At 40.3% G+C, this 72,089-nt stretch overlaps 1 long non-coding RNA gene across 1 annotated transcript; it reads right to left on the bottom strand.

The window, feature by feature from the left end:
- Positions 1–51,063: 51,063 nt before the first annotated feature.
- On the bottom strand, positions 51,064–71,180 carry LOC123380409. Its single transcript, XR_006586131.1, has 3 exons — positions 69,848–71,180; positions 61,068–61,214; positions 51,064–51,573 (listed from the first exon to the last, which is right to left on the bottom strand). It is a non-coding gene; the product is annotated as an uncharacterized LOC123380409 (long non-coding RNA).
- Positions 71,181–72,089: the final 909 nt, after the last annotated feature.

Below are 72,089 nucleotides of genomic sequence, written 5' to 3'. Positions count from 1 at the left end.
ATCCATGAACATCTCTAAGAGCAAGAGTTCTGGAGAATTCATTTCAGAGAATGCTGTCTTAAGCTTATCTTTGAATTAAGATTGCAAGATAGGAAAATTCAAATGTTCTTTATTTTAGAAAATTATTATGGTACATAAACATGATAACTTGCATGGTTTCAACATCTTTAAAAGTAAGCTTTACTCTTTAAGGTTTCTGTATAAGTTACAAGTATGTTGTTAGAACTCTACCTGATGGGTAAACATTCTTTATGCTGTATGCCATAAAACATTGTTTTAATCTATATCTTAGGAGGACTTTATAAGGAACCTTTATGAGGTTCACTTGAGTGAACAGAGTAGACAAAGGATTTTTTTTTTTTTTGCTTACCTTATTTTATTTATTTATTTATTTATTTATTTATTTATTTATTTATCTATCATCAAGTTAGCTAATATACAGTGTAGTCTTGGCTTCAGGAGTATACTTCTGTGATTTATCATTTACATACAACACCCAGTGCTCATCCCAAAAGGTGCCCTCCTCAGTGCCCATCACCCATTTTCCCCAACCAGCCCCCACAACTCCTCACCCCCATCAACCCTCAATTTGTTCTCTGTATTTAAGAGTCTTTTATGATTTGCCTCCCTCTTTGTTTGTATCTTATTTTTTCTTCCCTTTCCCTATGGTCTGCTGTCAACTGTTTCAAATTCCACATATGAGTGAAATTATATGATATATGTCTTTCTCTGACTGACTTATTTCACTTAGCATAATACCCTCCAGGTCCATCCATGTTGTTGCAAATGACAGGTATCCATTCTTTTTCATCACCAAGTAGTATTCCATTGTGTGTGTGTGTGTGTGTGTGTGTGTGTATACACACACACATATATATACACATACATAAATATATACACACACACACACAATTATATATATATACATATATACAATTATGTATATATACATATATATAGCACATCTTTATCCATTCATCAGTTAATGAACATTTTAGTTCTTTCCATAATTTGGCTATTGTTGATAGTGCTGTTACAAACATTGGGGTACATGTGCCCCTACAAAGCAGCATTCCTATATCCTTTGGATAAATTCCTAGTAGTGCCATTTCTGGGTCATAAGGTAATTCTTTTTTTTTTTTTTTTTAATTTTCTGAGGAACCTCCACACTGTTTTCCAGAGTGGCTGCACTGGTTTGCATTCCCACCAACAGTGCAAGAGGGTCCCCCTTTCTCCACATTCTCACCAACATCTGTTGTTTCTTGAGTTGTTAATTTTGGAGAGTGGTCAAAGTATTTCTTTTTTTTTCCTTTTATTGGTTGAATTTTTTCACAACCATACACTAATACAAAATAAAACCAGTGAGATCATTAGATATTTGTCAAAATGGCCAAAACAAAATATGTGGCAATATCAAATACTTGTGAGAATGAAGAGAGACAGAATTACTCATACATATACTGCTGGTGAAATGTAAAATGGTGCAGCCACTCAGGAGAAGAGTTTGGCAGTTTCTTGTAAAACTAAATATGCAATACCATACAACCCAGCAATTTCACTCTTGGGCATTTATCCCAGAAAAGTGAAAACTTATGTTCATATAAAAACCTTTACATGAATGTTTATAGCAGCTTGATTTGCAATAGTCCACAACTGGACATGGCCCAGATGTTCTTCAGTAGGTAAATGGTTAAACATGCTATGGCACACCCATACTTGAGGAGTACTATTCAGTAGTAAAAAGGAATGAGCTATTTTTATATGCAACAACTTGGATGAATCTCAAGAGAATTATGATGAATGAGAAAAGCTATTCTCCCTAAATTACATGTGGTATTATCCACTTACATAACATTATTGAAATGACAAAATTATAGAGATAGACAAGACATTAGTGATAACCATAGGTTAGGGACAATGTGGGAATGTGGGAAGAATGTGGTATGGATATAAAAGGGGAAAACAAGGGATCCTTGTGGTTAGGAACTATTATGGATTTGGACTGTGATGGTGGGCACAAGAACCTACATGTGTGATAAAATAGCATAGAACTAAATGCACACACACCTACCCCCACACACACACACACACACACAGACATGAGTACATGTACAACTGGGAGAATCTGAATTGGTGGATTTTATCAGTGTCGATTTCCTGATGGTGATATTATACTGTAGCTTTGCAAAATATTACCACTGAAGAAAATGGGTAAAGAATACATGGGATCTTTCTGTGTTGCTTCTTACAACTGCATGTGAATCTACAATTACCTCAACTTGAAAGTAGAGACTATGTGGAAGTTTAAGTGTATGAATGTTTTGTGTTTCCAATGTAGGCAAGGTGATACTTCATAACATATACTATTCTGAATCCTCTGGAAATAAGTAATATTAATAATAATGAAGAGATTCATGTTAGACAGGAAAACCTCTCCCAATTTAGAAAGAGATTTTATTCCAAATTTACTTATTTATTTTGAGAAAAAGAGTGCAAGTAAAGGTGGGGCAAAGAGAGAGGAAGAGAAAAAAATCCCAAGCGGGCTCTGTGCTGTCAGTGCAGAGCCTGACATGGAGCTCTAGCTCATGAACCATGAGATCCTGACCTGAGCCAAAATCAAGAGTTGGATGCTTAACTGACTAAGCCACCCAGATGTCCCTAGAAAGAGATTTTACATAGTGATGTTACTGATTGGAAGCTTTGCACTCTCTAAAATGGGACACAAATTTACACAGGAGGTTTTTTTTTTTCTGTGAACCCTTCCACAGACTACTAGCCCACCTCCTCTCTGCCTCAATGCACCCATTATCTTGTCTGTGCCCCCATGCAAAGTGAGCTGTATTAGAGAAAGATTTTGCATACCAAGTGGCATGACACAAACATGATCAAAACTCAATTTCTAAAATAAAACATCTCAAAAGTAGTACAGAATCCTTGCTTTGGAAAGCTTTAACTTGGTATCTTCAGGGAGACAGAGAGATGAATTAGATGACCTCATTGGGTCCCTTTCACTAAAAGGGTCAGTGATCTTCTTTGTTCCCAGTTGTTTCCAGTATCAGAGACTTCATAATACTCTTCCATAATTATGGAATAGTTTCTCACCAACACTTAGCTACTTTTGTTTTTTTCAAAGCTTTATTTGGGTCTAATTGACATCTAACAGACTGCACTGATTTAAAATGTAAAAATGTCATGATTTCTACATAATCAAGCTGAGGATACATATGTCTGTGTATATATAAATAAATATAATATGTATTATATATTATATAGACATTTGCTTATATATACTATGTGAAGATGATAGATAGATAGATAGATAGATAAAGTGAATATACATATATAATCACTCCAAAAGTTTCCTGAACCCCACCCCAGGATTCCATCAGGCAACCAACCGCTGATGTGCCTTCTGTCACTATAAATTATATTTTTCACAACTTTATATAAATGGCATCCTATAGTATATACTCTTTTATGTCCAATTTCTGCTCATTGTAACTATTTTGAGATTCATCCATGCTGCTCTGTGTATCAGTAGTTCATTACTTCCTTACTAATGACTATTTTTCCATCCTATGAATATACCACAACTTATCTATTCACCTGTCAATAGACATTTGAGTTGTTTCCAACTTTAGGCTATTACAAAGTTGCTATGAACATTCAAGTAAAAACCCTTGTATAGACATATGCCTTCATTTCTCTTTGGTGGATACTAGGATAATAATGGCTAAGTCACATAGTACTTGTATGTTTCACTTTTTAAGAAACTTCCAAACTTTCAAAAGGGAATGCATGTTTTACATTTCTGCCAACAGTGCATGAAAGATACAGATCCTCTTTATCCTTGCCTGCATGTGCTATGTGGTCAGAATTTTTAATTTTATACATTCTAATAGAACTGTAGTTGTACCTCACTGTGGTTTTAATTTGTATTTTCATTTCCTTAATAATAAGTAATGTTGAACATCTTATCACATGTGTTTTTGCTATCTGTGTATCTTCCTTGGTGAAGCATCTATTCAAATCTTTTGCTCATTTTTTAAGTAGGTTTCACACCCAGCGCAGAGCCCAATGTGGGGCTTACATTCACGACCCTAAGACCAAGACCTGAGCTGAGATCAAGAGTCAGACATGTAACCAAGTGAGCCACCCAGGTGCCCTGGCTCATTTTTTAATTAGGTTGTTTGCTGTCTTAATATAGAGGTGATAGATAGATAGATAGATATAAATAGATATACATACATATAAATACACACAAATATATATAATTACACATAAATAATATATACTTATGTGTAAATTTATTTACAAAATAAAACATAAATATAAAATATAAATATAAATAAATGCTATTTATTTACTGTATTAATATAAATAGATATATATCTATATTTTATATTTATGTAAATATATAAATGTAAATATATAATTATACATAACACATAATACATACATATTATATATTCTGAGTATAAATCCTTTATCAGATACTTAATCTGCAAATATATTTTTTCTGTGGATGGCCTGTCTTTTCATTCTTTTTAGAAAATCAAGGATTCTTAACTTTGGCAGAATCTACTTTAACAATAATTCTTTCATGGATCATGCTTTTGGTGTTGTAGATAAGAAATCTTTGCCTAACTGAAGTTTATAAAGATTTTTCTCCTAGGTTTTTTTTTCTAGGTGTTTCATAATTTTAGGTTTTACATTCAGTTCTAGGATACATTTTCAGTTAATTTTTGCAAATAGTGCAAACTATAGATCAAAATTTTTTCTTTTTTCTTTTTTTTTTGAATATGAATATCCCTTCATCCCATCACCATTTGTTAAAAGACAATCCTTTCTTCATTGAATTGCCTTTGCACCTTTGCCAAATCTCAATGGGCAACTTCTGGTTTCCAATCCCACATATAAGGAGTTTTGAAATCATCACTCCCATCTACTCAACAAGAAAAAAATAGCTGAACTGAAAATCAACTCCTTTTTGATCAGAGAATTGAGGTCAAAAGGCAAATTACTGTCCTGAAAACTGGAGTGACAGGTGGATTCAGAGAAACAGAGCTTAAAGTGCAAAAGGCCCAGCTGGAGCCTGGTAGGAACACTTAAAGGATAATTACCTAATTGTCTAAGACTAGCTTGAGAGATAAAAACTCCTGGGGTCTAGTCTAGGAGAGTTCCCACATTTTCATAGGTTTTACCTCTGAGAGCCCCACCAGGTGCTCACAGTGAAGATCAGAGAAAAATCTCCTCATGCTTTCAGCAGGAGAGGAGAAATCATTTTGAAATATGCCCAGAATTATCTCTCTAACAAATCTCTCAAGAGAAAATATTCTACCAGAGCCTAAACAATTGGGGTTTTACCAGAACCTGACTGACCTGGGAAAGTGATGTACCCAACACCAGCCCATGGAGCTATCAATGTCGGTGAAGGGAAATGCTCACCTCCAGCCTCTATCACCTTCTTGTGGCACCTCAGGGAAAAAGGGAACATTGAGAAGCAGTTGTGAAGGTCACAGCCCAGAGATAGAGGCTCACTAAAAGACTGAGACAGAATCATGGGATTATAGAATGCTTCCCTGTCCCCTCCCCTCCCACATTACCACCATATCAGTAGGGCTCCTGTGCAACTGGGGATTACAACTAAAAGAAATGTGGGTTTCGTCAAAATTTTAAACTTCAGCTCTGCAAAAGACTGTTAGGAAAATGAAAAGATAAAACAAACTTGGAGAAAAGGTTGGCAAAACACGCATCTGATAAATGACCTGTATTCAAAATATACAAAGAACTCTCAAAACCCAACTTTCAAATTTAGCAATAAGAAAACCCAAATTAAAAATGGGGGAAAGATCTGAACAGATACCCCACCAAAAAAGATATACAGAGGGCAAAAAGTATATGAAAAAATGTTCAACATAATATGTCAGTGAACTACAAATTCGCTATTCCTATTCTAATTATAGGACATTCTGGAAATGGAAAAATTAAGAAGATAGTAGAGATCAGTGGTTGCTGGAGGTTCAGGAGGAGGTGGGGAGAGATGATTAAGTGGGGCACAAGGGATGCTTAGAGCAGTTAAACTACTCTGTATGACACTGTAATTATGGATATATAACATTTTGCCTTTGTCAAAATCTATAGAATATACAACAAAAAGAGTGAACTCTAATGTAAACTATGGGCTTTAGTTAATCATGGAGCATGCTTGGGATTCTCTGTCCCTCCCTCTCTGCCCCATTCCTCTGCTCTCTCTCTCAAAATAAATAAATAAACTTTAAAAATAAATTAATAGTAATAATAATGTACCAATATTGATTTATAAATTATGACAAATTAACCACACTGATGCAAGATGTTAATACTTGGGGGTGGGAGAGGTAGTGTGAGGATATGTGAGAACTCTGTGCTTTCTGCTGAATTTTTCTGTAAACTCTATCAATAAATAAGTTTTAAAAATCAACTGACTATATATGTCATATTTATGTGGGTCTATTTTTGGACTCAATTACATTCCATGATCTATTTGCCTACCTTGAGTTCAATGCCACATTGTAACCTTACAATAAGCCTTGAAGGGTAGTCAAGGTTTATATCAACTTTACTCTTTTTCAAATTTATTTGTACTATTCTAGGTCCTTTACATCTTCAAATGAATTTTAAAATCAGCTGAAAATTTACTACAAAAAGAAAACGGGCTGCTGGGATTTTGATGCAGATTTCATCAAACTACATACCAATTTGGGGAGAATTAACATTTTAACAATGCTTAGTCTTCCAATCCATAAACAAGATATATCTTTCACTTAAGTCTACTTTAATTTTCTCTTTGTATTGCTTTGTAATTTCAGTATACATGTCTTGAACGTCTTTGGTCAGATTTGTCCCTAAGTATTTCTATTTTGTGACTTTAAGTGTGTTTTCATTTTAATTTTGATTGCACATTGCTAGCATATAGACATAAAACTGATTTTTATTTTTATGTTAATTTTTTAACTTTTATTTATTTTTGAGAGAAAGAGACAGTGTGAGTGGGGGAGGGCCAGAGAGACAGGGAGACACAGAATCCAAAGCAGGCTCCAGGCTCTGAGCTGTCAGCACAGAGCCCGACATGGGGCTCGAACTCACAGACCATGAGATCATGACCTGAGCTGAAGTCAGATGCTCAACCAACTGAGCCACCCAAGCAGCCCTAAAACTGATTTTTAAACATTGATCTTATATCTGGAAACCCTATGAAATTCCTTATCAGTTCTAGTTTCTATAGATGACATGGAATTTTTCTACATTGATTATCATGTCCTCTGTGAATAAAGACAGTTTACTTTTTCCTTTCCAAACCGAATAACTTTTATTTTTTTGTTTGTTTGTTTGCCTAACTGTACTGGCTATAACCTATCATATAATGTTGAACAGATGTGATTAGAAGGACATCTTTGCCTTGTTCCTTATCTCGAAGGAAAACATTCCACCTTTCACCATTAAGTATAAAGTTAACTATAGGGTGTTCTGCAGATTACCTTTATCAGATTGAGGATGTTCTCTTTTAATCCTACTTTGCTGAGTTTTTTTCATGAATATATGTTAAATTTTGTCAAAGGTTTTCTGCATCTATTGAAAAATCATATATTTTAGCTTTTTTGTGTGTGTTAAAAGCATGGATTTTCTAACTTTAAACCAAGCTTTCATTTCTGGGATGAACTCTATGTGGTCATGAGATGTTATTCCTTCTACACATTATTAGATTAAATTTCCTAAAATTTTGTCAAGCATCTTTGTTTTTATGTTCATGATGTATATCCATCCATAATTTTTTTCTTATTATGTCTGTACTTAGTTTTGTTATCAGACTAATAGTGACCCCATAATAGTAGTTGCCAAGTATTCTCTCCTCTTCAGTTTTCTGAAAGAGTTTGTCTGTAATTGAGATTTTCCTTTAAACGTCTGATTAGAAGTTATCCAAGAAGCCATCTGGACCTACATTGTTCTTTCTTTGTGGAAGACTTTTAGCTACAAGTTCAATTTTTAAAATAGATATAGGGCCATTCAAGTTATTTTTCTTGAGTGAGCCTTGGTAATTTATATTTTTCAAGGAATTTATTTGTCTTTTTCATCTGAGTTATCCAATTTGTTGACATAAAGTTGTTCATAATATTGCTCTATTATTCTTTTATTATCTGTAGGATAATAAGAGTGTGTGTGATGTCATCTCTCTCATTCCTGATATTGATAATTTACATATTATTTTTTTTAATTTCCTAATAAGCCTGACAATAATTTTTTTCAATTTTATTGATCATTTCAAAGAAACATTTGGTTTTATTGATTTTTTTTTCTATAGTTTTCTGGGGTTTATTTCATTGATTTCCACTCAGATCTTTATTATTTCCTTTCTTTTGGTTTAATTTGCTCTTCTGTTCTTAGTTTCTCAGGGTGTAAGCTGATGTCATTGATTTGAAATCTTCCTTTTCTGATATAGGGGTTTATTACTATAACTACCCCTCAAAGTATTGCCATTGCTGCATCCCACAAGCTTTAGTATTTTGCATTTTATATTTGTGCCATTTAATCACATTTTAATCTTCATTTTTATTTCCCTTTTGACCCATTTCTTACTTAGAGGTATGTTATTTTGTTTCCAAATATTTTGGTATTTTCCAGACATCTTTCTGTTATTCATTTCCAATTTAATTAAGTTTTAGCCACAGAAAATACTTCATATGAATAGAATCTTTTTTAATTTATTGATGCTGTTTTGTGGCCCAGAATAGGTTATATCTTGGTCAATATTCTATGTTCATTTGAAATAGAATGTATTCTGCTGTTTTATGAAGTATTCTATAATTATAAATTTTAAGGTCAAGTTGGTTGTTACTTTTTTCAAGTCCTCTTAATTATTAATCATTTTCTGTCCACTTGCCCTGTCAATTATTGACAGAAGGATATTGAAATCTCCAACTATAAAGTTTGTAAATTTCTTCTAGCAGTTCTATCAGTTTTTGTTTGTGTATTTTGGAGCTCTATTATTAGGTGCTTAAACATTTAGATTTGTGACGTCCTCTTGAAATGACACTTCTATTGTTATGAAATGACCCAATTTATCCCTAGTAATATTCTTTATTTTGAAACCTTTACTAATCTGATAATAATATAGCACTACAGTTTTCTTTTGATAAGTGTTAGCATGGTATATCTTTTTCCATTCTTCACTTGTAGTGTTTGTGTTTTTACATGTAATTGGGTTTCTTCTAGGAGACATAAAGTTGTGTCTTATTTTTTATGCAATCAGATATTTTCTGCCTTTTAGTTAAGGCGTTTAGACCATTTACATTTAATGTGATTATTTATATTATTGTACTTAAATGTATTTGTTTTCCACTTGTTCCACATTCTAATGTGTCTTTTCCTCTGGTGGCTTAAGCAATGTGATTATGTGTTTTTATGTCATTTTATTCATGTTATCTGTGCTTAGGGTTTGTTAACTTAGATCCATGGATTTATTATTTTCTTCAAATTTGAACAAAATTTTGGAATTATTTATTCAAAATTTTTAAGTTTATTTTGAGAGAGAACACAAGTGGGGGAGGGGCAGAGAGAGGGACAGAGAATCCTAAGGAGGTTCTGCACTGTCAGCACAGAGCCCAATGCAAGACTCAGTCTCAAGAACAGTGAAATCATGACCTGAGCTGAAATCAAGAGTTGGATGCTTGCCTAAATTAGCCAATTTTTTAATGTATGCTCCCTGTATTCTTTTTGAGGGGCTCCATTATGAAGCTATTTGGTCACTTGATTTGTCCCACAGCTCATTGAGGTCTATTTTTTTTCCAGCATTTTTTCTTCTGCATTTCATTTTGTATAGTTCCTATTATTATGTCCTTATATTTCTAATATTTTCTTCTGCAGAATAGAATCTTTAATCCTATCTAGTATATTTTTACTTTTTTTTCATTTTATTCATTATAGCGAGACAGCGGGGCATAAGGGCAGAGAAGGAGAGAGAGAGAGAGAGAGAGAGAGAGAGAATATTAAGCAGATTTCACACTCAGAGTGGATGCTGATACAGGCTCAATCCCACAACCCTAGGATCATAACCTGAGCTGATATCAAAAGTTACTTGCCCAACTGAGTGAGCCACCCAGGTGCCTTTATTTTTAAATTTCAGACACTGCAATATTCACATGCAGAAGTGGTTTGATTTGTTTTTTTTTTTTTTTTGTATTTTTCCTGTGTCTATTTGATGTATTCTATCTTTCCTCTACTTTTTTGAGCATATGGATACAGCCACAATTACTATTTTGATGTCCTTTTCTATTAAGTACATCATCTATGTCATTTCTGTGTCACTTTTGATTGATTTTTTCTCATTATGGGTTCCATTTTCCTTTTTCTTTGCACATTTAGTAATTTTTGAAAGGATGCCACACATTTTTATTTTTATCTTGTTATGGACTGGACATTTTTTTTGTTCTTCTAAACATTTTTAAGTTTGATTCTAAAATGTGGCTATTACTTGAAGATAGTTTGATCCTTTCAGAACTTGCTTCCAACTTTATTAGGTGGAAACCAGAGCTGCATTTAGTATAGGTATAATTTTCCTCACTGTCGAGGCAAGACACTTAGAACTCTAAGTGATGCCTCTTAACTTATGAGATTTTCCACTGTGGTTTTGGGGAGCAAGCAATATACATTGACCCTATGTAACATTTAGTTATAATTTTCTCTAATCCTTTCAAGGTGTTTCTTTCTCCAACCTTAGATAATTTCCTCATATGCATACTTGATCACTACTCAACTGAATGAAGAGTACTCTCTAGAATTCTCTCTGTGTGTAGGTCTCTCATCTACGGTGATCTTCCATGTGATTCTGTCTTGGCTTCCTCAGATTCCCAGCTTCATCGTCCCAATTCAGGGAAACAACTAGGTTCTGCCTGGGTTATTCTTCCCTGCATTGTCATCTGGAAGCTTTTCCTAAATAGTAAGCTGAAACAATTGTAGGACTCCCTTCATTTGTTTCTTATGTCTTACTGATCACTGTCCTCTATTACCTGATGTCCAAAGCTTATGTTTTCCTTAAAATAACTTTAGCTAACATGTCAGTTAAAGAGGGAACCAGCAGGTTAGCAAATTTTACTGGCCAGTATAGATTCCATTCTTACCCTTATTTATAGCCTGGAGCCTGAGACACTTAAATTTTTTTTTAATGTTTACTAATTTTTGAGAAAGACAGAGTGAGTGTGGGGGAAGGGGCAGACAGAGAGAGAGACACAGAATCCCAAAGCAGCCTCCAGGCTCTGCTCTGAGCTGTCAGCACAGAGCCCATTGTGGGGTTTGAACACATGATCCCCAAGATCATGACCTGAGCAGAAGTTGGCGCTTAACTGACTAAGCCACACAGGTGCCCCTGAGACCCTTGGAATCAGTGAACATTTATGCTTAGCTAGTTAATACTACTTGAGATTGAGGATTCAAAGAGGAACCTAGAAGTTCACCTAGAATATGGTAAATCCAAATCTCCTAATTTCCTTGTAGGTTATGGAATATTACCCTTTTATGAAAAAAGGAGAGGTTCTAACAACACCTGGGCCACCTTTATTTAATATATTTCCCTTAAATAAACCATAGATTCTGATAGGGCAAGAACTATCTGTCTTCTTCACAATGATATCCTCAGTTTCTATTTCAATGTGTGACATATTTGGAGAAACTTAGAAAATATTGGATGGATGGACAAATCTAAGTATTAACCAGAAAATTCTCATACTCTCTAAAAAATTCAGACAATGAAAATAGCAGAGACAAAATATGAAACTCAGGCCCAGCCTTATAGTTCTAGTCCATTAACCCCCTTTGTTAGTTGGGCTTTAGGAAGCAGAACTGGAAGATGAAGAGATGGCCCTTCACACCACTTAGGGCCCCTTCCCAGCACATTGCTGCATTTCTCTGCCAAACTCTAAAGCCTCAAGGCTCCTCTTAGCTCAGTAACATCTGTGCATTTTCTTAAATCCATTTCCAGATTTGATAAATATAAAAGGCAGAACAGAGTTGAGCAGCTCAAGGAAGCGAGTGAGGGAATAATGGGTCCCTGTGCCCTAGAAATCTGGCACCACAGGATTGTGCTAAATTAGGTGCAAAGAAGCCATCTGGTCAATTTAGTTTTAATCCCATCAAGTTTGTTGAAAAATATTTGCCAGTGGATCAGAAGTGAAGGGAGAATTTTAAAATAGTATAATTAGATGTGATGCCAGAAAGTCTTGTCACAAGCCATCCAAGAGCATGTAAGGAAAATAAAGAAGAAATCGCAAATACAATTAAATAAATACACCACAATAAATGATAATAAACTGAAGCAGATTTTGGCCTCAGCCCCTGCATTCTTCTAGGCGGTTCACCGCACTTTGTGTGCTGGGTTGCTTGGCAGGCTGAGCCTAGCTGGGCTAGGTTCAGTAGTGCTCAGGAATGTGAGTGGGAAGAGATTGCCAGGCACCACTGCCCTGGCAGGTTGTCACATAAAGGCTAGAAGGGGTGGGACTGATAGATACCAGGCAGTGCTTTGCTCTCTGGGCACCCTGTACAGCCCCAGGTGTACCTGGCCCCCAGGATGCATTTACTCACCACTTCCTCCCCACCAAGAGAAAGAAGACAGGCTGCAGAAAGCATTTCTAGGGCCAAGCTTGTCTGCTGAATTTTTCTGTATTTAATGACCACCATTCAGCAAATTTGTTGCACACACCAATCTCTGAGAACATATGCAACAAAAGCATGTGGATGCCAGATTCTTACATTTAATGGGGCAGTGCCAGGAAGCACTAGAGATCCTTAATTCAAGTGCTGGGATCATTTTAAGGCCTCATACCACACCAGGCCCAGACTTCCAGGATCAAACCTCCAAAAACAGAAACCAAAATGATCACCTGCATTTCACTACCCAGGAATACATTCAGAACGAGCTACCAATCAAATGAGTACTACCTTCTCCCTACTTTATTGGTTCTGCATGTCGCTAAATGTATGGAGATACAACATTATCTGCAGAACTTGTGCCTACAGAGTGATGGTATTTGATGTAGCTAAAAAGAACGCCAGTCTTAGAGTCCAAAGGCATGGGTTTGCCCAGATCTATCACTTAGTGACTCTGCAAAAAATGAGCAACTTAGCAAAGTCAATGAGCATCAACTGTTCATGTATAAGATGGGATACCATTTCCTACCTTTCTCAATTATAAATTGACACACAGATATTAGATGTTATTATTATTAAAGGCTATTGGAAACTTGTTGTTGGGAGTTTTCAAAGAAAGATATCTAACAATTGTACTCTTGGTGAAGAGTCTGGAGAATGGGTTCTGCTTCCTAATTCTGGGCAATTTTGCTTCACTTATATGAGCCCCTGTTGCTTCATCTTGTAAAATAAAAGGGTGATACTGAAAGCTATAAAGGTCATTTTCAACACAAGCATCCTGATGTAAGTAAGTCATCTTAAGAAGACTGACTTATAACCCCAAGGACTATGTGCCCTGCTCAGAATCTCCATGTTCTTGATCAGTGGTTGGTAACTATGACCTTCCAGGCCATATCCAGACTGACACTGTTTTTTTTTAATAAAGCTTTATTAGAGCACAGCCATGCTCACTCATTTATTTATTGACTATAACTGTTCCATGCTACGAGAGCAGAATTGAGTAGCTATGACAGAAAATTTATAAAAGCAAAGCCTAAAGTATTTGCTATCTTGTCCTTCACAGAAAGTTTGCCATTCCCTGTTCTGGGTTATTGCTGTATGGTTTCAACAAAAATATTAAACCAAGGCTTGCTAACATTCTTTTTTTCAAAGACATAATATGAAAAAATGATTGATAATCTGAGATGTTTATGCATTTATTTTAAGTTATAATAGACTCCTCAGGTGGTTAAACATAACATAATATAATAGCAATAATAATCCTACTCGATCTGGGAAGAGAAAGTACATTTAAACCTTGGTATTGTTTTCGCTGGACAGAAAGCTTATGTAAACGGGGTTTAGGTAACAAAAAATGAGACCTATGGTACATTCACAAGACAAATACAAATTTCTCTTGTAATTTCTCTTGTAAACTAGATGAAAAGAGAGCAGAATTCATATTTGGAAGAAAATTAATCCTCATACTCAAATACACATGTTGGAGTGAAAACTTCTCAACATTTTCTAGTCAATCTTACCTCCACTCATAAAGGGATCAGAGAACATTTTTCTCCCACACCCCCTAGTTTCCACTCCAAGCCCAGCAAAATCAAGAGACTGAACTCAGAGCCAAACAGAAAGAAGGAAAGGGGGAAAACAGTGAATTTGCAAAGCACAGGAATGAACTAGAGAACTAGGACTTTATGAGTGATAAGTCTCTGGGAAATGCTACACTCGCCACCCCCACCCCAGCATAGGAATACTGAACTCCCTACACCCACCCAACACAAAGAACCTAAAACAAGAAGATACTGGGAAGTAACAGAAGAGGGAGAAAGATAGGAATTAAGGTACGGTCAACCAGGTGGACACTCTCTGAGGGCCTAGCAGTGAGCCTTCTCCCCTTTTCCCAGGACAAAATAACAAAAATAGCTAAATCAGCATGTGATTATCTTCTATGTGAATGTGTGTGCAGGTATGCATTTGCTGTTTCTATGCCCAAGGGATAGCGTTGCCTTCCACATCAGCTGTCTGTTGCTATATAATAAGCTCTCCCAACTATTTATTAGCTTATAGATCTATGCATAATTAAGTTAGGTTCAGCTGAGCAGTTCTCCCTGTCTCTCCTGCAGTCATGTAAATATAATCAGTTGGAGGGTCAGATCTGAGCTGGTCTAAGATGGCATCACTCCTCCTTTCTAGTGCTTTGTGCTAGCTATTGTCTAAACTACATGTCTCAGCATGCTACATAGTGGAGGGAAGGTTTCCAGCAGACAGAGAAGGCAAGCCCCATACACAAGCACTCTTTAAGCCTCAGCATCACATTTGCTAAAGTCACATTAGCGATGGCAAGTTGCTTGGCCAAGTCCAGATTCAGGAAGTAAAGACCAAGCTTCTGCCTCATGATGGAACAGAAAACTCACAGTGCACACAAAGATGGGAGAGTTTGTGGCCATTTTTTACAATGTATCCCACAGTCCTAATTTTGAGTTCAGAGAGGAAGAACTTGAGATTGGAATATATCATGTACTTGTGATTTGTTAAGCTGTAAGGTATCAGAAAAAGGAAACTGGTATTTGGAGTAAAAAAGAAAAACTTGGGATCAAAGCTAATTTCATTGATTACTTACTGTGTGACACTGGACATATTATTTAATCTCTCTGAGCCCATTTCCTCATCTATAAAATGGAGAAAATGTTATCTGTTGCACAGAGTGAAATGCTTAGACAGTACCTGGCATATAGGCCTTTGAGAGATTTAGTTTCTGTCTGCAGATATCTGTGCCTGTGTGAATGAATGTGTTTCATGGCCAGCAACTATAATTGGATGACAGTGCATGAGCCTTTGGCTTTTCTGAGCACTGAAGTTTAGTGTCTGGCAAATAACAACACAATAATCCCCAAAATATAGCTTCTCACATCAAAACCACATGCCACATGGAAATGTTTGGGCTGTGAGGACCTGGAGGTTTGGGGGACCTCCAGACCTCAATCTCTCCAAAAGGCTATGACTCACACAGCCCCAGGAAGGAGGGGAACAGGGTAACCAGGCAAGGGGGCATTAACCCCATCACACCCTGACTTTCTGCATTGCATCCAGTCTTACAAATTGGGTGGCCAAGAAACCATGACCAAAGGGAAAGGAGTTTGTCAAAGGGAGGGCTTCTGTTTTGTATAGTTTCTACTGAGGGATTTGAGCACAGACATTCCACTCAAGAGTCAGTCACAAGAAGGGTCTATGGTGTGAAACACTTAGTATAGGAGTACTTAGAGGGCTTATGACTATCAAAGATGAATTTGCCAGAAAATTGGAAGTCACAAAGCATCAGAATTTGAGAAGGAAGGTTTTAAGGACCTGTCCTTATGGATATGCAGCTATGGTTTCCCAAGAACTGGACCTGGGCATGGTCTGCTGTGGCTTATGGCAACCAGTGTTGTATAAGTGCACTTGCTAGCAAGAGGCACAATCCTAACTAAAGTGGTTTGGAGACATTTATGTAATACTCTGAATGGTTCTTGAGTGCAATACCAGGGCTTTCAAATGACATTTGTGACATGGATTGTGTGCTTATTGTATCAATACCCAAGATCTAGGGGGGATATCAGGCACAACAGTTTCTCAGTAAACCAACCATAGGTGTTCTCTATAATGTTCTCAAAAATGTTGGAAGTTTACATAGAAAAAAAAAAAAACAGTAGCCCAAATTGTTAAAGCTGGGTTCCTAGGTTTCCCAGTTTTAGCTCTAAACATTTCATATCACAGGAAATCCTTCAGTCTCAGGATGGTTTGTCACCCTAAAGTTGGGGTATCTTATAGTCACCAACATGGTCACCCATCCAAGATCAAATTTAAACTTGGACATTCAATGAGTTGTTATAAGGATCTCTTGCAGGGATAAATTAACCAATAAAATAAAAGGTACCTTCTGCTGTGTCCAGATTAGTCCTTACCTGGTGATTTAGTCCAAATTCTTCAGAGAAAGAACTAATATGATGTGTGTAGATGAGAGAGAGAGAGAGAGAGAGAGAGAGAGAGAGAGAGAGATTTAATTGGCTCACATGATTGTGGAGACTAGCAAGTCCAAAATCTGTGAGATAGGTCAGCAGTAGGGAGACCGAGGGAAGAGTGATGTTGCAGTCTTGAGTCTGAAAGCCACTGCGAGGCAGAATTCCTTCTTATTTGGGATACCTCAGTTTGTTTTCTCTTAAGGCTTTCAACTGCTTCAACTGTTTACATGATGTCCACCCACATTATAAAAGTTAGTTTGCTTTACTCAGAATCTACTGATTTAAATGTTAATCTCATCTAAAAAAAAAAAAAAAAAAGTACTTCACAGCAATATCCAGACTGGTTGGTGTTTGACCCAACGAAGTTGACATGTAAAATTCACCTTCATACCAATCAGATGCCAGTCAAGTCAAGACAGAGTCCCATACTGGCTAGTGACTTGGTTTCTGGTAGAAAATCCTAGGAGAAATGTCCTCCAACAACTAGAGGACTTCCTAGAGCATGTTAAATCAATGTGCACACTACCTACTCTGGATGGGGAACTGGAAGGTTCTGACAGCACTTCTTCAAGATTGGGAGAATACCAAGGCTGGGACTCAAGCCTTGGCCAGACCCATTCTCAGTTTGCTTTATGGTGTTTTGAAGCCACAGCAACACTGGAATGAGAGCACTGATATCTCATCTCCTCCCTAAACTGTGGGAGGATATTGGAAAGCAGAAACTCTGGCCTCTCTAAAAGTTCTGGGTGTGCTAGAGTTCCCTGGCTCTGGCTGCAGCCGTGACAAGAGGAGAGGAAAGCAATATCTGTCAAACAAGTCTACAGAGCTTAGAACATGGCTGGAACATCTTCCTTTTAGTTAGGATATAAAAGTATGGCTTGTACTCACAATTAGAATAGACAATTGTAGACAATTCTAGATTTTAAAATATTACACCGTAATACTCTACCAACCATAAAATTTTGGCATGGGGAGGACCTTAAAGTTCATCTTGTCATTGTATCCAGAGTAACATTTATTACAAATAAACTGCAATAGGCCAGAGGCAGCATCATTACTTGATTGGCTCTGATTTTCTCAATGTGTACTGAGAACAGCTCAAGATAAAGGAATTTGAATTCTTCCAAGAATTTGAATTGCTCTTGCTTGCCATGGCATTTATTTTTCTTCAGGTTTCTCTTGTGTTCTTCCTTATCTGTCAGAGATTTTCCTGGGTTCCCATTTAATAGTACAGACCCAAAGCTTGGGTGAGGGAAAAAAAAAAAAAGACCAGAAAATATGAATGGTCAAGAATAAGAAAGGCAGAGCCTAAAGTCAAGGCAGAGCCAAGAAACAATAAAGAAGATAAGGGCAAAAATAAAACTGGACAGGGTGAATTAAGGTGGCACAGACTTTGAAAAGAGAAGATATCCAGGACCAATAACAAAGAGAGATAAAATTTTAAAAGAAGAGAGAGAGAAGATGAGTCTCAAGAATAAAGGGGATGGGGCAACAACCCAGTTAGGGCAACAACCAGTTAGGAGGCAGAATAATGGACCTGATGTAGCAGACTTTAGGCTGAAAATGGATTATGCAAAAGAACTGAGTTCTATTTGGTAGTGGCAGTGGACTCATTGGATAACCTGAGAAAACAAAGAAGTTGGCATCTTGACCATGGGCAAAACTACAGCAAAACTACAGCTCTCTGTTCACGCCCCAGACAGACTGCCCCAGTTTCTAAAAGCTACCATGATTTTATCCCATAGCAGTGGAGTTCAGTCTTCTTCCTTTCAGACAATAAAGTAAAAATTTGCCAAGTTTTGATGAACGTTCCATTTTCTCCTAACAAGTATCTCCTGCCTACATCACCCAGGAGACACAATGTGTCCCTATGTTAAGTCTCCCATACTTAGAATACTCCCTCAAATAAATGAAAACATATACACAGATCTTCCCAAAACATGTTCTGACATTTATTCATATCAGCAAACAAGCCATAGAAATTCTCCAAATCCTCTGAAAAACATGCTAACCTAGCATTTCCCCAGCAGATACAAAACTCACTCATGCTGACTTAAACACACACACACACACACACACACACACACACACACACACACGTTTTCCTGAACATTGCAAAACTAAGCAGCTGATCGACAAAAGTGGAGACATAATAATATTTTAGGGATGCTCCTGACAGCCCACAGGGAGTCAATGCTGTGGCCTGTGATGGTGTTGACCAGGTTGTATATTGAATGTACAGTATGTCAAAAGAAAAAATCATTTCCAAGAACAATGATGGAAGTAGCCCAAATATGTGCTTGGAGAGAACCGAGTGAATTTGGGGTTTGGTCCAAGTAAAATATCAAAAGGATGAATCAGAAAAATATATATGTAGGGCTTTGAAAGTTATTTTTCTTTGTACAGTTAAAATGGCAGAGTTTCAATTTGGGTTTCAAGTGCACGAAAGATGTGTCAAATGATCCAGTTTGTAGCTTGTGACCAGCCTGGAGGGGAAATTATAAAACATTGTTTTGATTATGGACCTAAGATTGTTTCAATAAACACAGCCTGGAGATCATGTTAATATCAATTTTTTTAAGTGTCTCCCTTTTTACTGAGCTTTTAAAAAAGAGTTTTTATTTTGTTTTTGATGGGATCTTTGAAAGTTCTTGCCTTCAGCCTCAAAACTACCACATCCCCACTGTTTTCTGATGTCCTTTGCTCCTGTCTTTGCACAACTCCTTTGAGATGAACTGGAATCTAAAACTCTTATAATACTAAGCAGTAAATCTCACTGTCAGGGTCAGTCCAAGGACATGAGACATTAAATGACAACCTGCAAAACTGACTCTATATACTTTTGATTTTGGGGTGATGTGAGTGAAAGAACATGGGATTGGGAGTAAAAAAGTCCTGATTTCAGGTCCTAGCTTTGCTATCTCTGAGTTTTGTCTCCTCTCATTTTTTTCATTTAGAAAATATTGTTGAGTATTTAATATGTGCCACACACTGTGGTAGGAACTGAATAAAGAAATAGAAGCAGAGTCAAAGAGTTGGTGGGGGGGGGGACAGCGTAAACAATATAGTGCAGTGTGGATAAGCACAACAATGGAAATACATGCAATGTACCAAGATTGCGCAAAGGAGAAAGTACATCCCTCTGTTGAGGAAGAGGAGGGTATGCTTTCACTAGGAGGTGACATATGAATTAAGTTTCAAAAGATGGATGTGTCCAGGGGCGCCTGGGTGGCGCAGTCGGTTAAGCGTCCGACTTCAGCCAGGTCACGATCTTGCGGTCCGTGAGTTCGAGCCCCGCGTCGGGCTCTGGGCTGATGGCTCAGAGCCTGGAGCCTGTTTCCGTTTCTGTGTCTCCCTCTCTCTCTGCCCCTCGCCCGTTCATGCTCTGTCTCTCTGTGTCCCAAAAATAAATAAACGTTTGAAAAAAAAAAAAGATGGATGTGTCCAAACAAGTAAATGAGGAATGGGTAGAGGATATTCTTGGTTAATGAAAGAGCAAGCACAAAAATTCAGAAATTGGACAGAATGAGTGTGCTTGGAAAACTAGATGCATTCTACCATAATTGAAGCATAAAGTGTATGAGATGAACAGGAGGGGAAGCATGTAATAGTAAGTGTAATAGTAAGTAGGGTGAAGGATAGGCAGAAGCCAATGCAACAATCTTAGACTTGGATGTAATAACAACAGTGGCTAATATTTACAGAGCACTTTGAGGTATCCAAAACTGTGCAAACACTCTAAAAACATCATCTCATTTAATTTTTACAGGAATTCTATTAAGAAGATATTATTATTTCTCTGCACTTATAAATAAGGAAAATGGTCCTTGAAGAACTTGGGTAACCTATACAAAATTGAGACAATAAAAGGGGAAGCTGGGACTCAAACCCTGTCCAACTGCTAAGTGAGCTCTCTAATGCTGAAATCCTGAGCATCCATAAGCTTATTGGGTCTAGCAAATGGAGATCATGATGACTTTTGTCAGGTCACCTTTCATAGCATTTATAAAGGCAGAAACTACATGTTAGTGGTTGAGAAACAATTTCAAGGAAGAACTTTAAGAAGATCAAGCCCAAGTCTTATGATCTCAATTTCCAGTTTTCTCCAACATAGAGTAGAGAATTAAATGGTCAGAAGGTTGAGTCAAACATAAGAATTTCAAGAAAGAAGGTTCAGATTCTGGAATGGATTGACTGTATGACAGGGGAAGAAAATTTGCCTGGCTGAGGAAAGAAGAGAATGCTGACTGTGGTGTATAAAATGGAAGTGACACAAAATGTTACACTTTTCAGAGATGGGGAATTACAGCTCTCCTACACCATAGAAGAGCTGACTTTTGAGTGAGGCACTGAAGAAAGAGCAAATATAAGGGCAGAAGAAAATGGTAATCCCAGAATAGCCAGGAGTTGAACAAACCACAGAAGCAGGAAAACACAATATATATTCAAAGGAGTGAAGCTAGATCACGTTTGCCTGAGCATAGAGTTCAAGTATGAAATTAGTTCAAGGCAACACTGATGGGGACCAGGTTATGGAAGGCTGAGATAAGGCATCCATATTTTATTAAGGACACAGAGGAGAACCACTGGAGATTTCTGTACAGGGAGCAATATGACCAAAGAACTGTCCCAGGGCAACTCATCTGGATGTCTGGGTCTGGGAGTATAGAGAGCTTTGTTAATGCAGCCAAAGCAATAGCCCAGGCACCGGTGACAAGGTCTGAGCTGGAAGGTAGCAGGCAAACAAAGTGAAAGGGACACCCCAATAAATATTGTGAAAGGAAAATCAACAGGACTCTGTGACTGAGGAGATGGAGACATCAATGATAATTCAAAGGGTTCAAAGACTTCAAGGATTGCTGTAGCATTAACAGGAAATGTCCAAGTCAGGAAAAGGATGTGCATAGTTTTCTTTTCATAGCTTTTGATAATTGTATAAGTAAAGGTATCTGGTGAATAAAACCCTGAAAACAGTTAAGGGAAAAGAATTGAAAAGTCCATAATTCCCTTTTGATATACTCTCTGTAAGTTTTTCCTTCCCTACACATATATATTTCTAATATTTTAATCATAAATTGGGGTCATTCCATTTTATATTTTCTTTTCTCCTTAATAACGTATAGTGAACATCCTTCCACATCAGTAATTGTAGTTCAGCATTGTTGTGCTGATTACATAGAATGACTGATCCTGTTGCTATAAAAGAATTTATTGGGACAATAAATAAAACTCAAATGGGGTCTGAGAGTTAAATGGTAATAATGTATCACTGTTGACATCCTGGTTTTGATTATTGTATTTTGGTTATAAATAAGAGTGTCATTATTTGTAGAAAATACACATTAAAATATTCAGAGCTGATTGTGCATCATGTCCTCAACTAACTCTCATAGAGCCAAGGGGAAAAGGTTCTTTTTAATGTTCTTGCAACTTTTCTGCAAGTTTGAGAAAGAGAGTTGGAGGAAGAGAGTAAGAGAAAGAGACAGAGAGATAAGGCAGACCAAGGCAGATCACCCATATAAAGTTGATAGAATTCTATCTTATGGTTCATTACAATTTACTCCATCTGCTCCCTGATACTAAAATTCTGCATGATTCCAAGAGCACCTGAGGGGCTCAGTCTGTTGAGTGTCCCACTTTGACTCAGGTCATTATCTCACGTTTCATTAGTTCAAGCCCCACATCGGGGTCATAGCCGTAAGAGCAAAGCCTGCTTCTTATCCTCTGTCTCCCCACCCCCCTGCCCCTGACCTGCTTTCATTCTCTCAGAAATAATTAAAACTTTAAAAAAAACAAAAACAAAAAATTCTGCATGATTCCAACTTTATTATAATTAACATCCTTAATGCTGAATATCTTTGTACAAATTTAATTATTTCTCCAGTATAAATTCCTAAAAGTGTAATTTGAGGTCAAAGGAAACGTAGGATTTTTTTTAAGGCTTTTGACCCATATTGGCAAATCATCCTCCAGAAAGAACAAACTGCTCATATTCTCACCAGCAGTATAGGAGATTGAGGAAAGAAGGCTTTTACTATAAAGGAAATGTGAGCAGTTTCAGATACACAGATATTAAAGTGCCCATAGGATGCATCAGTGGCAATGGCAAATAAATAGTTGGGACAGAACTTATAAAAGAAAAATCCTTCTTCCTGTTCCTATTCTTTCTCTTCAGCACCATTTCTTCATAGCTCTTTCTCTAAAAGCAGGCTGGAAGCAGTAACACCCCAATAGCAGTAAACTCATCTAGCACCCAAATTGCGGTTTCTAAATATCAGTTTTCACTAAAAGGATTCAGGTTTCCTTAGAAGAATGGCTATCTCTAAGAATGAATACAAAATTAAAAGATGAGCCTGAAAGAGCTTTTTGTGCCAGAAAATAAGGCAGTTTTCAAAGAATGATGGTACATGTCAAAAGGACACAAAAGCCAGGTTGATAATTTAGTACCAAAATAAATACTGATAATAAATAATAATATGTTAAAATATGTTGAATAAAATAGGAAGCTGTAAGTTCATACTGATATAAATTAATGAATAAATTGAAAGTTTGATGATTAGAAGGAAATTTACAGAGTTTCAAAGCAACCTCCCATAAAATATGTATTAATTACAAAAAGGAGAGAAGTAACTTTACAGTGGAGAAGTCTAAAAGATACAAGGTGAATCTAGTGATAAGTCAACATCATCAGTAATGGGACAAATTTAAATCATATGCCTTTCAGCAGTTCAATAAGAGGAATGCAAATCACTTCTGGAATATTCCAGCAAAGATGTGTGACTTACATCTAATCTTGAGGAAACATTAGTAAGCCAAAAGTGAGGGGCATTATACAAAATAATTGGACTTGTTGTCCAGATCATGAAGTCAAGGAAAGACTGAGAAACTACCCCAGACTAAAGGAGATTTAAGAATCATGACTGATTCTATACTGGATCCTGTTGCTATAAAAGAATTTATTGGGACAATAAACAAAACTCAAATGGAGTCTGAGAGTTAAATGGTAATAATGTATCACTGTTGACATTCTGGTTTTGGTTATTGTATTTTAATTATAAACAAGAGTGTCCTTATTTGTAGAAAATACACATTAAAATATTCAGAGCTGATTGTGCATGATGTCCTCAACTTACTCTCATAGAGTCAAGGGGGAAAAGGTTCTTTTTAATGTTCTTGCAACTTTTCTGCAAGTTTGAGGAAGAGAGTTGGAGGAAGAGAGTAAGAGAAAGAGACAGAGAGATAGGAAGGCAGACCAAGGCAGATCACCCATATAAAGTTAATAGCACTGATGATCCTGGTATAACCCGTGCTGTTGAGTCCAGAAACTGCCTGGATCATCCTGCCCAGTCTCTAAGCTAATCCTAATTAATACTAGGATGTAGACACTAAGAGCCTAATTCTACAGTGGGGTCTTGTTCCAGACCACCCCACCCCCCGCCAAATGACCCACACCCTGATCTCCAGAATTTCCACCCACTGGCAAAAGTGGACACCCTGAACCACAAAATTAGCAGCCACCTAACTCTAAGTATCTTAACCATCTGAAAATACTAGCTGTCCTACCCCACGCACCATATCTCCCCTTGAATATCTCTGTAGGTCCAGAAAAAGCTTGAGTATGCCAAAGTTTTTAGCCCATCCTTTGCTGAGCTGCTAGCAACCTTCCCAGAAGCCCCCCTTCCCAGGCTGAAATGAAAGAAATTGTTGATACCCCTGAAGTAGAGCTTAGGGAATGTACATGGAGGAAGAAGAGGATGAACAAGGAAAGTATTGAGAGGAATGATTGGGCAGTAGCATGCTGGGCAAAACAAAGGAGTTCCAGAGAAGACTGGGATTCAGAAAGTTAAGGAAGTACAAAGAAACCATCTTTAGACTTGATTCTGAAAAGTAACTGGTGAGCTCTGAGCAGGCATCTTCTGTAGAGTCTGGGGCAGAAGTCAAACAAAGACAGGTGTTGGATAGCAGATATAAAGGCAGCAAATAAATTTTTCAAAGAATGGTAGAGGTGAGAGAGTTGTTTAAGACAAAAAAAAAATCAAAGATTTGAGGATTTGAGAGATATGAGGACCCCCTACCATGTTAGGTAGGCTTACCAAAAAACTATGGACTGAAAATAAAGTATGTGAAACAGTGGTTGGGGAATTTGGTCATGGAATAGAATCAAGAGTACTTACAAAGAGACTGTCTGGGACACAAAAGGGGTGGGGAAGTAGGGAAGAATAAGTAAAGATAGTGGTTTTGAGGCCAGAAAGAGGTGTGGTGACCAGTAGAGAGAGTGGAAGACTAGGCGCCACAGGCCAACTGCCCTCTGAGAATTCAGTGTCAGGGTTTCAGTTGGATGATCAAAATGAATGCTGTGATTAATAATCCCACTAACCTGGGAGTAGGCCAAGGAAAGGCCCTGTGCCTTGTTTGTATTTCCACCACCAGAGTGTGCAACATAGTCTCCAAGGATAATTACCAGAAATGAGGTCACTGAAGAAGAGAATCCTACCAGAGAAGATGAGAATATAGAGACAGTGGTCAAAGGAAATACTGTGACCCAGGAGAAAATTTTGCCCATGTGGCCAGGAAACATGACCAACAATATTTATAGCAGCATTGCTTTTAATAGCATAGTGGGAAACAACCAATGTGCACTGGCAAGGGGACAATAACAGAGTGTGACATCGTCATATAATGGAATACTATTCAGCAGCAAATATGAATTAATTATGGATAAATGCATCAATTCAGATGAATCTAAAGAACGTAAGGCACAAACAATTACCCTGTGTGATACTATTCATACAAAGTTCATGCACACAAAATTATAAAATATATTCATAAATATGCTTTCAAATTATAATGAAAAGCAATAGAACAAAAACATAAAGTCCTTGCAGGAAGGAGTCAACCATCAGGGATGGCACAGGGGTGTTTCATCATTTTAGCAACATTCTACTTCCTAAGTTGGGCAAACGAATCCAGGAGTATTTATTATCTTGTATACCTTACAAACATTATATTTTATTTTTGTATGTATGAAATATTTATTAAAAAATAAACACAGGGGCGCCTGGGTGGCTTAGTTGGTTGAGCGGCCGACTTCGGCTCAGGTCATGATCTCACTGTCTGTGAGTTCGAGCTCTGCATTGGGCTCTGTGCTGACAGCTCAGAGCCTGGAGCCTGTTTCAGATTCTGTGTCTCCCTCTCTCTGACCCTCCCTTATTCATGCTCTGTCTCTCCCTGTCTCAAAAATAAATAAAAATGTTTAAAAAAAATTTTTAAATAAATAAATAAACACAAACATTTAATGGGGCACCTGTGAGGCTCAGTTGGTTGACCATCTAACTCTTGATTTTGATTCAGGTCATGAACCCAGGGTCATGAGAGCCACACTGAGCATGGAGCCTACTTAAAATTCTCTCTCTCCCTCTGCCTCTCTCCCCTGTTTGCACTCTCCCTCTCTCTCTCTCTCTCTTTTTCTCTATCTCTGATAAAAAAATAAAATAAATGAAATAAACACAGGGGTGTTTGGATGGCTCAGTTGCTTAAGCATCTGACTTCAGCTCAGGTCACGACTTCATGGTTCATGAACTCAAGCCCCACATTGGGCTCTGCGCTGATAGTGTGGAGCCTACCTGGGATTTTCTGTATCTCCCTCTCTCTCTCTGCTTCTCCCCCACTTACACTCCCTCTGTCTCTCTCTGTCAAAATAAATAAATAAACTTAAAAAATAAAATAAACACAAAGATTTACAAGGGGTAGAGTTCCCCAGAACTATCATATGGGTCTATCTTAGGGATCCTGAAAGACCAGATTACTTACAGCCCATATCCCTTGGCCAGCCAGGGATCTAAAAATTCTGGTATCCAATGTTCCTAAAACGTAAAATGACCTTGCAAAATTTTCAGGAAGGCTGGAAAGCTACCTACTAAGTTGCAGGATTTCAATTAGAATTGAGCTCTCTTTACAACAAACAGAAAGAAAAACAAAAGGTGAACGCTGTGAGTTTTCAGAGAAAACAGTCTCTTGAGAAAAGAATCAGTCCCTTTGAGCAGTAACCTCAAAATAACACCAGGAGGAAAGAAACACAGCAGCTCCACTTATCTGAATGTAAGACTTGAGGAATCCTGCCGAGGAAACCCTGAATCAGGACTACCCAGATTCCAGTTGAGGTAAGGAAGGAGAAAGGATCTCTGAAGAAATCTGAGGATATAGATTTGCTCACTCTAGAATCGTGGAATTCTTGACCTTGATGAGAAGAGGCATCAGTTATGCTGCTTGGGTTTTGTAAAGACCTCAAACCATTCCAGGTACAGTATGGAGATTTGTTTATATCCTACATGCTTACTTTTCCAAACGAATTCATATAAGACTGAAACTTCTCTCTTCCTCTGGTCTGTCTCTATTTCCAATGCTGAACTCACTGCAAAAGGTGAGTTAGCCAGGTGCAAAGGAAAGTAGAGGTAGCACTCCAGAGATCATGAGAAAACTTACCACAAAGAGCTAGAATTGAATCAAGGCAGGAGGCATCTTACAACAAGTTCTTGAGAAGTCACCCCTCAGCTGCCAGGCCCCATACATCACCTTTGCCCCCACTTCTTTTCATTGCCAAGACCATCAACTCCAGCAGTGAGGGGCTATATGATAGTATGGCACAACTGGAGGCCTGAGATGGGGCTGAAGTTCGCTGAAGACACTAGACTACAAATAAATGATAAAACATGAAAGGCCAGGCTCCAGGAAAGCACTCCTCATAAATCCTCTCGATCTGGATTGCTCCATCTAGAAACAGATTAAGTGTAAAATACTGATTTTGAATGGGGTCCAGCCAAAAGTTATACAGCTTGAGGGCTTTCTGGAAGAGCTGTGTACTTTGAAAGGAAGTGGGTTAGGAAATACAGTGCTGGTGAAGGACCCTAGAGGAGCAGGGGATGCAATTTCATCAACCAAGTGGAATATTTCAAATCTACCTGTAAAAGGTATCCTTCTGTTACAGAGTGGATGCTAATTCTTATGGTTCAGATGGTGTATTCATTGTAGGGGACAGTGATATCATAGGTCTGCTGTAATGGGTAGATGTTTTTTTTTTTTTCAAGACAGTGTATTTTGTGAGATGAGAGAAAGAACAATTTAGGGTTGCAAAATACAAAGTGGTTTAAAGTTTGGAGGCAGAAAGAATTATGTATGACTTTGGCCATTTCACGGAGTCACTCAAGTCTCAGATTCTCTCCTCTGTGAAATGGGGATAATTATAGGATCAATGTCCAAGGACATTGTGAGGATTAAATGGGATGATGCATGTAAAGTTCTTAGCATGATGCCTAGAAGATACTAATTGGTCTATAAATGTTAGTTATCCATCATCCCAAGGATCATAATCACCATCGTTATTCACCAGGGTCAACAATATAATCTGTAGTGTTCTGGGGGTAAAGAAGGTAATGCAAGCTGTGAACAGATTTGTTCATTTGATGAAACTTGGTAAGTTTATCAAGAGCTAATAAGTTATCTAGAAACCAGTATTAAGAAGAAGGATTCTGGGGTCTTAATAATGAGTTTCAGATGAAAGTTGTATCTGTCCTTGGATAGCAGGGCAAATGGACTGACAGACCAGCTCTTGAGTGCTGAGGAGAATGTGATGTCACTAAGAGATCACTCAATCATTCTTTCATCCAATAAATATTCATGAGCACCTACTCTCGGCTCCAAGCACCAAGCTCTATTCTTGGCCATACAGCTACAGTGCTGAATAAGCAAACAAAGCCCTTATCCCCATGAACTCACTGAGAAAGAGGCAGGAGCTGAGGGAGGCAGGCAAAGACCTAAAAATGTGCCTGCAACCAGGGGTAAAGTGTAGTTATCATGGGACATGCAGGAACCTATAAACACTCTCTGCTCTTTCAGTGGAGTTCTTTGAATGGGAAATCCTGGAGCAGTATGAAAGGAAAAGTAAAGAAAGACTTTAGAGCCAGTCGAACTAGATTTGAGTCTTGGTTTAGCCTAGCTGTGTGCCTAAGGTCTCTGAGCAGCAGTTCCCTTGATTTTAAAAAAGTACAGCAATAATTACTTTCCAGACTATAGCAAGAGTTAAAAATGACATGTCAAGCACTTAGTTTTATGCCTAATATATAGTATGAGTTCAATAAAGTAAAGCTACTCTTTTACTTATGAAACTTGTATTTTTGGTCATTATTTCCTCATTTATTTCTTTTACTTTTTAGAAATGTTCCTTTGAAAATATCAGCCTGTCTCAGCTGAGGAAGGGGAAGGCATGGACATTTGCCCAAGCTTCAGGGGTGCAGGGAGCCATGAGGGTAAGTGTCTAAGAGTTAGCATGTGCTGACAGTGAGGCGCTAGGCAGAACTCTGGAGGAAAATTTCAGCCTTGGAGGAGGTTGTATTTTGAGGAGGAGAGGACTCCTCACAAGCCCCAGGAACAATGCTGGACAGAACAAGTGGTCACAGGCACAGACGCGCCATGATAGCCTTCAACAGAGGACTTGCCCACAGAAGTTTCACTTGATCCTGCAGCTCAACTTGAGAGGGAGATCTTTTATCCCCTATGATGCTGCTTGCACATAAGAATTACTACTTTTGTTCTTGCTACTGTTGTTGCTTAGTACTTTGCTGTTCATGTTGCCGGTTTGTCTTTTTAATTGTTGTAAAATATACATAAAATATACCATCTGAACCATTTTTAAATGTGCACTTTAGTGATATTAAGTACATTCACATTGCCATGCAATTATTGCCTCTTTTGAGCCTCAATGTCCCATGACTGGTGGAAGATGGACCCCAGAGTCAGCACTCTTGCTGCCCTTCCCTGCAACCTAACTCCTAGCCCCAAGGATGACTCTACGTTCTGTTCTGAAACTTTGTGGTGTGTTTCTGTCTGCATAACAGAAATTGGTTTGGGCACAAAGGTAAAGCTGGGACTGCTATGCTCCTCACCTTTCATCTGGTGCACAGTCTGTGAAATTTAACATCTTTCACCTGCTTCTGATACACATTTACCAGGATATGACTCAAATCAAGCTCCACTTGGCTAACATCTGCCTTTCCAATCCTGCCTAACTCGACAGGGAAGCTAGTATCTGGCAGAGGGAGCATTGTTGGGTTGCTGTTCCTGGCGAAGGAAAGCAGGGTTTGCTGCCTAACATAGCAAGAGACAAGGCAGGGCTCCTAGTTCTTTTCCCAAGGCTTTTGCTAACGCTCTGTGGGGTTTTTCAGGAAGTCACTTTGTGCTTAGCTATCTGTCGGGAATAAGAATAACAAAATCATTTTCTGTATAGTTCCTCTGTGGTGATTCATGCAACCCAAAATACTTTCAGGTCCTCCAGATTCAAAATGTTTGAGAGTGGTTAACCCTATTTTAGAAAACTGAGCTGATTTTTAATTATGATAGTGTTCATGTGGATTTAGCGCCTGGTAGGTGCCAGCCACTGTGATAGGAATGGAGGTCCCTGGATGACCCAAAAGATGGTTCTAGGGCCAGGCTTTATCAAGAAAGATGAGAGATGGTGAGGCCTCTTGGACTGTTTCCAAGCACCATGACTGCTAAGTTCCTCAGGGGCCCATTAAATAGGGATGCTCTCAGGACAAATATATCCCTTAATATTGCCTAAGACTTTAGCCTCGAAAGCTGGACTAGCCTGCATGTGAAGTTCCCGAGTCCTTTTGTCACTCTTACTTAAGGCTGAGGTCCAGAGAAAATGCTGGGCCACCCCTTCTATGTCCTCTTCCCCTAATGGTATATGCTCCCCAACCTGTCCACTCCAACAGCAGTAAGCAAAATGGAGATACCAAAAAGAGGGGGACAGGGAGGGAGCCACTCTGAGGAGATGTCACCCTTCACCCCTCTCACCCCAGTGCTTTCCCACGAACCCCAGTGGCTCTATTCTACCCTCACTTGTGTTGGACTGCCTCCTACCCTGCGATTAGGAGGGGGTTCCCAGCCCCTTTTTTGAGTTTATTAACCAAAAAGTCTCCTAAATCTCTGACCATGGAATACCTGGAGGATTATCAGGAGAAATAAGAGTCTCCCCACCTTTAGGAAACTTTAAGAAGGGGGCTTTAGAAATATATTCTATGGTTATTTTCCTTATAATTTCTCAGTGGTGAGCTGGGATGTTAGCTAAGAACATGTAAGACTTTTTCTGATTGCAACAAATGCTTTCAGTTCAGGGATGAGAATTTATCAAGGTCTATAAATTGTACACTAAATGCTCATGGATTATATAACATCAGCTCAGAAAAGAGGCATCATGTCTAATTTTATCCCATCATATCAGCTAATGGAAATACAGCCACTGGATTCCATTCATTCCTGACCATGGATATTCATTCTCTGGCTTCCTTGTCAAATTCTACACTGATCTTCATACCCAATTCAAGTACCCAAGTCTCATGCTTTTAAATATCTAATGAAACAGTAGCCTTTTTTTTCTATTACCTCAGTCCCTTTGCCTTGTTCAAGGGTCCACTCAAGTTCATTCACCAAGTAATTAAGTCAACCTCATGAAAGCACAGAGACCTAAGCCTTCATACTTCTAATCTGTCATCTGCACAGGTAGTCACAACTCAGAGAATGTCTCTCAGTACTAAAGAAGACCAGTCTGCTTGGTCCACTTACTGTCTTATTATTGGATCATAGAGGATTCAATATGCCTGAATAGCAGCAATAGTAAGAAAAACTTAAGGATTTAATTTCCTGAAAGGTTAACACAGAAGTGAGGCTACAAAAGAAAAAAACTAAAAGATTCTTAGGATATGAAATACAGAACATAGAAGCCATATCATCTGTGCCACTGTCTCTTAGCATTGCTGAACTACACCCAGAAAATACTTTGATTCACTTTCAGATATCACCCTTTAAGAGAGTTGCTGATAATACATAGGACTCACTGAAAAACCAAGACATGTAGCCTTAATAAAGAAGGTAGATAATGTCTTGGGATGGCTAATGGGGCAAAAGGCATGAAGGAAATCTTAAAAACTTGTCTGATGAATGAGAGCAGAACTGAGACCTGTGGGTAGATACCACCTTCCTGACCTATAACAAAAAAAAGTTTCTAACAGAATTGTCTGAAGATTGAGCTGGTTGTTCCTTTTCTCTTAAGATGTTTAAACAGCCACTAGAGACCACTTGACATAAAGACGATTTTCATGTTGGGAGATAGGCCTAACTAAATGAGATCTAAGCTTTACACTAACTCATAGGCTTCCCTCCACCCCCATCTTATGGATAAATGGATGGTTGTCCTGTCTTACTCATAAAGCCATTCCTAGAGTAGAAAGTAATATTTACAAAATGGCAGCTTTAGGAAAACAAAGTTTCTTGGGATTAGTAATTGAGATGGGATAGAGGGAGATGAAGAAAGATTGAGGTGGGTTTACTAACAGAAGAGGGAAGAAGATACATTACAGGGGAGGAAATCACAAGGCATGAGGATGGAATGTAAGTTCCCAAGAGTTTGAGTGAGTTTTGATGGTCTGGAGAAGAACTTTATGAGGGAACTTTCTCCAATAAAATGAAAAGACAAACCCCATGGAGGAATTTTCTGCTCATAAACCAAATCCTGAGAATCTTACCATGGAGAGCTAAATCCCCATCTGGCCTGCTATCCCATGTCATTGGGCACTCGCTGGATATTTTTGCCCCTGAGTCAGAGTGACTGGTAGACTCCCCTGAAATATCCTTCAGTTCCACCTCTAAAGGGACTCCCCCCTTCCCTTACCTTCTGTTTATTTTCTGTAGGCCCAGAAACCAAATGAGAACTGAGGAGCAGACCACCACAGAAAACCAAGACTCTGAAGACTGCCACTGCAGCTTGCCTAAGAAGGACATAGACGATGGAGTCTAGGTCCCATGCCTGGGCTTTGCACAATCTGCCCCAAAGGCTGGGCCAACTCTGACTAACCCATGTTACTCACAAAAGGAATCCTCTTGCAAAATTATAATATGGTTTAAGAATTGACAAAATTATAATATGGTTTAAGAATTGATCCTTCCTCCATGATGATAAGCCACCAATCCTACCCTTAGCCTATATCTTACATTATAGTTTAGGAAAGGATGCTCACAATATGCTCAATTCATGATTTCCTATCTTAGAATAAACAAGAGGCAGTGTTGTCTAGTAGTTTAAAAGTGCTGGGTCTGGAGGTATGCTGCCTGGGTTTGAAATCTATCTCTGTCATTTGCTCACTGTTGACTTTGAGCAAGATACTTAAATTTCTGTGCCTCAGTGTCTTCATCTGTAAAAAGAAAACAACAATTGTATGTACTTCATAAGACAGTTGTAAAGCTTAAATAACATAATACCAGTACCTTATTCAGCTTAATGTCTGACACTCAGGAAGTACTAAAAATATGTTAGCTACTATCACATTATTTTAGAACTTGAGAGATAATAATCACATAAACCTACCCTGCTGACCGTGCTTGACTACAGAGATGGGTGGCTCATCTGTTCCCCTAGTTGAGTTAAAGGCTATCTTGGGTCTCCCTTTTTTTGACCCCAAGCATACTTTACAGGAGAGTAAAATCTGTTATTATTGTTTTTGTTGTTGCTTCCTGACTTTGTAAGAGAGCTTCATCTTCATTTCATGTTGATTTTATTTGATAATAATTATTTTAAAAGGCTTTAGTTTTAATGTTCCTTGCCCCTTATCACCTCTTTCATGTAAGTGGGAAAAGGCAGACTGAAAAGCTAGAAATGAAACTTGGGCTTCTTCAGATGAGGACCTGAGAGCCAAGACAGGTAAGGCCACATGTCCAAATACCCATACTTAGTGACAGAGCAAGACAAGAAATTGATCCTCTTCTTACATTATTTTAATAAATGTGTTAATTAAAGGTACTCTTAGAAGTATATAAGGAATTATTTGTTAAGTGACACATTTCTCATACACATAAATACATCTTTACATACAAATACACATTTGATACAGTCTTTAATAACACAGATATACATGGGGCACCTGTGTGGCCCAGTTGGTTAAGCATCTGACTCTTGATTTCACTCAGGTCATGATCTCACTGTCATGAGATCAAGCCCCACATCAGGCTCTATGCTGGGTGTGGAGTCTGCTTAAGATTCTCTCTCTCCCTCCCCTACCCTCGTCAAAAAAAAAAAAAAAAAAAAACAGATATACAAAATCATGCATATACATGTGTGTATTATTGACTGAATACAATCCTTACCATGAACATTTCCATAAAACCCCTCACAGCAATTCCTGGCCAACCCTCTCAACTGCTTGGCTTAGAGACGGAACTGAATCCATGCCTTTTCTACCATTAGGTCAAAAGTCCACCAATAACTGCAAGATCTGCTGTTTCCCTCCTATTGTCTGGCTTAGTCTCCAGGCCACACTGTAGGAGGTGAGGCAAAGGAGATTTCTAGTCTTATGCAGAGCTATGCAGAGGGATGAGGGCCTGGGCTCAACTTTTCAGTCCAATAGGAGGATCTTGCTTCAAAAAGTAAATCTAGCTTTCTTACCTAAGATCTGCAATTTTTCTCAAGCCCCACTTCTCCCCAAAATTACCAAGAAGTCTCAGACAAGCTCCTGAAGTTTTAATCATTCATTTATTAAACAAGTCTCCATTGAGAACTCACTAGGTACCAGGTACTAGAAATACACTGGGGAGCAAAACCAAACCAGACCAGAGTAGGGAGACAATAGGAGCATCAGGAGACAATCCAGGCAAAAATGTGAAAAGAGGAAACGTGTTAGTAATTGTTTTCCAGGCTTAAGCCTGATCTCCCCACTAACTCCCTATCACCCTTGTCTCCTTTTTATTGTAAAGAGCTTCCTCAAGCTTCCCTTGGCCTTTTGTTTCTTCCTTCATCAAAACGTGATTCCTGGGAAAATAATTTGATTTTTCATTTATTTACTCAACAAATATATGTTGAACACCTATTAGCACTTACTGGGTACTGCAGTAGGTAAAACACTTCTCGTAGGAGTGTTTGCATTTCAAGTCTTCAAAATTTTTTTTATGCTTTGTTTGCTGAGCTATAATTTGTATACCATAAAAATCGTCCCTTCAATGTATACAATTCAGTAGTTGCTTGTATTTCACAAAATTGTGCAACCATGACTATTACCTAATTCCAGAATATTTTCGCCACTCCAGAAAAAAATCCAATACCCACTAGCAGTCATTCCCCAATCTTTCCTTCCCACACCCCCTGACATCCACTAAATAATTTTTTTTTTCTGTGGATTTGCCTATTCTAGACATCTCACTGAATGGAATCATAGACTATATGATCTTTTCTTCATTCTTTATGGCTGAATTATATGGATATATCTATCATATTTTGATTATCTATTCATCAATTTTTGAGCATTTGGGTTGTTCCCATTTTTTGCTATTAGGAGTAATACTAGTATGAACATTTGTGTACACGTTTCTGTGTGAACATATGTTTTCAAGTCTCTTGGCTATATAATTAGAATTGGAATTTGCTGGATTATATGGCAACTCTGTGTTTCACTTTTTGAGGAAATGACAATCTGTTTTCCATTGTCATTGTACCAGTTTACATTTCCACCAAATAGATATGAAAGTTCCAAGTTCTCTAAATCTTCACCAACACTTGTGATTGCCCATTATTTTTATTATGACTAGCCAGCCAGTGGGTTGTAAGTGATGTCTCATTGTGGTTTTGATTTCTATTCCCTAATAACTAATAATGTGAACATCTTTTCCTGTGCTTGTTAACCATTTATACATCTTTTTTAGAGAAGTATCTATTCAACCCTTTGCCCATTTTTTAATTTGGGTAATTATCTTTTTATTATTGAGTTGTAAGTTTTTTTTTTTTAATTCAGGATAGTAGATCCTTATCATATATACAATTTACAAATATATTCTCCTGTTCTGGAGGTTTTCTTTTTCACTTTCTTCATTGTGACTTTTGAAGCACAAAATTTCATGATTTTTATGAAGTCCAATTTTTTCTTTTTGTGTGTGTGTGTGTGTGTGTTTTTGTTTCATATGTAAGGAATCATTATCTAATCCATAGTCATGGGGATTTATGTCTATGTTTTCTCTAGGAGTCTTATGGTTTTAGCACTTACATTTAGATCCAAGATCCAATTTCATTTCATTTTTGTATATGACATAAAGTAAGAATCCAAATTCATTCTTTTGTATGTGGATATCCAGTTGCCTCAGCACCATTTGTTAAAAAGACTACTCATTCCCCATTCAATTGTCTTGGCAATCTTGTTGAAAATCAAACAACCTGTAATGTAAATTTTTGTTTCTGGATTCTCAACTCTATTCCTTTGATCTATATATCTTTTCTTTTGCACAGAGTCTTCATTACCATAATTTTGTAGTAAGTTTTGAAATTGAAAAGTGTGAATACTCTACTTTTATTCTTCTTTTTCAAGATTGTCTGGGCAATTCTGGGTCCCTTGCATTTACATATAAAGTTTAGGAACAACTTGTCAATTTTTACCAAAAAAAAAAAAAAAGGCAGCTGAAATTTTGATTGAATCTGTAGACCACTTTGGGAAGTATTATCCTCTTAGCAATATTAAGTCTTCCAATTCACAAATGCTAGATGTCTTTCCATTTATTTAGGTATTATTTAATTTTTTTTCAATAACATTTTATACTTTTCAATGTAAAAGTCTTTCACTTCTTTTGTTAAATTTATTCCTAAGTATTTTATTCTTTTTGATGCTTCTATAAATGTAATTGTTTTCTTAACTTTACCTTTGGATCGCTAATTGCTCGTGTATAAAAATATAATAGATTTTTATATCGTACAATCTTGCTGAATTCATTTATAACTCTAACAGTTTTTTTGTGCATACTTTAGGATTATCTATATACAAGATCATGTCATCTGCAAATAGAGATAGTCTTGCTTTTTTTCTTTCCATTATGGATACCTTTTCAAATCTTATTTCTTTTTGTGCAGTGGAGCATTTTATCCCTCTATAAACTGAGTTCAGGCATCAAGAATGTATGCTTCATTAGGGCAAGAATTTTGTTGTTCCCTGCTATAGACATAGCACCTAAACTAAGTCCTAGTACTTAAGAAGTATTCACTAATATGTGTTGAATAAATGAAACAAGAAGTAGATTGGATACTTTAGTCCAGGGCTTTTCCCCAAACCCTGAAATCACACCAGCAGGGTGTGGCTTATTCTATCTCTTATTTATATACACATATTTAGTTATAATGCCTACCCAATGTCTGGTGATTAATTAACACTCAAAAGTTATTTGTTTAATGGGCAAATAAATAAATAAATAATGTATGGCCTGACATATGGGAGTGTGTAAGACCACATGGTAACACCTGGTATAGGAAACACCATCTGCAGAATAGTTTATTATGCCATCAATTTCATCTTAGTGTATGGCAAATAATGTCCCTAAGATCACAGTGACAGTAAAACTCTGTCACTGAAATTCCAATAATTCTACAGTGGTTTACTTGTGCCCACAAAATGATGCTGTTATATAATTCCTTTCATTTATATCATTTCAACAGCAATTTAAAGAGTTGGCTTGGGTAGGGCAAGGGATGGCAAGGCATCTAGGCTGTCCACAAGTGCCCCAATATGCTGGCCTTGCTGTCTTGCTTCTTCCACTTTGACTCTTGCCTAGGAAATACTTTAGGTACATCTGGAAACACAATGAAAATACTTGGCATAGACACCATGTGAAATGTCAATGAGGCCCAGGTGGGTGAGGGACACAGTGGGTGGGAGGGTTGGGGGGCTGGTGTTTTGCCTTATGCTCCTACTTACTTTCTCTTCTTTTAATGAGATCTTCATTGTTCCTAATGTCCCACCCCAAAATCCCAGGCTCTCTATGTATTACAGATTGAAATCTATACTCACCAAATATGCATTTAATTCTCTTTTACTCAGGCAATTATTATATAAACAATTACATTGTTATTGGAAACATATTTTAAGATTTTAATGACCATGAAAGAGATTTATAGCTATTACAGACTTGCTAATCCTCAATAAATATGTTTTTAATCAGGCTAACATTTTATATACAATAACTATCCTATTAATTCGGGGGTGGATTCTGTAGCCTTGATGGAAAGTGCTGCAGTTGATTTGTTTTCCCTGGGGTTCTTTAAGTTACACTTTAAGTTTGGAGATTAAAACAGGCAAATTTTCCACCCTTCAAAAATCAAGACTCAGGAATAAGATTGAGTACAGCAGTGACAAGAAAGAGTAGGCAGCTCAGAGTAGTCAGGAGAAGTCTGAACTGAGAATCAGGAAACCAAGATCTAAGTCTGTTTCTACTACTAATTAGCTCTGTGGCTCTAGCCAAGTCACTTAACCTTTCTTAGTCACAGCTTCCTCATTTGTCAAAAGGGGATAATCACACCTAGTCTGGCCACACATTTTTGTGGTGGGGAATCTGATATGTGGGTGTATGAAAAAAATGCTATAAAATATTCCTACAAGTGTGGGGTCTAGAGAATCCAGGCTCAGCTTCCACTTATTAGCAGAACCACCTTGGACACATCATCTAACCGGCTGACTTTCACTTTCTTCAATTGTACAATATAAGCTCAAATAGTAACGGTAATAGTAGTAGTGCTAGTAGTAGAAGAATAGCAGTTATTCCTATTTTTCAAGCATTTGTCAAGTTTAGTAAGATGATATACTTGAGCCTTTGTATAAGACCTAGCACATACTAAGCACCAAAAAAAACTATTCCTTTTCCACTGTCTATCCATAAGGAATGTACACACTTCCCTGAGATGAAATACCTGAGAAACTTCAGAATCACAGAGTCACCCCATATTCCAACAGAGAGAAATAGGCGTGCTATGGTAAAGACACCACCAACAAAGTTTTCCTGAGACTCAAAGCCCATTCCCCTGACATTGCATCATTTCCAACACCTCTGGTCTCTCTACACCTTTCCAGAGTCTTCAAACTTCACAGCAAACTTGAGACAAACCACCTCACCAAGCTCCCCAGACTGGGCAAGAAGACACAGAGAGTATATGCACATTAACACAGACCCAGCAAAAGGGCAGTGTGGTGAAGAATAAACGCCAAAGCACAAGCAGCACTCCAGACTTTATTATGCTTTTAGTTCTCTTGACTGAATAGGGCCCCTGCCCATGGCCATCCCACCCCTCCCTTACCTCCCAACATACACATACATTCCTCTAGGGACAAACAGAAGAGAGATTAGCTATATAAACCAGGCAGGCTTGTAAAACAGCTAAAGAATTAAATACTCGAGAAAGTTTTGGCCAAACTGCTGACCCATTTCCCGCCCTGCAAAGCCCAGGGAAGGAGAGGGAGGTAGAAAGAAAAATAAAGAACAGGGGAAAACAAAACCAAATTATTAAGTTCTTTTCATTAAACAAATAAACTCCATCTGACAGGCCCTCCCCTGGAGTCCTGGGGTGCCATCAGTCCTGGGAAATGACTTGATAAACACACACACACACACACACACACACACACACACACACCAAAGACTCCTTGGTCTCCACTGTAGTGAGAGGGGCCATTTAGCTCATTTCCTTTACTCCAGACAAATTCACATCAGAACTGGAATCTAGATAGAGAAAGGGGGGAGCTGAGCAGAATTTTGGTACCAATGAGAGCATGGAAGTGGGACCCAGTACATTTTGCTTGGCCCTGACACACATACTTCTAATGTGGTAACACCGAGGCCTCAATGTCAAGCACCCTGCTGGCCCTCTCCTCTTGAAAAAACTGTAGCCCACTCAAATATGGTATCTGTTCCCTCACTCTCCACCCATACCTATTAGTCCATCTGCATTTCTTAATCTAATGGCATCCTCCACCATCAGTGACCAACTCATAAAGCTAAAAGTGTCTGACTTCCTCCTCTCTTCCTTCTTTCTCATCCTCCAGATGCATTTGACTGCCAACTCCTGTCCATTTTACTTAGACATGTCTTCCAAAACATATCTACCTTCTGCAAGTAAGTTACCACCAGATTAATCCAGGGCTACATCAGGATTTAAGTATCAGTCCTCTTATTAATGTTTCTACTCTCCAGCTTTCATCCTCCATGTCATCTGCCACAATATCGTATATGCTATTGTCCTAAAAAAGAAAGACAGACAGAAAGAAAAAAAGAAAGAAAGAAAAGAAAAGAAAAGAAAGCAAAGAAAAGCAAAGCAAAGCAAATAAAGGAAAAAAGAAGAGAAAAGAAAAACATCAAATAAGGTCATTTCCTGATAAAAGACCTTCACTGGCTCAATGCCACATTAACAGGGTACCTCTGGCCCTTTGCAATATGACCTCTATCTTCCCCTGTGGCCATAACTCCCATCTGTTTTTGCCAAGGACCCACAAGCTGCAACTTGGAACACTCTTTCATTGCCAAGCATCCCTTTCCATGGTTCTTGGCTTGCTTTTTTTTCCCCCTGCCTGGAATGTCCTTGCTTCACCTCTGCCCAGTGACCCCTTGCACATCTTTCAGGACCTAGTTCTAAAGACACCTCTGCCATGAAGTCTTCCCTTGCTCACCAAAACAAAGTTAACCCCTTCCTCCCCATTTTTTATTTATTAATGTTTTTAATGTTTATTTATTTTTGAGACAGAGTGAGTGAGTGGTGGAGAGACAGAGAGAGAGGGAGACAGAGAATCCCAAGTAGGCTCTATACTGTCAGTGCAAAGCCCAACATGGGGCTCCATCCCACATGATCATGACCTGAGCTGAAATCAAGAGTCAGATGTTTAACCAACTGAGCCACCCAGGCACCCCGGTAATTCTCTATTTCTAATTTTTCCCCCCACTAGAATGTGACTTTCTGAAGTCTATTCATCATGTTTAATTCATACTTGCTTCAGCATGTGGCCTTTTTGAGCATTTTTACTAAATGAACAAAAGGGAAAATTAATGAGGAATAAGCAAGTCAGCAATGTAGACTTGCGTAAACGACTACCCTCTGTGGGTCTCAGTTTCATCATCTGCGCAATGACGAGGTTGAGTGAATAAGCTGTAAAAATCCCTTCTAGCCCTCACATTATATGATTTTATGAGTTTTAGCTGAGAGATACTGGATAACTGGATTTTTCTGTGTGAGAACTGAAGCAGGGAGTTGTAAATACATAAAGCAGTCAAGAGCCTTCTGTAAACACAGAGGCACAGGGGCACTCGAGAGCAGACAGGTTTATGCAGAGGTAAGCCAGATGTTTTAATTAAGAGCACAGCAATGTACAGTATCCAAACATTATATTATAACTTGCAATCTGATATGGCTGCATAAATCCAGCTCCAATCCTTCAGAGGAAAAAGGATGGAAGGGGCCAGGAAGAAATAGAAACTGCCTAAAAGCAGGTGGGAAGGTAAGCAAGGCAGCAAGTGTGGGTGAGCAACCATGGAGTTTCTCCAACACAAAAGCCTTCCTTTCCCACCTTATTTTCCAGGACATCACAACACAAACATAAAACTTCCACTTCAGCCAAACTATTCTACTCTCTCTCCCCAGAACCCAGTGTTCATGTTCCTATTTGTTCTACTCCTCTTGCTTAGAAAGTCTCTGTGGCTCCTCTCTGTCTATATGTCCAAATGCTACACATTCTTAGTGACCACCCTGTTGTCCACTCCTTCACCACTTAACCCAAAGTGATCACTTTCCTCCTTTTCTAAAACCCTATAACAGTTTGAGCTGCTAAGAAAAGCATTCACAGGAATATACCAAACCACAGTGTTGTTGATTTTTTAGTTTTGTTTTGTTTTGGGATTTTGGGATAAAGCTTTCCTATGCACCTATGTTCTCTCCATGAATACTCTGAAAGCTCTTGTGGACAGAAGTGAAGTTTCTCCTTTCTGCCAAGACACCCACCACAATGTCTTGCACATAAACACAAAGTACATATTTATCAGTTGATTTTGTGTATAAAATTAGTATCACTTAAAAGAGAAAAACTGCAGGAAAAGTGAATGGATAAGATTGTGTCTTAGAAGAGGATTTACCTGAACTAGGATGATTTGGAGCTTGGTTACGACTCAAATGTGAGACTACAAGAAAAATAATGAAAGAAAGAAACTGAAAGGAAAAAGGCAAAGAGTGTGGCTCCAAAGAGCAAATAGGAAAATGAAGTGGGGGGAGGATGAATAATAGTTTCAGATAAACTCTGAGACCTAGTTAAGAATGAAAACAATTAGTGTCAATGGCATCAGGTCACATATTACTAGACACATAATGCATTCCATTTCAGACAAAGTCATTTTTCTATGTGTGGAAGACTGTAATGGGAACCAAGGCAAGTTTTGTCAGAAAATATTCATTTGGTCACTAGAAGAGAGTGAAGCCTTCAGAGGAAAGGAACCTAATCATTATATCCAGAGATGTTTGAGAAGAAGACTAAATGAAAAACATAATTTAGTTCCTATTGCTTGTTCCAGAAATGTTGAAAAGGAGGAAAGAAAGGAACAAGGGAAAAAAGGAGGAAAAGAAGAGGGAGGAAAATAAGGTCTATCTTCTAGTTTTGCTATAAGATCCAGTGATGGTCATGTCTTCTGTTTCTCCTCACTTCCTTTCCAAAGCTCTGCTCTTAATAGGCACTCAGCAAAAATACTACCCAACACACCACATGGAAATTTATGAAAAACATGATTATGTAGAGTACAAAACCTAAAGGAAGAATCTTAGGATCTTAAGAATATTGAGTTAATGGTCTTTCTCCAATTTTCTTCACACTGTGGAAAACAATATGCTTTTTTTCAATGAGATTACCTTGTCATATGTCTTGACAGGCCTGGCATTAAGGAAAGCACCATATCACCAGCATGGATTAATGGTCTCCTGTGAAACATTTGAGATGTTTTTCTTTAGATGGAAAACAATACTATTCTATCTTTACTACTTGTCTGGGACATGAGCAGAGGTGTCCTTATAAGGATGAGAAGGGAGGCAAATAACAGAAGCCAAGGTTTTCTTTCTGCCAAAACTTTTAAACTCAGAAATATTGATTAAAGTGAACATCAAAGGCAGAGAAGGGGAAGGAAGTCAGAAAAAGTTCAGTTATATATGGAAGAAGGAAGGGAGTACCCCTAATCACTTTGCTTCAGTAATGATGGAAGCACTATGCCTGACTAAGAATGGATGTTTATTGTGTATGTGTTGTATGCATGGATGGATGAAATAGATGAATGGATGGACAGGTAGACAGGAATTGTGGGTGGTTAAGTGGATGGATGGATAGGTGAATGAGTGGATGGATAGATGGGTGGGTAGGTGCATGGATGGATGAATCCACGGGTGGGTAAATGAGTGGAGGGTGGGTGGGTGGACAGGTAGATGGATTGATGGATGGATGGATGGATGGATGGATGGATGGATGAGGAATGGATAGGTTTATGGGTGGACAATTTCTTGGAATTATACCTCTATGTCTTTAAGACACGGGTCACCTTCCTAAATCATTGCCCAGACTACTGGTCATAGGGATAAATGTTAAAGGAATTATTTCAAATAACTGCTTATTCTGTGATACAAGGAAGAGTAGTACTTCAATTACCTTTAGTTGTCTATTTTTGATGGGTATGGGTATACACATCTAGTGCCATAAAGATATTTTTACATGTTACTCAGTAACCCCACTTGTAAGAATTTATCTTAAAATTTTTTCTCAAAATAAGAAAAGAACTTATTTATATAAAGATGATTTTGAAGCATGTTGTATAAAATTTAACAATTATTTAATAATTAACAATTATTACTCCATCTTCACAGCCTCCAACACATTAGCCAAAAAATATATTGAGCATATTTGTTTTCTCTCAGTGTGTAAGATAATTAGCACAAACTTAGCCATTTAACACAATACACTTCCATTATTTCATAGTCTGCATGTGTTGGAGCACAACTAAGGTCTCACCAGGCTATAATCAAGGCATCATATGGGCTGCATAATCATCTGGGGGCTCACATAGGGAAGAATCTAATTTCAAGGTCATTTAGGTCATTGGCAGAGATTGCTTCCTCAAAGACTCAAGACAGGACCTCTACTTCTCACCAGCTGTCACCCAGAGGCTGCCTCTAGACTCTGGGGGCCACCAGCAGTTCCCACAGAAAGGCACCCTCCAGAGGCAATCTGTGTTGGCCTCTTTCAGACCCCAGCAGGGTCACCCACTCTAGCTGGCATCCCACATTTTGCCTCCTTTATCATAACCACAACTTCACTTAGAACCTTTACTACCTCAAGCTTCTTGGATCTCTGTCTTAGCTTCAAACGCAGCCACTTCTTCCAATTCAAGAAGCCCCAAATATCTCCCTATAGTTCCCTCCTGTGGGAGAGTTCCTCTCCTCTCAGGGCCTTCTCCTCTGCCCCTTCTCCCTGTTCCCCAAACTCTCTCACCCCTCTTCATTTGATTAACTCCTACTTGGTCTTAGTTTCAATGGCACTTCCTGATCTCCAAGCTAGGATATCACCATCTAATAAAATAATCTCTTAATATTTATGGGTTTAATATTTATTTCCTCTATGGAGTTACAAACTCTATGAAAGGAAGTAGAAAGTGTCTCTACTGAACTCTCTAGTTCCTTCCCTTGCTTTCCAATTACCCCTTTTGTGTTGCATTCTGAGACTGTCTTCCTTTTAGAATTTCTGCTTCACTTGCATCCAGAGAAATCAAAACCTATAGCCTGTCCTGAGCTCTCTTTTTTTTTTTTAATTTTTTTTTTCAACGTTTATTTATTTTTGGGACAGAGAGAGACAGAGCATGAACGGGGGAGGGGCAGAGAGAGAGAGGGAGACACAGAATCGGAAACAGGCTCCAGGCTCTGAGCCATCAGCCCAGAGCCCGACGCGGGGCTCGAACTCCCGGACCGCGAGATCGTGACCTGGCTGATCGGACGCTTAACCGACTGCGCCACCCAGGCGCCCCCTGAGCTCTCTTTTTAACCCGACCTGCTTTTCTAGCTGACAGTTGGATCTTTTCACTTCAATGACTCACCTGCATCTCAAATTCAACTTGTCAAAAAGTGTCCTCTCCTTTCCTCCTTGGTTCTTCATCTCTCTTTCATTTAACTTCACCAAAACCACCCAGGTCCAAAACCTCAGAGTCACCGTCAGCTGCTCCCCATCTGTCCCTAAATTGTCTCCTGCACCCAATCCTTCTCATGTAACTCCTACATGACCCCCATCTCCAGACCCTAATGACCACTTACCAGGTATCCTTCTAGAACACAGTTCCCTCTAGCACACAATAATCCATAGTGACCATCATTTGCCTAAAAACAATCAAAACTCCTTAAATGACATTACATGAGCCCCACAACCTGGCTCTCACTTGCTCCCTAGCTCCTTTGTTGTCTTACATTCACCCTCACATTCATTCTTATCTGGTTAATCCGGAGAATAACTATTTCCACAACTGCTCACCTCTGGGCCTTTGCTTATGGAGTTATTCCCTGCTTGGTGTGCTCTCTTCCCTTCACCCCTGCTTATAAAAAAAAATAAATAAACAAATAAAAAAAAAACCTGCTGCCCTTCAAAGGCCAATTCAAATCTGAATTCCTTCATGAAGACTGCAGATCCAGAATCTGCTGTTTCCTCTGTGTTCCAGCTACAGCCCTGTGCCTCTCTTAGAGTACCTAGCACGGTTTTTATAGTAACTCCTTAGGCATGTCTAATCCCCACCACCAGACTGTGTGCTCCTTGGAGGTCCTGGTCATCTTCCTCTCTGCTGTGTCTCTCATGCTGAGCAGAGGGCATGGCCCATAACCAATGTGCTACAAAATGTTGTTTTGAAAAACCAAGGTTGGCCTGGTATGAGGCTTACTTTGCCTAGATTCTTGAGAGCTGCTCCTATTAGGTTGGAATGATTCAGACTTGCCTCTACCACGGCTCTACCTCCAAAAGTACAAACAGGAAATCCACAGGGAGGAAAAGCTGTGGTTAATAGAAAAGCAAGCTCCCAACCCAAACCACCAGCTGCCTTGTTAAAATTAACAAGCAGCAAAGTGAAACATGTGGCTTAGGAGTACGGTTTCTTATTGTTATTATTCCACACACACACACACACACACACACACACAGAGTAATACAGAGTACAACTTTCCCAGGAATAAGAGGGCTTTAATGAGTGGCTGGATGAACAAATGGAAGCTGAAAGTTGAGTTTGGAGTGCAGAATCAGTGGATTCTCTTTAAAACCCAAAAGAGCAGTATGAGGCGTTATACAGTGTGACCCAACCATGCCAGACCGTGTCAAAGCCCCCAGAATAAAAGGAAGCCTCCCACGCAGGCCCATGCAGAGACAGCACAGCTTAAACAAATCACAGTTTGTCTTCCTGCTTTCTCTTCTTGATATGTGTTCAAATCTCAACCAAATGGTTAGCATAGCAGTTAAAAATGGGAACTGCAGACTAAGAAAGACATTAGTCTTGTGTTGGCATCACAGGTCTGTCATATCCAGGGGCTGTGTCTCTGTGTCTCAGGGTACAATGGGGATAGAATAATACTACTTGATTCACAGGGCTCTTGGCCTTAAATGAGATAATATATGCAAAGCAAATTGTACAGACCATACCTAAACCCTCAAATTATACTACAGTAAAAATCTTGTTAATGTGTCCACTCTGTGCCATACACTGCTGAGTGAAATTTAAATTACCATATGGGCCTTACTTCTTCAAATTTGTTCCAGGTACATAAAGGGGAAAAGGTGGAAGGCTGTGGCACAAGCAGGACTAACATGGAAGGGTTGGGCACAATACTGCAAACTGTCCATGGCCTGGGGGCTGCCTTAGCACAGGCTGCTTCTGCCCCTTTCCTTACCTACTTTGCTTCCTTGGAAACTCTGAATGGCTCAGTCCCAAGGCAAGCTCTATCTTTCGAAGCACGGTTGGCCCCAGAAGGAGTTGTTGCCAAATTCCTGTGCTATAGCACTCAAAACTGAAAATAGAACAATTCTCAGCTGCTTGGGCCTGTGAACACTTTTCCAACTGCATTCAGCAAGCAAAATTCCATTTCCCCAGTGGCGTTTGCACAGACCCCTGACACAACCCCAGGACTTCTTTTTACCCTCTTGCTCATCATCCTCTCTTGTTTCTTGTGGACATCTCCCTTCAGTCAAAATCAGTGGTGCACTGTGAATGTTTAACAAGCAACTCTCTAAGAGAGGAGGGAGGGAGCCTGGGTTTATGGTAGCACAAGCCATTTTCCATGGTGTGAATACTCTCGCCATGGAGTTGGGAAAAATCCACCCAATTGGGTCTCGTGGTCTAGCGTGAGCTAGCACTCGCACAATCTCCCTCTACCCCTACTGGCCTGCCTCCAGAGAAGACATTATAATTGCCCTTAATCTTCCTACCAACTTAATTTCTTCCAGGCCATTTGGAAATGAATCCTCCTTTGGGAGGTGAGTCCTAGTGTCAAGGACTCTAGGTTGTTCTCAATGCCAGGAGTATCTAGGACTGCCACATGTGCCTTTCAGGCCATGCAGTCCACAGCTCTGCCAGGCACCACTCACAGCCATTTTAATGTAAGTGATGGCCTGGAAATGTGTGCAAAATAAGCAGCCTGGACATGTCTTCTCTGGAGTCATAAGGCTCTCCTGGGTTAGGGGCAGAACAGAAAGGCAAGGCTTCCTAATACCCCCATTCCCAAGCAAATTCACAGCCTCAGCAATGTCTCCAGCAGCTGAGAACTTGAAGCATTCCCCAAGAAAAATGATTGAATATGGGGTACCTGCCTGATGGCCTCAACAAGTCGTAATTTTACTCTGTTCTCCAAAGAGTCAATTCACCTTGTGAGTTGCCTCTCTCCCCCGCCTAATTGAATCATTTCATTATTAATTCATTCAACAAACATTCAGAGAGAATCTCCTAGTTTTCAGGCATTAGGATAAACACTGGAAATGCATTGAACACAACAAGAAATTCACAATCTAGAAAGTGGCACAACCAAGCATGTCAGCAATTGCCTGTAGCATTTACAGAGATAAGTGCACACCAAAAAAGAAGCATCGCTATTGGTGAATTTATATTTGTTAATAGCTAACATGTATTGAGTGCTTGTTGTGGCCCATGCCTTTCCTGAGCATTTTCTCATTGTTAATCATTACAGCAACTTTATAAGGCAGATATTATTATTTTCTTTCTTTTTCAAATTGTATTTAAATTCTAGTTAGTTAAGGGACACCTGGGTGGCTCAGTCGGTTAAGCATCTGATTTCAGTTCAGGTCATGATTTCATGGTTCATGAGGTGGAGCTCAGCACAGGGCTCTGTGATGACAACTCAGAGCCTGGAACTTGCTTCAGATTCTGTGTCTCCCTCCTTCTCTGCCTATCCCCTGCTCACATTCTGTCTCACTCTCTCTTAAAAATATATATTTTTTATTTTAAATTCTAGTTAACATACAGTGCAATATTGGTTTCAGAGTAAAATTCAGTGATTCATCACTTATGTACAATACCAAGTGCTCATCATAAGTGCCCTCCTTAATACTCATCACCTATTTAGCCCATCCCCCACCCACCTCCCTCCATCAACCCACAGTTTGTTCTTTAAGAATCTCTTATGATTGCAAAAGAAGTAAACCTGGGCCACGTTCTTACACCATACAGAAAAATAAACTTCAAATGGATGACAGACCTAAGTGTAGTCCAGGAAACCATCAAAATCCTAGAGGAGAAAACAGGCAGCAACCTCTTTGACCTTGATCTCAACAGCTTCTTACTAGACATGTCTGTGGAGGCAAGGGAAACAAAAGCAAAAATGAGCTATTGAGACCTCATTAAAATTAAAACCTTCTGCACAACGAAGGAAACGGCAAAACTAAAAGGCAACCGACAGAATGGAAGAAAATATTTTCAAATGACATAGCATATAAAGGGTTAGTATTCAAAATCTATAAAAAAAAACTTATCAAACTCAACACCCAAAAAACAAATAATCCAGTGAAGAAATGGGCAAAAGACATAAACAGACACTTTTCCAAAGAAGACATACAGATGATTAACAGATACATGAAAAGATGCTCAACATTACTCATCATTGGGGAAATTCAAATTAAAACCACAATGACATACAACCTCACACCTGTTGGAATAGCTAAAATTAACAACTCAGGAAACAACAGATATTGGCAAGGATGCAGAGAAAGGGAAATGCTTTTGCACTGCTGGTGGGAAGGCAAACTGGTGCAGCCATTCTGGAAACCAGTTTGGAAGTTCCTCAAAAAATTAAAAATAGAGTTACCCTATTACCCAGCAATTTCACTATTTATCCAAAGGATACAAAAATGCTGATTCAAAGGGGCACAGCCACTCTAATGTTTATAGCAGCACTATCAATAATAGCCAAATTATGGAAAGACCCCAAATGGATAAAGATGTGGTGTTGGGAGGGGGGGCGGGTGTGATGGAATATTACTCAGTGATCAAAAAGAATGAAATCTGGCCATTTACAACAAAGTGGATGGAACCAGAATGTATTATGCTAAGCAAAATAAGTCAATCAGAGAAAGATAAATATCATAAGATTTCAGTCATATGTGGAGTTTAAGAAACAAAACAGATGAACATAGGGGAAGGAAAGCAAAAATAAGATAGAAACAGAAAGGGAGGCAACCATAAGAGACCCTTAAATACAGAGAACAGAGGATTCCTGGAGGGGAGGTGGGTGGAGGGATGGGCTAAATGGGCAAGGAGCATTAAGGAGGGCATTTGTTGGAATGAGCACTGCATGTTATATGTAAGTGATAAATCACTAAATTCTACTCCTGAAACCATTATTACACTATATGTTAATTAACTTGGATTTAAATTTAAAAAATTTTTTTAAAGAATTCCATGGTTTGTTTCCCCTTCTCTCTTTTCCTCCTTTGTTTTGTTTCTTAAGTTCCACATATGCATGAAATCATATGGTATTTGTCTTTAAGACTTTAAGACTTTATTTGACTTTAAGACTTTAAGACTTTAAGATTTATTTCACTTATCATAATACACTCTAGTTCCATCCATGTCATTGCAAATGGCAAGATTTCATTCTTTTTGATCGCTGAGTAATATTCCACCATATATATATACACACACATATATACATATATACACACACACATATATATATATATATATATATATATATATATATATCACATCTTCCTTATCCATTCAGCAGTTGATGGACATTTGGGGTCTCTCCATAGTTTGGCTATGGTTGATAATGCTGCTATAAACATTGGGGTGCATGTACCTCTTAGAATCTGTATTTTTATATCCTTTGGATAAATATCTAGTAGTGCAATTTCTGGATCATAGGGTAGTTCTATTTTTTTAACATTTTTTATTTATTTTTGAGAGACAGAGACAGAGCATGAGCAGAGGAGGGGCAGAGAGAGAAAGGAGACACATAACCCAATGTGGGGCTCGAACCCACAAACTGAGATCATGGCCTGAGCCAGTCGGATGCTTAACCAACTGAGCCACCCAGGCTCCTCTAAGATAGTACTATTTTTAAGTTTTTTTAGAAAACTACATCCAGTTTTCCAGAGTGGCTGCACTAGTTTTCATTCCCACCAACAGTACCTGAGTGTTCCCTTTTCTTTGCATACTCACCAATACCTTTGTCTCTTGTGTTCTTAATTTTAGCCCTTCTTACAGGTGTAAAGTGGTATCTCATCATGGTTTTGATTTGTATTTCCCTCATGATGAATGATGTTGAGCATCTTCATGTGTCTATTAGCCACCCGAACGTCTTCTTCGAAAAAGTGTCTATTCATGTCTTCTGGACATTTCTTAACTAGATTATTTGGTTTTGGGGTGTTGAGTTTAGTAAGTTTTTTATGGATTTTGGATACTAATCCTTTACCCATGTGTTGTATGCAATTATCTTCTCCTAGTCCATAGGCTACCTTTTATATCATTGATGGTTTCCTTCACTGTGAAGAAGTTTTTTTTTTTATCTTGATTAAGTCCCAACAGCTCATTTTTGCTTTTGTTTCCCTAAGACATATATTATTATCCTTCACTTATGTATGAGGACATCAAGGCTTGAAGGCATTAAAAACTTCCCCAAGGTCACATGGGTAGGAAGCCGAGAGGTGGGTCTGGCTGCACAGCACTTGCTCTTAAACTCTGGGCTACACCAGATCTCTAAATCTCTTAGAAGCTAGTAGTGGTGGCTAATCTTTGGCTCAGCTGAGAGCCAAATCTTTCTCTGCATCCTCCAGGGGCTGCTAAGCTGTAGACTAGCCAGATGGGACCCCAGGAAGAGACAGCCCAACTGCCCAAGGAACATGTGGTCCCATATGTGGGGCAGACTGTAAGTCATCCAGGCCACTTCAAGTCACCCTACCCCCTGGAGCCCACCCCAGATGCTTCCTTGGAAATTCTGACTTCAAGGTCTTAAATAGTAGTTGAGCACTATTTCTGGAAAGACACATGGACAGCCAGCAGAGGCCTTACTTTCTTATTTTTAATAGGTTCTTGTTTTCCTGAAGAAGTCACTAGAGTAGACACAAGATTTGAAGTTGAGGGGAGAACAAAAATTTCACTGCTAATAAATTGTTCTTAATTGCCCTCTGAGATGAGACAAATGTGGAATCTGGGGACACAATGCCCTCAGGAAAATCTTAAGGGACTCCAACTAGCCTGATTCCAAAGATAGTTAACAATCTGTCACTTTGGCCAGCTCTAGGTCCAAATAAGTTTTCTTTATTCCCAATTTTGCCAATCCTTCCACTTGCTTCTCTTCCTGGTTGTGTAGAGATCTTGGAGAGAGCATCTAATCTTGTTCCCCTTGAGTAAGAGAAGAGAATTCAAGAAGTGAGGGAGGATCTCTCAACTTTCTCTGAGGTCAGAAAACATGCCCTTATCCATTGCAGTCTTTGGAAAATAACAGCACTAACTTCCCTGTGCTTTGGTTTCCACGGCCAATCTAAAGAAATCCAGGCAAAGTATCCAGGGCCTAAAGTAAACACACAATAAAAAAAAATTATTAGGAAGAGAGTTTGTGTGTGCCATAGGAATTGAAAAAATCAGGACATAAAACAGCCTCTTCAATGTCTATCTGACTGCACAAAGTAGCATAAGGCTTAGGACCTCTTTTTCCATTCCTTCTACTGACCTCTGAATTTCAGCTATGCTGGAAATCCTATCCTACTTCAAACACCTGCTAAGCCTAAGAGAGTTTCTTTTCTGCACATGGAGAGATGGGAAATAAATGCTCGTGAGTCTGAGAAAAGGTGGGCAGGGTCGGGAGAAAATTCAAGGTGGACGTGTGTAGTGGAGAAGTTTTGAAAACTCTTCATGCCAGCAATGCTTCTGATTAAATTGTGCCCACACAACATCCAACCATTCCTGGTCCAAAGGCCATGGTTTCTTGGACAAGGCCATCAGGCCCTGAGCCAGTCGGGCTATGGGAGCAAGTTCCTTCTGGCAGTAGGTTTGCAGGCTGCACAGTCCCTGAGCTCTGCAGCCAAAAGCCATGTGGGGACATGGCAAATCCAAAACTCTCAGCCCCTACCTGGAAGCCACAGCTCACATCTGGGACTCAAGGAAGATTGCCATTAGACCTCTGGCCATCCTCCCTCTGGCCAGCTCTGATCTCTGTTGCTGGGAGGTGCTCAAAGAATGTCCTTGGTTTGCAGATAAAGGACTTTCATTGGGTTTTGTAGTGTCTTGAAATGATGTTCTCTCAGGTCAAATAATAAAACAAACTTTTTTCAAGGAAAGGCGAAATGCTGAGGCTGGGACAGCATTTAAGGACACCACCACCAGACCTCCTGCTTCCCCTGTCACCTTGCATGGATGAGTGGAAAAGTTGGGCTAGCTCAGGCTGACTTGGATGGAGGGTGCTTGTCAAGCTCATGCCCAGGCTCTGCTGGAATATCCCCAGTTGGGACACCCGCCTGGCTGGGCTGCCCTCCTTCTGACCCTGTTTGTCTTATTTTCTCCAAAGAGCCCTGGACAAAGAAGAGATAGTTAGAAATCACTTCTTTTCTGAGCTTGAGAGCTGATAAAATTAGGGAAGTGAGGAAAAGCAGGGGTGTATTTGCATCTCTCCCCTTCACCCCAATTGGCTTCTAAATCCAGTTGCAAAAGATGTTCTAAGAGTACATCCCGAATGTTCTGAGATGCTGCATTCACCAGCCCAGAGCCTAAGCCCAATTCTATCAGTCCAACATCTGGAGGAAGCTCCAGTCCATAAACTTTTCCTTTTCTTAGGGGAGGGAATCTGGGGACATAAGAGTCCCTGTCCCTCAAAGAGGCTCAGTTGAAGCCTACAGACAATTTTCTCACGGGAAGAACATCTTTCTCCTTTTAGAACCCAGGGCCAGGGCTTCCAGATCTGCCCTCCCCATGCTCTGTATGCTATTCTCATTTATTTTTAATTTCATCTCAATTTTCTTTTTTTTCCATCAACAACAGTCTGAAATTCATTGCAAGGTCATCCCCCAGGAGGCAGAATTAGGAATCCAGGAGTGCTGATAGAAGGGTGCATTAAGACTTGGGGTTCCAGAGCAAGTGGTATTTGGATTTAAGTTCATTCCCCTCCAGAATTTAGCATAGAGAAGTCTTGAGCAAGCTTCCCAGGATTCTAAAACTAGAATATGGCAAATATTCTCCAAATAAGTTTCTCCAAATAAGAGATTGGACTAGATTACCCTAACACATCTTCCAGCTCTGAAATTTGTTATTTCTAGCCCTAACTTGGAGTCCTGGAGTCTTTTCATTTCTTTATTTGTCCCTATCAGAGTTCAAGACTAAGATCTACCAAGAGCAGGAACTCTACCTTTATAGGGCTCTATACAAATGTGCTATATGCTATATGCAAATATATATTAATACATACTTCAGGATGATTCATCCCTATAGGCAATTATCTCATGCCTATTCACAGGGCCTGGTGCTAGGCCATTATGGAGACAGGCAATAGAAAACAGGAAATCTGTCTTTTGGGGAGTTCAATCCCATGAGAGAGACAGGACCATTCATGAGCAACCGACATAAGACAAACTATTCTTGTTGCTATAAGGGAGGGATCAAGAAGGCCAGAGAAAACAACAGGAGAGGCCTTAGGACAGGCAAATGAGTTAGGAAAGAAATAGGGCACAATCGCATTCTCAATTTATGGGTGTTGTTTGGACATGAGAAGACAGTGGGGACAGAAGGGACAGTGAGAGCAAAGGCATCCTCAAGTGGCAAGAATGTTCATGAAAGCATAAATCTGGATGAGGATTGGGAGCAAGATCAGGAGAATGATATGAGTTTGAGAGGGAAAGCAGAGCTGAGAATGGAAGGCCTTGAATACCAAGTGGGGAAGAATTAATTCTTTTAAATGTTAGTGATGTTGGCTTCTATGCTACCTCCATATTTGAAGGAATCTGCTCACTACCCTTCCCTTCTGCGTCCCCAACCTGATAGGATTCCAAACCATCCATACCCTGGGATGGAATGAGCCTCAATCAGAGCATCACCCAACACACACTTCTCTTTTCACATGAAACTCCAAGACCATGGAAAGCCAAAGAAAATGACATTCCAGAACACAATCTCCAATGGGGACCTTAAGCTCAATAATCCCACTCAAGGGTAGTCACTGTGTAAGAGTGAAAAGCTAACAAAACCAATGGGGTGGGAGGGGGGTTACTCAGGTGAGGGCAGAGCCACTTTCTTGGCCTGAGATTTGGGGTGTGCTGGCTGCTGGCTCCTGACTTGTTCATTTTGGCAGATCACAGACACAGCACTGAGACCTTCTTGATGCTCCCACCCCCAACCCCAAGTTATAGATCAGTTTCCAACTAAGGCAGCTCCAGCCCAGCCCCTGAGGAAGAGCAGCCATGGGACAACTGGTCAGAAGCTACTTCCACAGGGGCCTCTCCCACGTGCACTGAGCACAGTTATCTCCAAGAGTGATTAGAATTTAAAACAGCTCCCTTCCCCATTAGCTGCAAACTGGCCCATTTGGGCCCTGAGACACCCCAGATCCAGGAAACCCAGGGCTCAGCTGACAGCTCAATTAGAGTGGATACTCTCCCCCACCCTCTACCTCCTGCTTCTGCCTTTTATTGTTTTTGGCAGCAAAGCAGGGGGGGCCTTGAGGTCGAACTTGTTGAAAGTGCAAGAGAGAGAAAATTATTCTCATCTGAATAAATAGAGTCAGCTGTTGCCAGAGGGTGAAATCTACCCATGGTGAGTTCCCCTAGATAAGCCAACAGTGTTGGGCTGCATGGGCACTTGAACTCAGGCCAATGCGATCTGGGTGATTCTGGAGATGACTGTTAAGTAGATGCCACACGATTCATCCATGTGGCTTTGGAATGCCCCTGAGGGGAGTAAGATGGCAGGGATGGGGGTGGTTGGGTGCAAGAAGGGAGATCGTGGGCCACACTTGTGAGTATTCAGCACACACTGGCCCTCCTTCCATGTCAGTGAGGGAGGGAGAGAGGGAGTGGGTACCTGCCACCATAGAAGCCCAGTTCACAGGAGGTGTCCTTGACCCCTTAGCCATGGGGCTGTAGGTGGGCTCTCTGAGAAGAGCTTGGTGCAGTGAGCTGGTGTCCTGGATGCTCCCCAGTGATCTGACATCCTGGGAACACACCCGCACTGCTTTAAGGACATCACCCAACCAGACCAAACAACCCACCTGACCCAGGAAGTCAGAAAATTTCTCCATTCTAAAAGTTGCATCAAGTGTGCTCAGGAAAGGGAAGTAAAAGGACAGAGATGAAGGAATAAATGGGGAGTGAGGGGGAGTGAGTGGAAGAAGAAAGAAAAAGGGACCATGTGGTAGGTGAGAAAAAGTGCTGGAGTTAAGTCTGGAGATGAGTTCCAGTCCCTGCTCCTTTCTGAACCAGCTGGCTGACTTCAGACAATCCCCTGACTCTCAGGTCTAAGAGAGAGGCTGGAGTGCATGATATCTGAGGTCTCTGCACACTCTGAACCTCCAACTCTGGCCCAGTCATGAAAGAGAACATCATCCTGGCCACCACTTCTGGGCATCTGTTCCCAACACAGCCTCCTAGACTTCCCTGCTCCAGGGACTAAGAGAAAATTCTTCTCATTCTAAGACCCAGAGATGCTGCCACACATGCTAACTGGGATAAGCCAAATCATATGGAAAATGCTTTTTCTGCTCTAGTGGAAAAGCATGCAAGGAAATGAAGACTCAGACAGCAGTGTTTCTGTTTCAAAGGGGCTGGGAAAACCAACAGGCAGGCCACTGACAGCAGTAGAAGCATCCCTTGCACTGACACATCTTCCAGAAAGAAAGGGGCCATCTGATAGAGTGCTGGTTGCTGACAGTTTCCCCATAGGAACCAGCTTTATGCCATAATAGCAATTCCTTACATTTATGTGGTGTTTGACAGTTCCAAGGCACAGCACATTTTTGACTACACCCAATCCTCACAGCCTTTGAGTAAGAGAAGTGGCATCAACCACATCAACCTCCCCATGCAGATGAGAAAACCAATACCAACAGATTAAGAGATGTCCTGGGCTTCTACCAGATCATGTGCTTATCTCCCATAGGGATCATCTTTGGGGGTAGGTTGAGGGCAGACAAAAACAGAGAAGGAAGTGTGACAAGTGCAAAGGACCAGGGGGAAGGAGTCTTGGGTCCCAGTTCAAGGTGCATTTTATATCCCTGTTTCTCAATATCCCCTCCCTCTTCCCCCAATCCTCAACAAACATCAAAAATGTCAGTGCTCCCTGGTCAGGATATGCAGCTACAGACTAAAAATTTCATAAACAGTGAGAAGGGACCATAAGGATCATCCATCAATTGGATTGAACCATCAATTGGATGGTTCTCCTCCATTGAACCCAGTGCCCACGGCACTGGAGCTTCCAGTGAACCCAGTGCCCGCGGCACTGGAGCCTCCACTGAACCCAGTGAATCCAGCACTGGGTTCAATGGAGGCTCCAGTGCCGCGGGCACTGGGTTTCCCCCTTGTCATTTTACAAATGGGGAAACTGAAGCCCAGAGAAGTGAAGTAACTTACCCATGGTCACACAGCTAGCTAGTAGCAGAGCCCAGGTTAGAACCTGCTATTCCTGCCCTCTAGTGACACTGGAGCACTTAGAATGCCTGGCCAATGAGAATAACCTGGGAGGGAACTGGCAAGTTCCAAATGCAGCCAGACCCTCTGCATTCTTTTCCCCTCCTCTCTTGAAGTCGTACCCCTGGGCCCATGTGCTCCACATCAACGTTGGAGACTGAGCCAGCAAGCCTTCCTCTCATATGGAATGACTCCAATATTCACGTCTGAGGCACTAATTCCAATTGGAAACCTCCTGCCAATCCAAACAGAGCAGGCTAATCAGAAAGCTTTTGTTGTTTTCCACTTGTTTACAGAGCCACACTCTGGAGGCCTGAGCCCATCTGACATAACTCCAGGTCTGGTTCCAGGGAAGAGCTTCTTCCCAAAGCAGTGAGAGGCTGCCTACAAACAAGGAGTTCTCTCTAAATGGTCAAGGGTCTCTTCTACCTCTCTGGAGCCTCAATCATTCCTTCCTTCCTTCATTCAGTGATGATCGTACATTGGGCCCTCTATTTGTCAGGACTTACACTAGAAGCAACACATGTGGATAAGGCAGAAAACCACCTTCTAGTCGTCTTTCTTTCTAGCTGCCAAGCAAATAACATCTACATCTTCTGGGCAAACTCCAGAGTCTAAGGGAATTGACTTCAGAGTTACGAAACCCAAAGGGATGGCATTCCAGCCTGACAGGTCAGTGAGACCTGGAATCGCCACCTCAGTGATCTAAGACTATAAATTTATTAAGGACAGGGAATATGCCCACTCAGAGGGAAGAATTTATGGAGAAGACAGGTCCCAAACAGATCTCAAGAAAGAAAGATTTAGGTAGATGGAGCCCTCCTGGGGCAGGACTAGGGGAAGGAAACTAGTGTGTGAGTGAGTGCTCACTTTGTTTCTTTTGTATTCAGAAAGTTGCACAAGCTATCTCCTTAAATCCGCCCACAGTCATACAAAGTAGCTATTATATAGATTCCCATTCTATAGATGAGGAAACTGAGGCTCAGAGAAACTAAGTGATCTATCTATCTGTGATCATAGTTCAGCTCCAGGCCTGTGTGACTCCAGAGCTCATGCTCTTCTTTAAATGTCTATTTATTTATTTATTGAGAGACAGAGAGAGAGGGAGAGAATATAGGCAGGAGAGGGGCAGAGACAAAGGGAGAGAGAAAATCCCAAGCAGACTCCACACTGTCAGCGCAGAGCAAACACAGGGCTCGAACTCATGCACTGTGAGATAATGGCCTGAGCCAAAATCAAGAGTCAGACGCTCAAGGCTCGGACTAAGCCATCCAGGAGCCCCATCGTGCTCTTTCCACTGCACTGTGCCTGGGAGAAGAGCTGAAAGGAGGTTCTGGTGCTGATTATGGCAAAACTGTACAAAAAAGCAAAGGACAGCCAAGTTGCAGAGTCTGCATAAGTTTTGTTGTTTAAAACAGTTGTTTGTTCACAGCATTTCTAGGGTCCATAAAGCCCTGCTTTTCTTATCATCACCATCACCATCAGCAGCAGCAGCACTGTGATGAGACTCCATGTAATGAACAATAACCATCTGCTAGGGACTAAGCTAAGGTAGAGTTCCATTTAATTCTCCCAACAACCCAGAGAGTTTAATCATACTATTACTGTCCCCATATTACGGATGAGAAAACTGAGGCACAAAAGAAAACCCACCAAATCACAAAACTACTGAGCAACAGCTAAATGCCAGCTCAAGCAGTCTGGCTCCCACCCTGTCATCTCAAATATATTGCTTATTCTTTGAGATTCCTTCTGCAGGGAATGGGGGGTGACCTTGCAGATGTCATGAAGACAATACCAAAGGCAGACTTTACAAGTAGGAAAGTACTGATCTGACTGGACCATCTAAGGTCCTGAAGTGGTCATTGTGGAGGGAAAGGATGCTCCAAGTAGGCTTCAGCCTGAGTCAATGTTTGGAGGGAGCAGTTCAGGAGTTGCTGGATGGTGGAAAGAAGCCCAAAAGGGGAATACAGGCATGGGCAGCCAAGGGAAAGAATGTGCAACCTCCAAGCCATGGCTCTTGCAGATCCAGCCTCATTCTGCAACTTCTCAAGCACCCCAAAGGCAGTTTGGTCTCTACAGAGTTCTTCTGTCCCTACAAGTGATGGATGCCAGACGCCATATCCTTCACAGGAGGAAATGTATCTTGGAATATGATCTCTCGTTAGAGTACATGTTGCTGCTTTTATAGGTTGTGAGTGGAATCCCACAGACTCTTGTCTTCCTTCCCTCCCCCTCTCGCCTCATCCATTCCCAGCTCGGTGTTCCTTCATAAATCAGCAGCCCAACTGAGCCAAGTTCTGCTTCCCACTTTTTAAGTCTGAGGGCATTTATTCCCGCTGATAAACTGGATTTAGACAGCTTCGCAAACCCCCGACTGTGGCCAAGATTATGAAGGTGAAATATTCATTGAGCTCTGTCCTGTCAAGGAGAAGAATGTACAGTACAGGCTCACACTGGCATATTTCCACACGTTACTGTCCAAGGGAGAATTACTTTTGTCAGGGACTAGAGCTGAGTTTGGGGGTTGGCTACAGATATAAATCAGGATTATTACATTGGTGCTTCCACCAAACTCCCAGAAAGGGGAGGCAGTACTGCAAGGACTCCATTGTAACCTGTAGGTTCACCATAACAAATAAGGCCCTTTGACCAAACCCAACCATCATCCCAGGCAGCACATGACCCGATACAGACCGTAAAAAGGCCATGCTCCTTACCACTTCTGTAAAGAATCTGGGACAAGGCTGGCACCCCCCATGCCTTTGTACAAACAGGGCGGGCCCAAGGGTCATGGTCCAGAGCCCAGGCCATCCCACAGCATCTGCCATTTCTTTCCTTTTGCAGGATCCTGGCCAAGTTTTACTATGGAGTCTGTGTGAGACACCAGGAAATGGTGCTTGTCAGTGGGATGTGCAAGACTGAAAAATAAAACTGGAGTGTTTTGTGGGGGCAGGAATGGGAACAAGGCCATTAACGCCTTCCTCCCCTCAGATGTTGTGAGCTACTACTACTAGCAAAGCTTGGGCAGGAGCACAGAAGCCTGTCTAGCACCACTCTGAGGATCCCAGTGTTGGGAGAGAAGCAAAGCAAGGGCTCAGGAGTCTGATTCCCAAGCCCATACACCCCTAAAGGCTGTGCTGTCAGACACTACTCTACCAGCCTGCACTTTTCTCATACAGGGAGCAGGCCTCCATGATTGATGCAGAGCAGGTGAAGTTACCACAAGAAGTCTGGGTACCTCCCAGGTCATGCACATTTACCTTGGCATCCACTCCACATTCATCTTACTGGCATGGCTGACATCACAAGATGAGAGAAATACCACCCCCCAGGGTAAGATGCAGGAAAGCCCGCCTGACAATGAGCAGTTGTCAAACAAAGCGAGAGTAAGCAGGGTGGGGGAACACAGAGTCGTGCATGCTCTGGTGGAGTCAAATCCCACCTCTGCCAATTGCCAGTTGTGTGGCCTTCAGCAAGTTACTTGCTCCCTCTTAAGAGTCAGTCTCCTCATCTGGAGAATGGAAACAACCTACCTGGTCATGTTATGAGGTTGACAATGCAACTAGCATTGTCAGTGCAGTGCCTAGCACACTCAGACCATCAGCAAGTCCTTTCTCACAGCTGAGCAAAGGGAGAAAAAAGTTCCTTCCCACCCCTGGCCCATGCCAGTCTGCGTGCTTGGTAGACTTGCTGACCATTAGAGTCTTTGGTTTTAAGTTTCTCTTTGTAAGACTTTAATGGTGTCTCTCCCTCAAATATTTAACAAGTCCTCTGAAGCCAACACACTCCAAACTGGCCTGGTGACCCCCAACTCAGCAAGGAGCCCGGCTTCCCATATGATGTCCCTCCTCCTCCAAACCCTCACTCTGCCCTCAGCGCAACTAATCTGCTTGCCTTCCCTGAGAACATGCAGGCCCTCCACCTAAGCATCCTGCTGGTCCCTTAGAAAAAGTGATGGGAAGGAATCCTCTTGTTGGCTTCACAGAGATTATTTTACGTTGGAAAAGTAACATATTACCATATGCAAATAATATAAAATTCAGAGTACAAGAATTTATTGTACAATAGGCAGTAAGTCTGCTGTGCTTTGTAATTGCTTTTCAGATAGTACATATGTTTTACATACTCTTCTAGATATATGGTACATTTCACAATTATCGAAAATGTTTTTAACAGTCCTGTACTCCAGACCCTCGATCTAATTTCCCAGAAGCGACCACTGTTAAAAGATTTTTGTGTATCCTCTGGAAACTTTCTGTTCATATATAAACACTCATACTCAATTATTACACAAAAGAGAGTATTCTGTACACACCATTCTTTGCTTTTATGTTTTGCTTAACATTATATTTTGGACATTGTTTTAATAGCAACACATATAGAGCTACCTTACTCTTTTTAATGGCTGCATGGGGTTCCATTGCTTAAATGTCCTGGAATTCATAGCCTGATCTCTAGTGATGAACACTTGAGTGGTTATAGTAGGTCTCTTGTTCATGGACATCTGTTCATACGTGTCAGGCATTTGTAGCATCCATTCCTAGAATTTTGAATTCCGAGTGTCAAATTGCTTTTCCAATAAATTATATTCATTTACACTCTCAGAGGTGGACTGGTGCTTGTTTCTCCACCTCACCAACATTTTCTACCATAATAGTGTATATCAAACTAATGTATACAAAAGTCTTATACACCATGAAACTCCATGTATTATATCCAAAATGGCACCCTGATTGCCACCCTCTTCCATGAAACTTTTCATGATTTCTCATTCTCCAGCCCAATGTGATTGTTTGCCTCCTTTGATCCCCTATAGCACCTTGTTCCCTCCTTTCCTGCAGTTCATTTGTACTGCTGTGTACTGCAGGTCTATACATATTGGTCTTCTATCATCTATCAGACTGTGAGACTCAACTAGTTTGCTCAGTTTCTACCTCCTGCAGCAAACTTTATAGCCCTTGCACAAGGCTTGCAGAGTCAAATTTAGATCCTACCAACCCAAGTTTCTTGAGTTCTGACAGCCTGGCTATTGCGGGGAGGGGAGGGTCTGAGGTTACTGGGTAACCTCAAGGTTCCCTCCATAGCATCCTGTAGAATGCTATTGGTGTCCAACTATTTCTTCTCTTGCCCCAGGGTTTTTCATGAGAGGAAGACTATTCTGATTTTTAACTGGGTTCATAATATGCTTCCCTTGGTATGTGAGCCCCAGCAGGAGTAAGACATTTTATTGTGGTCATGTGTTTAGCAGCAGGTGGCTTTATTTGGGGGAGGGAAAAACAAAGAGAGTGAATGCTTTTCTTCCTTTACTCCATGCTGTTCCACAGACAATGTGGGCAGACCTCTAAAGGGAGTGAAAAGCCAAGTCCTGCCCACTCCCCCAGCTACCAAAGCCCAGTACTAACTTGTGCTATGCCTTCAAGAGAGGAGCTTCTAGTATACCACAGCAGGAGCACTAGATTTAGAGTCTCACCACACAACTCTTTGAGCATTCCTGTGCTTGTCTCTTCTTTAAAGTGGGGACCACATTCCTCATTGGCTTGTGGTGAGGATAGAGGTAACAATAAATAGCTTTTCAGAGCTTAAAAAAGGTTTTCAGAAACAAGTTTCACTGATGAAAATTAAAAATAAAAACACTGTGCCCACCTTCCAGCTGACTTGACCGACACACCGCAACACAAATCCATATTCTTGAATCTGGGAAGGGGAAGCTAGTGTGGAGTTTCTCTCCTCTTATTTCATAAATGGATCCAGAGGTGGCAAGCACATGTGCTCCCTGTGCTCTTCCCATGCCATCCAGGTCCCCAGTGGGGCCAACCCACTGCCTAGCCTCGGAATTGGAAGGATGGCACCTACCGGGCTAGCTAGGGAAGAGAGGGCCCACTTTTCACCTCCATCAGCCCCTCCAACAGCAAGGAGAGACCAGGATGGTGATGGTCACCAAAGCCAGGGTGACTGCCAAACAAGAATGCTTGGAAGTTCTGCCCAACCCCACCTACCCTGTGCTTGTTTTCCTGGAATAGTCAGGGCACCAGAACATTCCAGCCTGTGTCTCGCATCAGTACAGATGGGGAACTTTCACAGTCCTCCTAACACAGTCCCACCTCCCTCTGTACTCCACCCAAAGTTCCCCAACCTGGAAGCCACTGTTCTGGGAGTAGGTGGGTTGCCCAAGAGAAGGAGCAACGTAGCCACGGTGGTACCATTACAGACACTGCTGCACTAGATAGGCTTTCAGGTCATTTCCCTTCATTTCCTTTGTCCCCTACCCTCCTTTAACTCTTGAGAATTTTCTCCCAGGCCAAACTCACTGCCATTCCCTTTATTTAATACACTCAGTCTCTCGGTGTCTCCTTGTCTTTGTGTTTTTCTCTCTTTCTCCCTCCCCTCCCCTGCTTTCCCTCTGTCCCACCTTGTTATCTCTTTCTCTCCCTCTCCTCCCACCTCATCTCCATCTCTTTCTCCCCACTGTGCAACCTTCCCAACCCCCCCCCAACTCCTCCATCCCACCAGCCCTCACTTCCCCAATGCCTCTCCCCTCCCCCATGTCCATCATTTTCAGACTTTCTAAAACCCTCATATGGGAAAATTCAGCTTCCTGCTGGGGGGTCGCCATTTATTAAAAGGGTAGTTGGGGTGAACGTGTCTCATTTATCAGTCCAGGGGACTCAGAACGCACAGCCAAATGACTACAGGCTTCTGAGCGTCCCCTGCTCAGTAGCTTTCCACCCGCTCTGCCTCCTACTTTCTTCTGCACAGGGAAATGCTATAAATCCTTTCTTCCTTATTTCGCAGACACTCAGCACATCCTTTACCTCTGAACCCTATTTACAATTCTTTAACTCTTATTCTGGAACATAGTAACTCAAGGAGACCTGCCCAAGAAGAGAAAGCTCTGTGCCAGATTGGAGTGAGTTTACCATGATAGGATGTATTCAACCAGAGGGCAGAAGACAAGTTTTCATAAAGAACAAGCATCAGATGGAAAGAGAAGTGGGGAGCAGGGGAGGGTTGGCCTAGGGGAACTTTTAACCTTTAAGATCCTTCTGAGTTTCCATGTTTAAAAGTTGCAAGGTGCTCATCTTGGTGTTGCTACCATCTTGCAGAGAGCTGAAGTTAGATCTTCATGGTCCCTAGAGGAGGAGCCATGTCTAAATTAGAAATTTCCCTCCCTGCCCCTTTCTCCCAAATGCCACTTGCTTTTATGGCCAATCTGGTTCTCTTTATTTCTATGAAATGCCCATGGAGTTTGGGGGTGGCAGTGGAGGGACAATGCTTTTGGTCTTTTTTTTTTTTCATTCTTTTTCTTTTTTCTGTTACAGCACTTTCAGATCTATTATCTCATTCTTCTCAAGAAACTGACTGTGTAATTTGAAGGTGAGGAGCTTCCAACCCTGAAATGAGGACAAATCCCTCAGAGATGGAGCTAGAAAGTTTATTGCCAAGACAAAGAGGCCAGCCAGAGATGCTGAGCTGGGCAGCTGGCACAGAGCGAATGAGGCAAGGATTATGAAGCAAAGGGAAAGACAGCTCAGAGCAAATTGCAGGAGCAGGGTGGTCAGGGGGTTCTGCTTGGGTTGCTGCATATAGATGGTCTGAGACCCCAAACAAAACTTCCAAAGGAATCCCTTGCCCTTCATTAACTAGGAAATAAATCTTTCACTCCCCCTCCTCTTGTGACCCCTTGCTCTGCAATGCAGAACCTCCTGAAGCAGCATTTATTGTCAGGAAGAGGAAAGGAGCATCTGGCAGGGAGTGACTCCCTTCCTTTCCATTGCCACCAGTGCTTCCTCAACACAGACCAGAGTCATGGGGGTGCTTACTCTTGGCAAGCTCAGTAACCAATCCTTAGCCAGCTGTACTTCCTTATGGTGACACAATGTTAGACTGAAGCAAAACATCCCAACACCATTTACTCTTCTCCAAGGGTCTATAGTCAAAGTCCTTTGCCTTAGCAGCTTCTTTTGATTTTATTGGGATCTTAAGGACCTCTGAGACAGTAAAGATGTCTGTTTTGATGGCAGAAGAGACAGAGGCAAGAGTCAAACAAAAGGCAGTATTGATAAGGGTTGAAGCACTGGCTTTAGAGTCAGAGAGGCTCAAATTCAAGTCTCTTTTACTTTGCTGTGAGTGTTGGGGCATATTGCTTATATATCCAGAAGAGATTATGTAAGAGTAATAGTAATGACAACCTCATAGCATGGTGATGATGATTCCATGAGATACCAATTTTGAAGCACTTAACACAGCACTTGACACAGAGTCAGTAGTCAACAAATGAGAACCTGAAAAACGATAAAGTAGTATTGTCCCAGAAAGAAAGCCCTTGTCTATCAGTTCCACAGGTCAGTGGCTGTGTAAGCTTCTAGAGTTTTTGAGGGCCTCTCTTAGAATCCTAAGAAACAAAAGAAATATTGGTAGAATTTCAACCAGGAATCCATTCTTCTCAGGGCATGTAAGATACAAACCCTCTCTTTACCTACAATCTTAGACTATTCATAAAGACTCAAAAAGTTGCTGAATGTAGTCTCACAAGTATTTACAAAAAATTATCCTTCTAGTCCAAAAGTATTTTTAATTTCTTTTACTTCAAAAATATTTGAAAGCAAATTGACCTTCTCTAAACAATAAAATGGAAACATATTTTGCAACAAAGATAGTAAGAGTTAATGCCTGGGGTTCAAAAAGATTATTGTTTGGAAATACTTATTGTCTCCTCTCTCCATCTCCATGAGCAGAGTATGCATCCTTGCCCCTGGGTTTGGGCATGGTTGTGTGTGTCTTGTTTTTACCAATGGAAAGTTAGCAAGTTCAGTAACCCAAAAGGTTAAGAAGACTTATGCAGTTGAACATGTTCTTCTGTGCTTCTGCCATTATCTTGAAAAGAACCTGCCAAGCCAGCCTGCTGATCCCATGAGAGGGATGAGAGACACATGGAGCAGAGCTGCCCTAATTGGGTCCAGCCTGTACCAACTAACCTAGAGAGGCATGAGCTAAACAAATGCACATTGTTGTATGAGATTTTTGTGGTTTTTCATTTGCATTATTACTGAAGCAATAATTCAATTGGCATAGAAATTGTTATGACTAGCATAAAAATGGAGATCTGCTATAACAAAAAGCTAAAATATATGACATTGAAACTGGATAGTAGGGGGAGCCTGGATGGCTCAGTTGGTTGGGCATCAGACTCTGTATTTCAGCTCAGGTCATGATGCCAGGGTTGTGGGATTGAGCCCCATACCAGGCTCTGTGCTGAAGTGGAGCCTGCTTAAGATTCTCTCTCTCTTACTCTCTCTCTCTCTGGCCCTCTCTCCCACTCAGGTGCTCTCTCTGTCTCAGAAAAAAAAATAAAGAAAGAGAGAAAGAAACTAGATAATAAGTGAAGAACTAGAAAAATGGCAACTTGTATTATACAGTGGCAGAAGGTTTGGCAAAACTACATCCAGTCATAGCTTGGAAGACAGCAAGTGTACAAATTGAACTTGTGAACTGGGCAGAATGTGGAAAACATGAGTTGACTTTTTATGTTGTATATGATAAGATACTATTAGAAAAAAAGACAAACTTAGAAAAGAGCTGATCAATTTGCACTTGGAATTTAGAAAGAATATATGTCTAGTCTCTCTATCCACTGAAAGCTCTCAAATTAAAATATAGCCTAGACCAAACTAAATTAAAGCATAGACCAAATATAGGAAGCTGCCAATATAGATAAAGACCACCTCAAGGGTGTAACACCTTCTCTTAGGACCTCTATAAGAATTAAGATAAGCTAGTAGAGCCCCTAACCTGGACAAAAGAGATTCTAGAGGTCCTAGGGATCTTAAAGACATGATCTCTGTGGAAACCATGGAAATGCACCTCCCGTGTCTTCCACTGCAGGAGCATAATTGAAAAATCCAGTTACTATGTTCTGAACTCCATCCCTGCTTCCACTCTAAGGCCATACTTCTGATGGGCTGTTCCCAGTGATGGAACATGGTGGAGATTCTAAGCAGGCTTGCACCTAGAAGACATGATACCTCTGACAAGCTACTTCACCTGAACTTGCAACCTTGCCCAACTCTCTTAGAACCCTACTACAGACTAAGATGCCTCCACCCAGCCTTTCTTCTTTTCCCTCCTACCTCAACCGGGGACAGAACTATATTACAGGCCAGCTTCTTTCCCAGCCTCCCACAGCTCCCTCTCCATTTTCTTTCATCCTATCTTGGCATCTGCTTCTCAACATGACTCTTCTAATACAAGTGGCCACAGGAATGGTCTAAGAAGAAAAGGATGAATATTTGGGACTGTATCCCTACCCCCATCATCCCTGTTGGTAGATGAAGCAGATATCATCTGGTCGTGAGACAGTGGCTCAAGTTGCTAAAGATTCATCAGTGGTACCCTTGGAACATCCCAGTGAAAAGGAGTGACATTTTTTTAAAATATGGGAAGAACAATGTCTACAAAGACACAGAGTTGGCTAATTGTTGCTAAGTTATAGAGATGCCTTGAAAAGGGACAGAGACTGAGGGGCACTAACAATGGCTAAAGTGAGAGCAAGATGGTCTCCAGGGCAGTCCTGAGGCCCTCTTCCCCTGCAATGGATGATCAGATACAACTAAGTGTCAGTCTCAAAGTCTAACTGTTAGAGTCACAGAGCTCCAGAAACATTTGAATATTCAGCCAATGAAAATCTCTTATGCATAAAGGAGGGCTCTGGTGGGCAAAATCCGGGACCCCAAGATATGGTAAGGGACTTCTTAATGAAAAATATTGACCCTTCCGACATCCCCCCTTCCCCAGAGTTTGTAGGCTTGCAGAGGTGGCCCAACCTTCCCAATTAAAAGTGAACACTTCAGTGATGGATGATGCTGCAAGGCCCTCTCCCCACAGAGCAATAGGTGCCCCCTTAGAAGCTGACCCCATGCCTTCTCCTTCTCCTGGTTTCTAGGCCAATAACTAAATTCCTGAACAACCCAACTAGGGACATGTTGTGCCTGATAGGGGAGTGAAGAGACCATACACTGAAAGAATTGCAAAAATTAGTATTCATATACCAGCAGAAACCAGAGGAACACTCTTGGGATTGAGTCTGAAGACACTTGATCAAGGTAGCTAGAATATAAGACTGGATGAGCAAACATTAATTGACTTTAGGGCACTTTCTCTCAATAATGGACTTAGCATCCTAGGAAGGACCCCAGGGAATTGGGCAAACAGCTGCTGAGATGGCTCTTAAGACCTGGAAAGGCAGTGGCCACTCAGGGAATTGGAAATGCTTGAGTTCCCCTGGAATACAGCAGAGGAAGGCATGAAGAGTCTGAGGAATGTGGGTGAGCTGAAGTAGACAGAGTGGGTGAGGCCAGAAGACCTTCCATAAGAGGACCCTTCTTCCATCAGTCACTGAGAAGATTGGCAGGGGCCAGGGTTGCTAGATTTAGCAAATGAACTATAGGATTCCCAGTTAAATTAGATGGTAGAAAAGGCAGTCACAAAGCTGTGTTTATTAATTCATAGGAATAAGAGAGCACTGAAGAAAGAATCAATAAGGGTGCTGCTTAATACCTATAACCCAAAAAAAGCACCATTAAAGGATCAGGAGGCTAAAAGCAAACAGTCAGGTCAAATAAAAAACCTGTTCACTTGCTCAGTTTCCAGAGCTCATAAGAACCATTGACTGGACAGATGACTGGATTCCCAGGAGAAAAGATCTTGCAACACCATGGCAAATACATAAGACATGATTCTCCAGAGTGTCCTTACAGCCATTTACTCAGGTGACTGTATATCAGGGAAAGGGAAATAACCAGAATTTCCCAGGACAAATGAATATAGGGTCTAAACTGACATCAATATCCAAAGACCCAAAGCATCATTATGGCTTCTCTGTTAGAACTAAGGCCTCTGGAGTCAGGTAATAAATGTCCTGGCTAAAGTTCAGCTCACAAAGGTCCCATGGGATGCACAGACTCAATTCACACAATCCCCAAGGATATAATTGGAACTGATACACATCACAGTTGGAGTAACCTCCACACTGGATCCCTGGCTTATGGCATAAGAGCTACAATAATAGGAAGGGACAATTGGAAACCTCATAATTTTTACTCCCTAACCCCCAGGCAAAGTATCATATCCCTGGGGGAATGGCAGGATGAGTGTCATCATTAATGACCTACCAGATGCTGGGTCTAAAATGCCTCCATTTAATTCAGTAGTATGACCCCTGAAGAAACCAACAGACCCTGAAGAATGACTATATACAACCATAGACCTAAATGCCTAAGAACCCCAACTGTAGCTGCTGTGTCCAAAATAACCTATTGCTAGAGTACATTAATAAGGCCTCAAGCTATATGACCATTGATTTTGCAAATGAATTCTTTTTTACATTCCAATCAAGAAAGAAAATCAGAAAGTTTGCATTTGTATGGGGCAGAAGACAATATTCCTTCACAGACTTGCCTCTACCAACCTGTGTCACAATATAACCCAAAGAGATCTGACTGCCTTACCCCACAAAATATCACACTGATCTACTACATCAGCACCTCATGCTGACTGGGAAGGACAAGAAAGAGGCATTGGGAAGACACATGTGCTCCAGAAGAGGGTTATAAAACCTGTGAAGATTCAGGGATCAGTCACCTCAATTAAGTTTTTAGGGTCCAATAGTAAGAGGCATACCAGTATATTCTTCTAAAATAAAAGATAAATTGCCGCATCTTACATTTCTAGCAGCCAAAGTGCCTGGTAGGCTTTTTTGGGTTCTGGATGCAACACATTCCACCCCTAGAATATTACCCTTCTCCTTATGCTGGATGACATTGGAGGCTGCCAGCTTTGAGGGGGTCTGGAGCAGGAAAGGCCTCTATAGTACATCGAAGCCATGGTGCCAAAAGCCTTGACATTCGAGCCACATGATCGGGCACACCCTTTGGTGTTGGTAGTGTCAGGGTTGGGAAAAGATGAAGCATAATAGATATTATGGTGAGCCCCAGTGGGAAAATTACAATGCAGGCCTTTGGGCTTCAAAGCAAGGCTATACCATATGCAGTAGGAATTTATAAATTATTTGAGCCCAGTTCTTAGCAGTCCTGGTAAAGACAGAATGCTTGACCTTGGAACACCAAGTGACCATACACTCGGAGCTGCTCATTATAGGTTGTGCTCCATCAGACTCACCAAGTCATAAAGCTGATGTGCCCAGCAACAGTCCATCCAAAAGGGAAAGGATATTTCTGAGACTGGGCTTGAGCAGGACCAGAAATCATAAGTATGCTGCATGAGCAGATAATTCCATGTCACCCACCAATACTCCACCTCCACCTGTAGCAATCACCGCACGACTATATGACTTCCCATAAATCCAGCTAAAAGAGAGAAAAACCCTCAGTTATTGCAATAGACTGAAAAACAGATCCTCAAATATATGTAGATCCTAATCCTTGTAATCTGTAACTGCTACCTTTTTTTCTCCAGTTTTATTGAAGCATAGTTGACAGATAAAATTGTAATATATTTAAAGTGCACAATGTGATGGTTTGATACAAAAATATATTAAAAATTGATTCCCTGGATTAAGTTAATAAACACGTCTATCACCACACATGATTACCCTTTTTTTTTTTTTTTGGTAAGAGCACTTAAGATCTACTCCCTTAGCAAATTTCACGTGTATGTAGTACAGTATTATTAACTATAGTCATCATTTTATACTTTAGATCCCCAGAACTTAGTCACAGCTGAAAGTTTATGCCCTTTCACCAACCTCTCCCCAGTTCCCTCATGTCCTACCCTCTGGTAATCACCATTCTGTGAAAGTTACCTTATAGGAAAAAAAAACATATTGCAGAGATGATGAAGTTAAGGATCCTGGTATCAGGTGGACATTAAATGCAATCACAACTGTCCTTATAAAAGGGAAGCAGATGAAGAAAGCAATGTGACCACTGAGCCAAGATGCTTTGCTGCTGGCTTTGAAGATGGAGGAAAGGACTACAGGCCAAGGAATGCAACTTTAGAAGCTGGAAAAGGCCAGGAAACAAATTCTCCCCTGGAGCCTCCAAAAGAAACACATCGCTGCCAGTACCTTGATTTTAGCCTGGTAAGCCTCATCGCAGACTTCTGACTGCCAGAACAATAAGAGAATAATTCATGTTGGTTTAAGCCACGAAACTTGTGGTAATTTGTTACAACATCAAGAGGAAACTAATTCAGTACTCTTCTCCCTTGTCCTTGGATCCCAACAGCCATGTTGTGCGGAAGCCCAGGCCATGCAGAGAGGGCTACATGAAGGGGTTCCACCTGACAGCGCCACTAAGCATCAATGGCAGACATGTGAGAAAGTTAGACTTCAGGTGATCTGAGACCCAGGCCTCCAAGGGAATAGAGACATGGAGTAGAGACAACTTGCTCTGCCATGCCCTATCCAAATTTTGGACCCATATAAACCAGATTTAATTACGATTGTTGTATTTGAATAGCTTTAGGTTGTTGCATCGCACCATGTAACTAACACATTATTAAATAAATAATCTAAGATCAGACAAAACCTTGGAAATAACCTAAATGTCCAGTCAAAATGGCAGCTAAATGAATTCTGATGCTCCACATCATGGAATATTGTAAATCAATAATGACATTTTTGATAAATGGTTCATGATGGGAAAATTCATATTTTCAGCACATCTTTGAGGATAGAGCTATATAGAAACTTTTTAAAAAGTCAATAATATTAACAAAAAAAGTCAACAATATAAATGAGTGCTTATTTCCCCTATAGCCTCACTGAGTTCTTTCTTTTTTGTCAGTTTCGCTGATAAAATGATACTTCATTTTTCACTTTACATTTTTTATAACTGTGAGGTTAAGACTTATCCAAATCTATGTAGACTTTGTATATTTCTTCTTTTGTGCACTGAGTATTCATGACTTTCCCCATCTTTGTTGCAGCAGTCATTGCTTTTCTTACGAATATACAGAATTTCTCTATGTGCAAGATATCGTTCCTTTAAGAATTCTCCCAGTTTAAAAAAAAAATTCCCAATTTTGTCATTTGCCTTTCATTCTATTTCTTGTGTTCCTCTTATCTTTTAATTAAGCCCAAATGTTGTGAGCACCTAAGGTTTGGTTTGTGCTATGGGAGGTACAAAGGAAGAAAATGTACAATCTTTGCCACTGAGGCATTAGAATTGTAATTGGGGGTGACAGTCATACATATGTGAATTATCAAGCAAGGAAGCCTCTAAGCCAGCAACTAAAAGTAGAATTTCATAATCAAACATATTTGGGAAATGTTAGGGTAAACAAAATTCAAAGTATTTCTTTACCAAGCACAGCTCAGAACCTTTGGTACACTGAAGTGTACTGGTTTTTCAGGCCAGGAAGGGGTGGGAGGACAATGAGGAGCATTGTAATGACCACC

The sequence above is a fragment of the Felis catus genome, chromosome D1 (assembly GCF_018350175.1).
Source record: "Felis catus isolate Fca126 chromosome D1, F.catus_Fca126_mat1.0, whole genome shotgun sequence".
In the NCBI taxonomy this organism is placed as follows: domain Eukaryota; kingdom Metazoa; phylum Chordata; class Mammalia; order Carnivora; family Felidae; genus Felis; species Felis catus.
This window is presented reverse-complemented; position numbering and strand designations above follow the sequence as displayed.